Source organism: Eleginops maclovinus, chromosome 20 (genome assembly GCF_036324505.1).
Source record: "Eleginops maclovinus isolate JMC-PN-2008 ecotype Puerto Natales chromosome 20, JC_Emac_rtc_rv5, whole genome shotgun sequence".
NCBI classification, from domain to species: domain Eukaryota; kingdom Metazoa; phylum Chordata; class Actinopteri; order Perciformes; family Eleginopidae; genus Eleginops; species Eleginops maclovinus.
The window spans coordinates 30,373,039-30,445,127 of NC_086368.1; the positions used below are offsets into that span (position 1 = coordinate 30,373,039).

A 72,089-nucleotide genomic window follows, 5' to 3' on the forward strand; every position below is an offset into this window, starting at 1 on the left:
TTCATCCTAATCTGCCTAGCAACTACAGGGATTAAATACATGTAGAGTAGAAGTGTGTGTTTTGAGGGTTAGTTACCTGTAGGAGATCTTTTTGTCTCTCCATTTCTGCCCCGTCAGGGCGTAGCGTTTATTCCTCTGCCGGCGGGTGGTGTGAGGATGGTCTGGAACGCCACAGCGAGGTCTCTTCATCCACCTAACACACAACCATTCAACACTGAGTACACACAAAGCTGTATCCACTGGAACCACTACCAGCCATACTGCAGGGAATTATTGGCCTTGTCCCTGTTTTGTGTTCCCTCTCCTGTGGTGTGTTGTACAGGTTGTATGTAACTGTTCTGCAAAGGCTAAAATCCCTGTGTTCCTCACAGAGGGAGCTTTTTTTGAAGGGTTATTGGATCACAATCACATGTTTTGCTCATGACTATTGGTGACTGCATGTGTTAGGATCTTACCTCCCAAACCCAACACACACACAAACACACACACACACACACACACACACACACACACACACACACACACACACACACACACACACACACGACTCACTCTATCGTGGTCTCGTCCAGTACTCCCGTCACAGGAATCCCGTAGAAGCGCTGCATGGCGGCCACGGCGGACTGCATGGCTTTCTCCTGCCGCAGGTCCGAGGTCCGGAGATCGTGAGGCAGCAGGTAGCCGTAGTTCTTCAGCCACGTCTGGGGAAGGGGAGGAGGGGGGAGGGAGGAGCTCAGGTTAGTTATGATGGATGACACCTTCCTGTTTCCCAGACACAATGTGCAACCTGCAACAGCAACCTGAAATATACAGTCTGCCAGAGGGAGCGTGGAACGTGACACATCCTCCATTCTGCTTTAGGGGGGTTCCCTCTCCTGTAGTGTGTTCTACAGGTTATAGTGCATGTAAATGGTCTGCAGAGTGTTAAATTCCTGTCTCTTTAATGTGACATAAGACAAGAAAGAGGAGGGAGACGGAGTTTAGGAGAGGGGGGAGGTCCTACATATTTCAGAGTGAGGCAGCCTCTCGTAGCAACACAAACGTTTGAGATCAAAAAAATTACAGAATTTTCACTTTTTCTTAGAAATGACGTTTTTTCCAACCTTCAGAATTCTTTAAGAAGTTTTTATTGAATTTAGATTTTTTTCTTAAAATTTGACATTTTTCTTTGTAGTGATTCTTTTTTGTCGGAGAATTTAGACTTTTTTCTTAGAAATGACTTTTTAAATTTGGACTTTTCTTTGAATGTTTGAACAACTTTTTGGGTTGAATTTACAAATTTTACTTTTAATTTGGATCATGACTTTTTATCAACATTTTGACTCTTTTCTTAAAATGTAGATGAACATTTTTTGGGGGAATTTTTTTTGTTGATAATTTTGACTTTTTTCTCAGAATTTTGTCCAATTTTCTCAAATGTTTTCTTTCCTCTCAAATTGTGACTTCTTTATCCTAATTAGATTTTTATATAGACTTTGAAATTGTTTCTCAAAATGTGGCTTTTTAAAGAAATGTCCAAAAAAGGTTTCATTTCTTTTTTTAACTAAAAATGATTTTTATCAACATTTGAAAGTTCTTCTTAGAACTTTGATCTTTTTACAGAATTTAGAAAAAACATTTGGACATTTTATCCACATTTTGACTTTTTTATCAAAATTCTCTTTTTTTGTTGAATTTCTTTTTTTTAATAAAGTTTCTTTAATTTTGTTAGAATTTGACTTTTTCTTTAGGATTGATTTTCTCAGATTTCTGACTTTCATTCTCAGTTTTGTGGAATTATTGAGATAACTATTTCATCGTGTTTTTATCAAACCCATAAGAACACAACACTGGGTCATCTCAGTGTCTCATTAGATACACATTTTACTTGAATTGATTTAGCTGTATTCTAAAATGGAGCAACGGTTTTGAAATCCATTGTAGTTAATCCTAATTTTAGAGTTAAGGTGAATATTCCTGAGGCTGAGGCTTGACAAATCTAAGTTGTAAACATTTCATGCAAATAAATATTGATCCTAATTTTGGAAACTTGATAACCTTAACTAGAATTTAAAATGAAGGATAATTGAAGCTTGATAAAGGATTGGCTGCTCAAACAGACACTTGGATGAATGTATTATTTATTAAGGATCCCATCACACAAGGCCAAACACTATGCATTATGACACACTGTCAACAAACAGAAAATGAGGGAAATAATTTCATAATACAAAAACACACGCATGTTATTGCCTCCAAAGGAAGCAGTTCAGCATGTTGACGAGATAATTAAAATAAGATTCTTGGAATTGTTTTGGTTGTGTCCACATGTAATAAAGGTTGACATCCGAAACCTTTAGCAGATTGTCAAACCAAATAAAAACAAGAATAAGAACAAAAAATATATTTAGAATAAAGAGACGGCAGGAGGTCAGGAGCAGATTCAGAGGTCAGAGTGATGCCCTCTGAGAGATAAAGCTCATAGATATAATGATCCTGTTCATCTCTAGCTGCTCTGACCCACTGTCACACACACCTCCACTGGTGATACCTTCACTTCACCCGCAGTGTTAATGTATGGAAACATCCTCTCAGTGAAAGTGTGTGTGAAGGTGTGTATGTGTGTGTTAGTGTCAGGATCAGAGAACGACAGCTTTCCTCTGTTCCAGTCCAGATTCACTCTGACCCTCTGGAGCTTCTTCTGCAGGCGGAGAGGAGTGAGTGGACCTGATGGAGAACATGCATAATATTTACCTTTATAGAAACCTATTCCCCATAATCCAGACCATATGTCTCCCTTCCTCTGGACAGCCTCTGCTAACACACCCAGTGACCAGCCTGTACTGTCTGTAACCTGGACATCCCAGCTGTGAGTCCCTGAGGTAAAGCCCTCAGAGCCCAGGACAGAGCGGTAATGATCAAACCTCTCTGGATTATCAGGAAGTTCCTGTCTCTCTCCTCCTCGTCTCACTCTGGTCAGATCTTCAGACAGGATGAAGTCTAGAGCAGCAGTGTTTGGGTCCAGGATGAGAGGAGAGTAGGACACCATGTCCTTCATCTTGCTCCAGATGTTGAAGCTGAGGTTGCCCAGGTGTTTGGCCTGGTCTATCAGAGCCCCTGAGGGCAGCTGTGGATCCTCCAGCAGGGGGCGCTGCAGCCTCTCCACTGCAGCCTTGTAGTTGTGCAGGAAGGAGACGTCTTCAGCTCTCAGCTCCTCCTCTGTGGCTCTGACTGTGTGTGAAAGAGCTGCTATCTCTCTGCTCACAGCCTCTATCTTCTCCTCCATCATCTTCCTCTTCTGCTCCTCTTCCTCCCTCAGTGCAGTCATCCTGGCCTCCTCTTCCTCTTCCAGAAACTGGTGAAGCTTCTTAAACTGCTCCTTAATCTGCAGCTCTGTGCGTCTGGCCTGGGCCTCCATGTGTCCTGCTGTCTGATCAAACTTCACTTTAACTTCTTCAAAGAGCTTCAGTTTCTCCTGTAAGGGCTGCAGAGACTTCTGGAGCTCCTCTTTGAGATCCTGAGCAGCTTCATCCACGGGTCTGAATCTGTGGTTGGTGTGTGTTCTTGAATCTCTGCAGAAGAGACACACTGGCTGCTGATGGTCCAGACAGAAGAGTCTGAGTCTCTCAGAGTGCAGACTGCAGAGAGCCTCTGAAGACCTCTGACCTCTCTCCTGTAAGAAAGCCTCACACAGGTTCTTTAAAGCAAAGTTAGGGAAGAATTCCTTTGAAGATCTTCTCCTACAAACTGGACACTCCTTTACTTCTTTCCCATCCCACCAGTTCTGCAGACAGGCTCTACAGAAGCTGTGGCAGCAGGACAGGAGGACAGGATCTCTAAAGACTCCCTGACAGACCGGACAGCAGAGGTCTTCCTGTAACCTGGAAGCCATGTTGTCTCTGAGTGGAGCTGAAACACAGCAGACAGGAAGTACAGTCAGTCATGGCTCCCCCCTCCTCTCCTGACTTCACTGAAATTCACTTTGAGTGGTGTTTAGAGTCAGACTCACCTTCAGGGTGGGGGGGTCAGCATTTGAAGCAGCAGTGTTGTAGCTCCCTCTTTTCTCTCCTGTAGCTGAACTCAGGGAAAGGTGTTAGTTTGGTCTGAAGGTGAATCTGATCGTCTGTCTTTCAGTCCGTCTGTGTCTCTCTGCAGAGAGGAACAACAACTAACCGGTTCCTGGTTTCACAATCCAGTGAGTCAGGTGAGTCAGGTGAGTCTGTTGGGGGAGGAGCTCTGTCAGCCCTCCTCTGCTGACATTCCTTTCTCTCTCAGGGAGTGTCTCAGCCCACAGTGCAGATTTATTGCTGGAATAAAAGCTGTAGTGGGGAGTTAAATATTAACCTAGATATCGTTGGAGAACAGTAGAATGCTTTAAAGGTCTTCAGATCACTTTCTATAATCTTATAGAGATTAAACCTCACACCACTTCAAAAATATGAATCCAAATTCAGGTTTGAGCTTTTTTTTCACAGCTGGTTTCCATCCATCATCGAACGCTTATCCAAGCGTGGAGGCAGCAGTTCCAGTAGAGGGTCCCAAACGCCCCTTTCAAAGCCCACATCAACCAGTTCTTACTGGGGGATTCCAAAGCTCTCCCAGTTCAGCGTGGAGATATAATCCCTCCACCTGGCCCTGGGTCAGCCCCTCCGTCGCCTCACAGTGCTATGAACATCTTCTCTCGATCAGCTCTCTTTTCGGTGCAGTAAATCTCCTGCAGTACCGCTCCTGCTATCCCGATTCTCCGGCCGGCGTCACACTCCATCTTCCCCTCACTTTGTGAACAAGACTCTGAGAAACTTGAACACTTTCACTTGGAGTAAGGACTCCTTCCTTAGTCTGCAGTGGACAGTCCATCAGTTTCCTTTCTGAGACCATGAGCCTCATCCCAGCCGCTCCACACTCGGCTATGAACCGATCGAGTCTCCGCTGAAGGTGGCGGACCGATGAAGCCATGAGAACCACATCATCTCCAAAAAGCAGCGATGCAGTCCTTAGCCCTCCAAACAGCCAACCTTCACCAGAAACGACCGACTTCCTGTGAAGACCTCGGACACACATCTGGCTTTGGAAGTACAGAGACTGGACGGCCCTATGACCCCCTCACCACATACTCCCAGGCCCACCTTTTGGGATAGTTGGCACCAAAGAAAGAACAGTACCATCCTAAAACTCTTAACAGATGTATCTTCATCCGTGGTGGCTCTCGCAAAAACAAGCAGAGCTAAACTCCAGTGTTTCGCTCCTTACATTACACTGAGATTCGAATCTGCTTTTAATCCGGAGTGTAAACGTGAACACATGGTGCATCGGCAGAAAGGAACCTGCCGTGTTAAAATGCCATTTATAAATCTTAGTGAAGACAACACTGCTGATCTGCAACTAAACATCTCAATCTGGTTCCTCTGATCTATTTAAGTTGTAGCAGATGATGTTAAAAGAGAACCACAGAGCTGCAGGCGGGAATCAACGGAACCATTTCACTGAAACTGTCAAGACACAAGAGCTCAGTTTGAAAAAAGACAGACAATAAAACGGTGTAGTTTCTGTAAGAGCAAATGCACTTTAAAGAGTCCTCTCCTGCTGATGTTCAGGTGTATATCAGTATGTAGCGTCTCTACTTTAAAGAGTCCTCTCCTGCTGATGTTCAGGTGTATATCAGTATGTAGTGTCTGTACTTTAAAGAGTCCTCTCCTGCTGATGTTCAGGTGTATATCAGTATGTAGTGTCTCTACTTTAAAGAGTCCTCTCCTGCTGATGTTCAGGTGTATATCAGTATGTAGCGTCTCTACTTTAAAGAGTCCTCTCCTGTTGATGTTCAGGTGTATATCAGTATGTAGTGTCTGTACTTTAAAGAGTCCTCTCCTGCTGATGTTCAGGTGTATATCAGTATGTAGCGTCTCTACTTTAAAGAGTCCTCTCCTGCTGATGTTCAGGTGTATATCAGTATGTAGAGTCTCTACTTTAAAGAGTCCTCTCCTGCTGATGTTCAGGTGTATATCAGTATGTAGCGTCTCTACTTTAAAGAGTCCTCTCCTGCTGATGTTCAGGTGTATATCAGTATGTAGAGTCTCTACTTTAAAGAGTCCTCTCCTGCTGATGTTCAGGTGTATATCAGTATGTAGAGTCTCTACTTTAAAGAGTCCTCTCCTGCTGATGTTCAGGTGTATATCAGTATGTAGAGTCTCTACTTTAAAGAGTCCTCTCCTGCTGATGTTCAGGTGTATATCAGTATGTAGAGTCTCTACTTTAAAGAGTCCTCTCCTGCTGATGTTCAGGTGTATATCAGTATGTAGAGTCTCTACTTTAAAGAGTCCTCTCCTGCTGATGTTCAGGTGTATATCAGTATGTAGCGTCTCTACTTTAAAGAGTCCTCTCCTGCTGATGTTCAGGTGTATATCAGTATGTAGAGTCTCTACTTTAAAGAGTCCTCTCCTGCTGATGTTCAGGTGTATATCAGTATGTAGTGTCTCTACTTTAAAGAGTCCTCTCCTGCTGATGTTCAGGTGTATATCAGTATGTAGAGTCTCTACTTTAAAGAGTCCTCTCCTGCTGATGTTCAGGTGTATATCAGTATGTAGAGTCTCTACTTTAAAGAGTCCTCTCCTGCTGATGTTCAGGTGTATATCAGTATGTAGTGTCTCTACTTTAAAGAGTCCTCTCCTGCTGATGTTCAGGTGTATATCAGCATGTAGAGTCTCTACTTTAAAGAGTCAATGTTTTATACTGTGTGTGTGTGTGTGTGTGTGTGTGTGTGTGTGTGTGTGTGTGTGTGTGTGTGTGTGTGTGTGTGTGTGTGTGTGTGTGTGTGTGTGTGTGTGTGTGTTTGTTGCCCAGCTGCTGCTGGCACAGAGGAAGCAGTTAGAATTAAATAATTCACCAGCTGCTATTACACAACAATTACTACATTGCCATCAAAGCTCCTCTCACACACACACACACACACACACACACACACACACACACACACACACACACACACACACACACACACACACACACACACACACACACACCATGAGCGAAGTCAAATATATATTGCAGGCAAGATAAAAACACGTGAACATGTTTAATTAATGTTTCTGCCTCACGTGTCGGAGGAGATTCATGGACTTTCTGCGAGGTTCAGAAACAACAGAGGCTCAAAGTCCAGTGAAAGCCTCGTGAACAAAAATGTCCACTGGTCTCCACTGCTCATCTCTGCAGTTACGCAACATGAAAACATCAGCAACAAAAGGACTGTTATTCTCTCCTGTAAACCAGTACGGTTGCTCCTGGAAACCACATGAAGACACAGTGTCCACCTCTCTGTTTAAAGTGAAGCTCTATTCCAGGCCTACAATCCTCTGTAAAATAAGATTGGTGAAGCAGATTTTGTTCAAAACGCTCCCAAAGTTCAGACCAACCATCCAGGAAATATTAGAGGTACCATGAGGAGAGATCTGTTAACAACATACTGTTTATTAGATTAGCAACAACACCCTTCAACTGCTTTATTATGATCACTATGTTTAATCAGTTTAAAAACTAAAGGGAACAGCAGAAGAAGACAGACAGGAAGTAAACACTAAAGGGAACAGCAGAAGAAGACAGACAGGAAGTAAACACTAAAGGGAACAACAGAAGAAGACAGACAGGAAGTAAACACTAAAGGGAACAGCAGAAGAAGACAGACAGGAAGTAAACACTGAAGGGAACCGCAGAAGAAGACAGACAGGAAGTAAACACTAAAGGGAACAAGAGAAGAAGACAGACAGGAAGTAAACACTAAAGGGAACAGCAGAAGAAGACAGACAGGAAGTAAACACTGAAGGGAACAGCAGAAGAAGACAGACAGGAAGTAAACACTAAAGGGAACAGCAGAAGAAGACAGACAGGAAGTAAACACTAAAGGGAACCGCAGAAGAAGACAGACAGGAAGTAAACACTAAAGGGAACAACAGAAGAAGACAGACAGGAAGTAAACACTAAAGGGAACAGCAGAAGAAGACAGACAGGAAGTAAACACTAAAGGGAACAGCAGAAGAAGACAGACAGGAAGTAAACACTGAAGGGAACAGCAGAAGAAGACAGACAGGAAGTAAACACTAAAGGGAACAGCAGAAGAAGACAGACAGGAAGTAAACACTGAAGGGAACAGCAGAAGAAGACAGACAGGAAGTTAACACTGAAGGGAACAGCAGAAGAAGACAGACAGGAAGTAAACACTAAAGGGAACAGCAGAAGAAGACAGACAGGAAGTAAACACTGAAGGGAACAGCAGAAGAAGACAGACAGGAGGTAAACACTAACAGGAACAGCAGAAGACAGACAGGAGGTAAAAACTAAAGGGAACGGCAGAAGAAGACAGACAGGAAGTAAACACGGAAGGGAACAGCAGAAGAAGACAGACAGGAAGTAAACACTGAAGGGAACAGCAGAAGAAGACAGACAGAAAGTAAACACTAAAGGGAACCGCAGAAGAAGACAGACAGGAAGTAAACACTAAAGGGAACCGCAGAAGAAGACAGACAGGAAGTAAACACTAAAGGGAACCGCAGAAGAAGACAGACAGGAAGTAAACACTAAAGGGAACAACAGAAGAAGACCGACAGGAAGTAAACACTAACAGGAACAGCAGAAGACAGACAGGAGGTAAACACTAACAGGAACAGCATGAAATGTAAGAAAAAGTAAATGAAGGAACACAATAGCAATAAAATAAACCAAATGTATTTTTAAATGCACCGCTACCAAACCGTGTTCAACCATTACAGTCCTTGTCAGAACATAGTGCCTACATTTCCCACAATGCAACTGGATCAACGTCAAATCAGTGAGGGAATACCTCCGACAAACCACTGCAGATAAAAGACTAAAGTTAGTATTCAATCATCCAGATAATTTATTCAATCTATGCTTATTCACATTTTCAGTGGATACACAAACTCACTTTCTATCTTGACATTTTTATTTATTGTAAATATTTTAAATGTTAGGACGGCTATTTTAAGTTACCTGGAAAACATTGATTCTATTACACCATCCCTGTAACTGAGCTGGAGATTATTTCATATTTGAGGAACATTTAAAGCAAATTGTCATCAGTCTGTAGTAATGCTGAGACTGACACGACGAAGGTGAAAGGTTCAACTCCCTCCGGGGCAATCTGAGCTTCAAACGTATGCCGTCACGCCGCTGAGAGGCACTTTGGATGAAAGCATCTGCCCGACAACTCGCTGTCAGGTAGAGCTCCTCCGTCCTGAAAATGTCAAACTTTACAGAAATCAAAAATAACCGCTCTGTTTTTAACGAGATGGCAACCACAGACCCTGAAGGCAGCATCTCCCCTCGGTCCAAAGGGATTTCTCCATGCGATTTTGAATTGAATGGAAATTCAATCATTACAATATAAGGACAGGAAAAAACAATTCAATAGTTATATTATATATTCCATTTATGTCCTGTACATACTGCTGATTGCAATAAAGCTGACTTAGACTGGACTTTGATTATTGCAGAAAATAATCTCAGTGTCTGAAGTAAAAAGCTAATGTTGGGCTATAAAGGAACTACAGCACGGTCACATGATTCACGTCTCCACCGCTAAGCTAAAGGAGGCTAATGTTGGGCTATAAAGGAACTACAGCACGGTCACATGATTCACGTCTCCACCGCTAAGCTAAAGGAGGCTAATGTTGGGCTATAAAGGAACTACAGCACAGTCACATGACTTCACGTCACCACTGCTAAGCTAAAGGAGGCTAATGTTGCGCTATAAAGGAACTACAGCACGGTCACATGACTTCACGTCACCACTGCTAAGCTAAAGGAGGCTAATGTTGCGCTATAAAGGAACTACAGCACGGTCACATGACTTCACGTCACCACCGCTAAGCTAAAGGAGGCTAATGTTGGGCTATAAAGGAACTACAGCACGGTCACATGACTTCACGTCACCACCGCTAAGCTAAAGGAGGCTAATGTTGGGCTATAAAGGAACTACAGCACGGTCACATGACTTCACGTCACCACCGCTAAGCTAAAGGAGGCTAATGTTGGGCTATAAAGGAACTACAGCACGGTCACATGACTTCACGTCTCCACCGCTAAGCTAAAGGAGGCTAATGTTGGGCTATAAAGGAACTACAGCACGGTCACATGACTTCACGTCTCCACCGCTAAGCTAAAGGAGGCTAATGTTGGGCTATAAAGGAACTACAGCACGGTCACATGACTTCACGTCTCCACCGCTAAGCTAAAGGAGGCTAATGTTGGGCTATAAAGGAACTACAGCACGGTCACATGACTTCACGTCTCCACCGCTAAGCTAAAGGAGGCTAATGTTGGGCTATAACACATTTGTGTAACGGGAAACCCTTTTGAAGATTGGTCTCACAGTCATGACCTCATGTCTGTGGTGTCATATAACACTCCACACACACACACACACACACACAGACACTCGCACACACGCGCGCGCGCACACACAGCGATCAATGACTGCCCTGATTCAGGTAAAAGTCCTAAAAATTGACACTGACAAACATTTGAATGACTGTGATCAGTAATGAACGTTATGGTGCTACAGCAGGATGAGATTTACACGCTGCAGGCACAAATTATAATTAAATTTACATCTGGGTGAGACACAGTTTCCTCTTCCTGTGCTGCCGGCTGATCAAACGTACCCCGCTCTGCAGCCGGAGACGCTTCCTCTGTAACGCCAAATTCATTTTTAATTAGGGCTGCACTCTCCAGCCTGCTGCCTCCTGTTCTGAGGCTCTCCGCCGGAGCTGCAGCTACCGCGCTACAAGAAGGCTCTGCATATCAGCTTCTGGAACACATTTAATGTTCTCCAGGTTTCTGTGCATGGAAATGGTCTGCAAAGGCTGTTTTTGTGTTTCTGTGTCAACACAAGCTTTCTAAGTCTTCTGTTTGACCCGAAAAACACAGCTGTGATTCTGACACACACCTATAGAATGCTGATAAAACAGAAACAGTTTATCATGCACACATGCAATTCATTAAGTTATATCGGTATGAAAAGCATGTCAAGTATTTCAAAGAGGTCGAGTTCATCTTCCAAATACTCCAAACTGATGTAGTTTGCTCCCGCCTCGCTGCATGCAAACCGTACAATACCTTCATCAAACATGACAACTCCTCTTATTTACAGCTGCAGATCACACTGACTGTGCTGTGAAGTGTGTGCGTGTGTGCGTGTGTGTGTGTGTGTGTGTGTGTGTGTGTGTGTGTGTGTGTGTGTGTGTGTGTGTGTGTGTGTGTGTGTGTGTGTGTGTGTGTGTGGGCGAGAAACACAATGATTGTAGAGGAGGGGAGTGAAAGAGACAGGAGAATAACGAGGCAGCGAGAGAGGAAACAAACAATGAAGCTGTCCATCAAAAAGCCAGAATGAGATCACGAAGAAGAAGAAGAAGAAGAAGAAGAAGAAGAAGAAGAAGAAGAAGAAGAAGAAGAAGAAGAAGAAGAAGAAGTCTGAGTGCGTTTTCCTCCAACGGCGGCAAATCAGGACAGAGCTACCTAGTAACAGCCCTGAACTCACACCCGCCCACAGAGTACACACTCGCAGCGTTGCAGGCTCATTTAGCACATTTCTCGGGTGTAATGTAGTGTTTACTTCTCCCCGGGGAGCAGCCTTTCTCCCACAGCTCCTCTCCTCTGGGCAAGGGGGAGGAAACAGAAGGGAAAAGATCCCACAGAGCTTTGCAAACACACTTTCATCTTTAAACCATCAACTCAAACATAAAGTGAGTCTATAAAGAGTCCTCTCCTGCTGATGTTCAGGTGTATATCAGTATGTAGAGTCTCTGCTTTAAAGAGTCCTCTCCTGCTGATGTTCAGGTGTATATCAGTATGTAGTGTCTCTACTTTAAAGAGTCCTCTCCTGCTGATGTTCAGGTGTATATCAGTATGTAGTGTCTCTACTTTAAAGAGTCCTCTCCTGCTGATGTTCAGGTGTATATCAGTATGTAGAGTCTCTACTTTAAAGAGTCCTCTCCTGCTGATGTTCAGGTGTATATCAGTATGTAGAGTCTCTACTTTAAAGAGTCCTCTCCTGCTGATGTTCAGGTGTATATCAGTATGTAGTGTCTCTACTTTAAAGAGTCCTCTCCTGCTGATGTTCAGGTGTATATCAGTATGTAGTGTCTCTACTTTAAAGAGTCCCCTCCTGCTGATGTTCAGGTGTATATCAGTATGTAGAGTCTCTACTTTAAAGAGTCCTCTCCTGCTGATGTTCAGGTGTATATCAGTATGTAGTGTCTCTACTTTAAAGAGTCCTCTCCTGCTGATGTTCAGGTGTATATCAGTATGTAGTGTCTCTACTTTAAAGAGTCCTCTCCTGCTGATGTTCAGGTGTATATCAGTATGTAGTGTCTCTGTTTTGTAGGGCTGGGCGTTGCTCCTAAACAGAAGCGTGTCAGCAGATTCCTAAACCTCAGATGCTTCACATTAAGCTCATTAACACCACCCCGTCACTCTGTGATCGATAAATACTGTATTCTTATCAACCGATCAATCAATCAGGTCGTTCACGAACCTTAAGCAGATCTACAGGCAGACGATATGCTCCAGCCCTCTGAGAGCCAGCAATATCTTTAACCTTAAATTAATTAAAACAATAACAAAATCATGGGGGAAATAACTACATATTGACAGTTTATATATTATATTTTATTTATTTATATTTAATTGTATTATTTATTTCAATGTTTAATTTTATTTCTTACCATCACATTTTAAAATATGTTTTATTTATTGTTATTATAGTTATTATTATTGTTGTTGTTATTGTTATTATAGTTATTATTATTGTTATTATTGTTGTTGTTATTGTTATTATTATTGTTATTATTATTATTATTGTTGTTATTATTGTTATTATTATTATTGTTGTTATTATTATGGTTGTTGTTATTATTGTTATTATTGTTATTATTATTATTGTTGTTATTATTGTTATTATTGTTGTTGTTGTTATTGTTGTTATTATTATTGTTGTTATTATTATTGTTGTTATTGTTGTTATTATTATGGTTGTTGTTATTATTGTTGTTGTTGTTATTGTTGTTATTATTATGGTTGTTATTGTTGTTATTATTATGGTTGTTGTTATTATTGTTGTTGTTGTTATTGTTGTTATTATTATTGTTGTTATTGTTATTATAGTTATTATTATTGTTATTATTGTTGTTATTATTATTATTGTTATTATTATTATTGTTATTATTGTTATTATTATTATTGTTATTATTATTGTTGTTATTGTTATTATAGTTATTATTATTATTGTTATTATTGTTGTTGTTATTATTATTGTTATTATTATTGTTATTATTATTGTTATTATTATTGTTGTTGTTATTATTGTTGTTATTATTATTGTTGTTATTGTTGTTATTATTGTTATTATTATGGTTGTTGTTATTGTTGTTATTATTATGGTTGTTGTTATTGTTATTATTATTATTATTGTTATTATAGTTATTATTATTATTGTTATTATAGTTATTATTATTATTGTTATTATTGTTATTATTATTGTTATTATTATTATTATTGTTATTATTGTTGTTATTATTATTGTTGTTGTTATTGTTGTTATTATTGTTGTTATTGTTGTTATTATTATTGTTGTTATTGTTGTTATTATTGTTGTTGTTATTATTATTATTGTTGTTATTATTATTATTGTTGTTATTGTTGTTGTTATTATTATTGTTGTTATTGTTGTTATTGTTATTATTGTTGTTATTGTTATTATTGTTGTTATTGTTATTATTGTTGTTGTTATTATTATTATTGTTATTATTGTTGTTATTGTTATTATTGTTGTTATTATTATTGTTGTTGTTATTGTTATTATTGTTACTCAATACTTTTATTTGTATGTTTCTGTAACTGAGTATGTACAGGACATTTGTAGATGTCTTTCGCAGGAAAACCTAAATGTCCATAAATGTATCAAAGAATGAAAAGGTAACCCTGCACAGCCTGCTACACCTGCTACACCTGCTACACCTGCTACACCTGACTCAGGTAAAAACTGAAGCCTGAATCTGACCTCCTGAGTAAACAGGCGAACAGACAGGAGCGGTGAGTCAGACCCAGAATCTAACGCCTCCTCCTCGCTCCTCCTCGCTCCTCCTCGCTCCTCTGCTGCAACATGAAGGAGGTGTGTGGCGGCCATTAGAGCTTCAAACTGATGGAGGATTATTTAAAGGGGCGCTCTTTGTCGTGTTCCCTCTCCTGTAGGGGGTCTAAAGGTTTCTGTGCATGTTAATGGTCTGCACAGGTTAAAATCCCTGTGCTCCCTCCAGAAGGAGTTTCTCTCCTCCCGCCCCCATTGGACTTCTTTTTTACTTCCGGAACATAGTGACATCACAATGTAACACATTGTACTTGAAAGGCTAAAGGGGCGGGACAAGCTGGTTGACCAATCACAACAAAGCCGGCCAGCTAACCAATCAGAGGAGTCTGGGCTCTGGTTTCAGACAGAGGGGGGAAAGAGGCGCTGCAGCACAGGCAGTATGAGAAAAATAAAGAGCTTTCTGAACATTAGAGCATGGAGACATGGAGACATGGAGACATGGAGACATGTCCAAGTTCTCCAAAACATCTTAGCATGGAGAAACCATTTCAGTTCATTCATTCATTTAAATTGCTATCTTGTGTACTTTACTTGAGTATTTCCATTTGTGCTAAATATGCTTCCACTCCACTTCATTTTGGAGGCAAATATTACGGAGGCCAACAGGTGCAAATGTGTTACAACATCCCAGGCCTCTTCCATCAGGAGGAACGTGCTGCAGCTTCAGAAAGGATGCAGATACAGAAACTCAAATCAGAACTCACACAGAAACATCTACAGCAGCTCTTCAACACATGCAGCATCTAGAGAACATTCAGCAGAGGGAAACATGAGCAGTTTACTAAAGCTGCAGAAACAAACGCTGCAAGAAGCTCCAACACAACGGAGACCAGGGGACACTAAAGAGCAACGCACACAGCTGGAGACCAGGGGACACTAAAGAGAGACGCACACAGCTGGAGACCAGGGGACACTAAAGAGAGACGCACACAGCTGGAGACCAGGGGACACTAAAGAGAGACGCACACAGCTGGAGACCAGGGGACACTAAAGAGAGACGCACACAGCTGGAGACCAGGGGACACTAAAGAGCGACGCACACAGCTGGAGACCAGGGGACACTAAAGAGCAACGCACACAGCTGGAGACCAGGGGACACTAAAGAGAGACGCACACAGCTGGAGACCAGGGGACACTAAAGAGAGACGCACACAGCTGGAGACCAGGGGACACTAAAGAGAGACGCACACAGCTGGAGACCAGGGGACACTAAAGGGCGACGCACACAGCTGGAGACCAGGGGACACTAAAGAGCAACGCACACAGCTGGAGACCAGGGGACACTAAAGAGAGACGCACACAGCTGGAGACCAGGGGACACTAAAGAGAGACGCACACAGCTGGAGACCAGGGGACACTAAAGAGCAACGCACACAGCTGGAGACCAGGGGACACTAAAGAGAGACGCACAGCTGGAGACCAGTGGACACTAAAGAGCAACGCACACAGCTGGAGACCAGGGGACACTAAAGAGAGACGCACAGCTGGAGACCAGTGGACACTAAAGAGCAACGCACACAGCTGGAGACCAGGGGACACTAAAGAGCAACGCACACAGCTGGAGACCAGGGGACACTAAAGAGAGACGCACAGCTGGAGACCAGGGGACACTAAAGAGCAACGCACACAGCTGGAGACCAGGGGACACTAAAGAGAGACGCACACAGCTGGAGACCAGGGGACACTAAAGAGCAACGCACACAGCTGGAGACCAGGGGACACTAAAGAGAGACGCACAGCTGGAGACCAGTGGACACTAAAGAGCAACGCACACAGCTGGAGACCAGGGGACACTAAAGAGAGACGCACAGCTGGAGACCAGTGGACACTAAAGAGCAACGCACACAGCTGGAGACCAGGGGACACTAAAGAGCAACGCACACAGCTGGAGACCAGGGGACACTAAAGAGAGACGCACAGCTGGAGTGTGTGAGCTGCAGACTGCCACTAACAAAGGGCGATGCATTTAATAATTAGCCTCCATTAAGCCCTTCAGCAGGATCTCTTCCGCTCTGGTATTGCGGAGCATGACGGCACCGAGTCCTCACAGTGTTATAAAAGCTCCTCTGATTTGGTCCATGTGGACACACCGTGCACACAAAGAAGGCTCGGTGCTGCATTGTGATTGGTCGGCTGTGACTTCACATGAGATCACTTTGTTCGGAAGAGACACAGAAAAGGAACTACTTTAAAAAGGTGTAATCTGGGCAGCGTACCATCCCACTCTGCACCCGGAGAAAGAATGGCACCAAAGCTGATGAAATCCTTTAAATAAAGACATGCTGACATACTGAAATGATGACGCCATGTTTACCATGTCTCTGTGCAGAAGGAATTTGGGTTTTAAGGGTCAGCAGTGTGTGAACAGCTCTCTCTTATACAGTGATCACATCATGCGTGTTTAATTTAAACGTTCAGTGGACTACGAGGAAAAGTCTGGGGCAAAACGCTTCATCAAGAGCGTGGTTTTCCTGATAGGACAGATTGATCCCTTTTGACACCAACTGTTCATGATCAGTTGAAATATTGACGTGGATTTTGGGCAGCACATTGTTTGGCCCGGAACATTTAGTAATAGAAATGTGTGGCAGAAGCCGTGCAGCACATGAGGATGAGGAGAGGAGCCGTGAGAGGGATTATGATCTGGAACAACATGCCTTCCTTTGTACGGCAGCGTGGCGTTCCCGCGGCTGCAGGCTGCTTCCTTTGTCTCGATCCAAAACACAACAGAAGACTTTCATTTTTCCTTTCACCACACATGACCTGCATTTACCAACAAGGTGTGATGCATATTCAGCAAGCGGTGCATCACACGTGTGGCTCCAACCTGCCGGAGTCGATCAGACGCTCAGACAAAGAGCTCCCTCTGACACGATGTGCAGGATCATGCTTTAAAAGCCTCTGCCTGCACCTCTTCATCATCGCTCCTCTTCTTCTTCTTCTTCTTCTTCTTCTCCCTGCCATCTCCATAAATTATGGAGTGAGGCTATATTTGGACTCGGTGAAGGCATGGGGGGGGGGGGGTGCTTTGTTCAGCACTCTCATCCAGGTTCACCTCAGAGCTCCCTGCATGCTGATGGCTGTTTACTGACAACATGACCGAGGCTCTCCTCTCCTTCCTCCCGACTCGCTGCAGCGTGTTTCCAAATGTGCACACAGCATGCAATACGCCAGGCATCTTCCAAAGCGTCCTCCAAACAAACGGAAACAATTAAAGCCGATGAGAAATCAAGCCCCCATTGTTTGCAAAGAGGAGATGTGAGAGACAAGGACGAAAGGACTCGGAGTTACTGGCTTTGATCAAAACAACATCTCTTTGCACTTTGGTCAAGATTTTCATTTAAATTAATTTATTCTGAAGAAGAGAGCATAGCACATGAGCGGTTCTAAGTGGGGGGGACGGTGGCCAGTGCCTCTGGAACAATGAGCTTTAACCCCCCCCCTCACACACACACACACACACCTCCAAAAGAAGAGTTTACTTTGATATTACAATGAAAGGTAGTGCTGTAAACAGCCGAAATGAACTGGAATGCATGTTGTTTTTCACAGCACACTGAACTATAAATATTAGTTGAAATCAATAATATTAAGTTGCACAACTATATAAAAATAATGAGAATAAGAATAAGAGTAATCTGTTGATGTAATACATTGAATTAAAGCCAACGTTTCTGTGTAATTTAATGACATTTAATCTACTGAAACTAAAACAAACCCAACAAATGACGGTGTTTTATGTATGTTCTGTGCGCGGTGTCGTCTCTTTTGTGCTCCTCTCTGCACAGCACTCGCACATCTGTACACAGAGCTACCTCTGCACACACTGATACGACTGCAACGATTTCCCATATCCATATCATTTGGGTTGAAAGCAAAAATATTGGGTTTAAATAAAAACAACATTTGGTTCCACTTAATGTTATTGCTTCAAACTACCCTAATACATTTAACCAACCATTGAGTTTTTTCAGAGCAGCTTTCCACTCATCAGAACAATACATTTCATTATTCTGAATATTTGGTGGTAGTTTACTGTACGCAGTGTTTTGGTTTGTCTTGATGTTTTTGTCTTATTTTTGAGTAGTTTTTATGAATGCAGGGGGATGACTTTAGTCGTTGTTATTCATTTTCTTTCTTAATTTTCTTTTATATTTATTTTGTGTTTCTCTTTCTACCTTAACTTTAAAAATGATGCAAAATATATATTTTAGAATATTAGTTTTTGTTGTTTGTCTTACCGTTGATCTCCTTTATCTGTGTGTGTGTGTGTGTGTGTGTGTGTGTGTGTGTGTGTGTGTGTGTGTGTGTGTGTGTGTGTGTGTGTGTGTGTGTGTGTGTAAACCCGTTTCTGATTCTGATTCGCCACTGGCACAACCCAACCTAACATGGTGGGTTCATTCCTGTACACCCTGCAAGCACCCTTTAAGGTGCAGGTTAATGAAATAAACACACACACACACACACACACACACACACACACACACACACACACACACACACACACACACACACACACACACACACACACACACACACACACTCACACACGTTCACCCACCTCCACGATGAGCGTCTTCTCTTCCCCGCACACGGAGACGACCCAGAACAGGATGGGAAAGTAGCATGTTTTCCAACACAATCCCGCGAGCCCTGCTTTCCTCCTTCTCTGCCTCGCGCCTCCTCCCCCCCCACCGCCCCCTGTCGCCATATCTGGTACCCCGAAATCCCCCCTCCACCTCGGCTATGTTATGTCCAGGCTCCCGGTCCGTTGCTTCACTGGAAGAAACGCTCCATCCCGACCGCTTCTCTCCCTCTGTGTGAGAGAGAGAGAGAGAGAGAGAGAGAGAGAGAGAGAGAGAGAGAGTGTGTGTGTGTGTGTGTGTGTGTGTGTGTGTGTGTGTGTGTGTGTGTGTGTGTGTGTGTGTGTCGCTCTCTGTTCTCCTGTGCAGAAGCACTATTGGTTTCCTTCATTGCGCATGCGCAGTGAAGGGGGAGAGGAACAGCTGGGGAAGCCTGGCTACAAGAAAGCGAGGCTGCAGGTTGGTCCTTCAGAGAGGATTACTGGGGGATGTTGTTGCAGTGTCGCTCTGAAACCACCAGCGGCGCTGCAGAGACCCCATTGTCTCCCATAGAGGATATATGATGCAAACACACTGAATGTCGGAGCCAGCAGGGAATCAGGATCAGAATACACATCGTGACAGCAAGTAGAGAGCCAAGGATGCATACAAAATATAAAGTACTAAAGGTGGAAGTATAAATATCACACAGCCTTAACGGGATATATATATCCTGCACAACAGGGGGTCACAGCTCCTCACAGCTCCACAGTGTTCTTGAGTTGCTCTCTGAACCTTTATTGATTCAGTTTTCCTCACTGATTAATACCGACACGGTACAAATACACACAGGTATATTACAGACTGAGCCCCTGCCGCCCCAGATTAACCAGATCCCACTTTCCCTCCCAATCACCAATTCACACATTTGTAGATTTTGGTTTTAATTGAGCATTTCAATTGAACTTAAAACCGTAATCATTCTGCTCACTCAATGTCCTGCAGAACTGATGACATGCCCTGCTGTAAGTAAGCTTAAAATGCTAACTAGCTAATGTTATTGTACATGTGATCATATCTCAGGGTGTAATTATAAGTAGATCAGTTAGAAGGGCTATTTGAAAAGCAGCATCAGCAGTTCTTGAATTGTTCAGGTCATGTTTCAGTGTAGATGTAGGTGAATTTGTCCAGTATTTAGATTTATGTCCAGCTTCCAGGAGACATTCCCATCAGCTTAAGCCTCACTTAAATGTTCTAACCCAGGGAGAACACAGAGGCTTTCAGGGCTCCTGAAGATATATGTGTTTACTCAGTATTTACAGTAGTATTATGAATGAGGGTCTAAAGGTGGTCTGAACGTGGCCTCAGAATTGTTTTCAAATCTCATATCATTCGTTCTGTTAATCCCTCTCTCAACGCCTCCTCATCATTTACCCTCCTTCATTATCCCCCCTCCCTTTCTGCTGCATTCACTCCCCCCTTCCTTGTATGTTCGTGTTCCTTTTTTATGAAATATTTCGGTGTAAAGGTAGAACGATGAGGCCTCTACAGCAGAACGATGAGTTTTTGCACTTGCATTATCCATGCACCTTCAATCACACCTGAGGACAGCTGCATAATGAATCAATACTCATTCATGGAAGAAGACGACCTTGGGGCGACGTAAACAGAGCCTGCCAACACCTCGGAGACTTTGCTAAAACTCACTGAGCAGCTGCCTGCATTCTGACTGATTCAGTACATGTGGTGTTCTGTGATGCATCCCCCACCCCCTACATACAGTACTGTCTGTGTTCACACTCACATACAGAGACCCTTACGCATGGTTCTCGCAGAGACGCAGTGTTTAGTACACATCGTAAACAGATGCATGAAACAGCTGTTTGATGTTCACTCAGCCATCATCTTACGGCTGTGAGGGGAGAGCAGAATAGAACAACAGACATGTCTACATTCAAGTCTTTGCTCGTACACAAACAAGCACAAAAACTGGCCTCTCATCGGATCAGACGTGAAGCAACCGTCCTTACCCACAATGCTCCCTGCTCACTCTCAGACAGTGTGTGAATAAACACCATCTGACGCGAGCAGGCCGCCAACAACAAACCCCACAGATCCATCTCTAGCTGGTATTAATATCTGCCACTAATCTCCTCTGTAATGATCTGATTCCCTCCTTTTTCATTCCCCTCCTCACCTCCGCTACGCAGCTGTCAATCTGTGCAACACTCTGAGTACCAGATGGTGACCTCAACACCATCCAATCCATCTATCCCTACTTTAAAGAGTCCTCTCCTGCTGATGTTCAGGTGTATATCAGTATGTAGCGTCTCTACTTTAAAGAGTCCTCTCCTGCTGATGTTCAGGCTGTATATCAGTATGTAGTGTCTCTACTTTAAAGAGTCCTCTCCTGCTGATGTTCAGGTGTATATCAGTATGTAGAGTCTCTGCTTTAAAGAGTCCTCTCCTGCTGATGTTCAGGTGTATATCAGTATGTAGAGTCTGTACTTTAAAGAGTCCTCTCCTGCTGATGTTCAGGTGTATATCAGTATGTAGAGTCTGTACTTTAAAGAGTCCTCTCCTGCTGATGTTCAGGTGTATATCAGTATGTGGTGTCTCTACTTTAAAGAGTCCTCTCCTGCTGATGTTCAGGTGTATATCAGTATGTAGTGTCTCTACTTTAAAGAGTCCTCTCCTGCTGATGTTCAGGTGTATATCAGTATGTAGTGTCTCTACTTTAAAGAGTCCTCTCCTGCTGATGTTCAGGTGTATATCAGTATGTAGTGTCTCTACTTTAAAGAGTCCTCTCCTGCTGATGTTCAGGTGTATATCAGTATGTAGAGTCCCTACTTTAAAGAGTCCTCTCCTGCTGATGTTCAGGTGTATATCAGTATGTAGTGTCTCTACTTTAAAGAGTCCTCTCCTGCTGATTTTCAGGTGTATATCAGTGTGTAGAGTCTCTACTTTAAAGAGTCCTCTCCTGCTGATGTTCAGGTGTATATCAGTATGTAGAGTCTCTACTTTAAAGAGTCCTCTCCTGCTGATTTTCAGGTGTATATCAGTATGTAGAGTCTCTACTTTAAAGAGTCCTCTCCTGTTGATGTTCAGGTGTACATCAGTATGTAGAGTCTCTACTTTAAAGAGTCCTCTCCTGTTGATGTTCAGGTGTACATCAGTGTGTATGCTCTTGATTGTCTCCATGCTTTAATGTTCATAATGCTGTTTATTTTTCTCTCCTCTCCTAGGGTTCATCCTCACTCTCAGAGAGCCGGTTCACACCTCCCCCTCATCATCCTCCTCCTCCTCCTCCTCTTCCTCCTTCCTGTTCAGATATAACAGCTTCTGATTTCTCTGATGTGACCCACTTCCCAGCAGCTGACATGTTCTGTTCTGGTCCAGTAGTGGGAGTCCTTCTGTTCTGCAGCGTTCAGTGTCAACACACTCGATATGAGTATCCAATACGAGTACATACAGAACTGCACACCTATTGAAAGCTGCTATGATCTATATGTTGTTGCTAAATGAAAACAATGTGTCTCTGGTTGATTTGAGACTGGACTCTGCATCTGCAGGATCATGACATCTCACAGACACAGTTAGGAACCAGTTGGTGAACATAGAGGAGCATTGAGCAGATAAATACAGATATTTATCTGCAAAAAGCTGAGCTCAAAGAGAGGACTTTGGCCTATTGGAGCATTAGCTGCCTCTGTAGCTGTTAGCTCAGTTAGCTGTGATACCAGGACTGGGCCCAGGCAAGCAGTGGTGTTATGATTCAGGCAGAGGGGCAGCTTATCATTTAGTCTGGTCCTATCAAAGGGAGAAACATTAGGCTACTCACAGACCACCTCAGGGCTAAAGCTCCATTAACTATCCAGACTAAGCACAAATAGTTTAGCTAACCGTTGTTTTTAGGTGCAGACACTTCCCATTAAGCTAGCAGATGATGCAACAAATTACTGTGCAACATTTTAACACCAACATAAAATGGCTTGCTATGTCTGTGTTCCTCCACTTGCTTTGTGGGTCTCCTTCCCTGTCCAGCCTGAAGTCGAGCTCAGCCAGGCTGTCAGGAGCCCCCATTGGACCTGGACTTCAACACCACACACACACACACACACACACACACACACACACACACACACACACACACACACACACACACACACACACACACACACACACACACACACACACACACACACACACACACACACACACACACACACACACACACACACACACACACACATTCACATGTATATTCATAATTCAAGAGACTGTTATTTTTTATGTGTTGACTGTTGTGCTTTTATTTTTGCCTCCTAATGTGTGACTATGTTGATATGTATGTGTATTTATATAAAGGGGTGTACAGGTGTGTATGTAGCCCTTTTTTAATATATATTTGTATTTTTTCTCTCTGTCTGTGTTTGGATATTTTAATAAAGTTGAAACTCTTGTGTTTGATCATACATAATGTAATCACAGTTACTGTCACAGCTGTGAATATTTGAGAAGTTGATTGCACTCTAAAACTGTCAGGGTGCTAATTTTCTAAAACACATATTACTGTATTATGTTGATTTTGAAAGGGGATGAAATGACAATGCTTTGTTTATCAGCTGGTTCCTGCTGCCCCCAAGTGGCCAAAGCCATCAGGTGCAGGATGAACATAAAGACTAAATGCCTTCCCACAAATAAAAATAAACCCACTTGAGTTTACGCCTTACCTTACATCTGAGAATTAACATGCCAACAGAACCTTGAAGGTCAGTCCCAAATTGTCCTCCCTTCTGAGGTCTAAAACTCTTCTTGGTCCTCAGAAAGACAGATGTACAAGAACACACACACACACACACACACACACACACACACACACACACACACAAAATCCTTTTATTGTTTTTTAATAGCTGTGTGTGTGTTGATAGATACTTGTTGTTATTTCCAATTATATTTAGTTTAAATCTGTGTCTGTATCTGTGATTGATGTGCTTGAGTTATTAAACATATCTGAAATAAAGTACCTTTAACCATTTGCCATTGTTGTTTGATTTGAGATGACTTGTTTTTATGTTTTATGTAAATGTTCCATACGTTGTACCTACTAACTCATGTGCAATCAGGATCCTGTATCTACATTAGACAAGAGGAGACCTGAAGCCGCAGGCCACCGACATTAGAAACGAGCTCTACGCAGCAAACAGATGGTTTCCAGCAGCTTAACTTTTGAAATGAGCAGAGTTTGAATTGTTTGTAGAGGCTTAATCGATGAGGGGAAGGAGTCGATGTAGTTTCAGGAATTTTAAAGTTGCCCTTGAGAGTGTAACGTGTGCAGCAGCACTCTCCAGGGTCTGGCTTGCTGGAAATGTGTCAGCACTTTTCTTGTTGAGTTTGTTTCTGCGTGGTTTATATTCATATTGTAAGTGTAATCTTATTATAGTTATCTTATAACATTTTTCATGTATGTATATGTATGCACCATAAACACCAGGACACATTCCTGGTATGTGCTAAACCTGATTCTGATTAAAAAAAGCCTCAGCTAAATGTCTTGTTACTGAACAATAAAAACAACAGCACACTTTATTTAAAGCAGGGCATTTAATCTTTCAAACTCTTTAACATGCAAGTGGGAGAGGGAGCCGTGCCATCAATCTATTCCAGGTATTCAGAATCAAATATAGGAGATCAGAGGATAAGACTAAGTAAGTGTTGACAGTCCTCGTGGTTTATTGCACATATTGTATTCCATGCAACATTTGATCTGATATCAAGCTTTCCTGAATACATCCTCTTCCTCCATGAGGTCAGCCGACAAATCAGTAAGATTGAACAAAATCATTCAAATATCTTTTGCCCGTTATTGCATCATGTATGCAAGATTTATTAACTAACCTTCTGATGGTAAAATGTAAGAACCATGCTGGTGGATCAGAGTGCTGAAGTTGATGTTGATGTCTGAAAAATGTTTCTTTAGGCCTAAGATTGGTTCATAATGTTCGAAAACATAATTCACATAAGCCTGAGTCAACTTAGGACCTCGGCAGAGATGGCTAGAATAAAATCCCATGTTGAATTCACATCCTTTCTCATCATTGTCTGCAGAACAAGTGGCTGCACTACACATATCAGCAAAGCACAGTTGATGATATCTGAAAACAGTCTTACTGGTTTTGAAAGTCTTATATTTGCCCAGCAAACGATCCAGGTCCAGCAAATACAAATTAACAGCACCTTGGATTGCATTAACGAAGTCTGATGCACTCGAGCCAGTCTGAATATGCAGCCGAGCCTCATGGATCAACATCTGGAGGTGGAAGGAGGCTCCGTTAGCCCAGATTTTGAACCCACGGGTGCTCATATGTCCATCTATCAGAAGGGAGTTCTTGAGGGCGTTGAGATGGCTGTTCAGCTGTTGTTCTAGTCTCCGAAGCTCACCCTTTAATCGTTGGTCGTCCCTCATGAACATGCGATGGCGCATCAGATACTCTGACACTGTGTCCCGAACACTTGAGGCTTTCTCTTCTCCAAACACACGTCGGAGCATGCTGTATGAACTCTCACTCTGGTCACCTGCGCCCTTCATGCAGAGTTCCATGATCATGGAAACCACCAACGCTCCAAGTCCAACACTATTTGGGATTGAATTCCACACTCTCAGAGAAGAACCCAAGTTTCTGACGAAGCCCGGTACCAGGCTGACCAGCTCATTAGAGTGAGCCTGTAGCACAGCGTTTGAGTCGATACCAGAATATTTGAGCAGAGAATCGTCTATGCCTATATCCGGTAAGACGCATTGGTCTTGTGCAGAATTTTGATAAATTTCAAGAACGTAAGTGATCATTGCCACGTGAGAGGATTCAGCCCCCATGTTGAACCACTCGATCTGTGATGCTCACACAAAGTAAAAATGTACTTCGACCAGCAGTCTGAGCTCCGGTGTATCTGTGTATCAGAACCAGAATGCATCAAGTTTATATCCAGTCAGAGAGCCGGGAGCACAACACCAACAACCAATAAGGCCTCTGCAAAGTGAGGCGTACTTGTTGACTTTTCCCCAAATCCAAGTTTGCTCAGGTTCCAGGGCCCAGGTCCAGAAGGAAGGTTTAACCCTTCAATCAACTTCAGAACGACTGATTCTAAACTGTCCACATCAAGATTTAAAACTCATCATCACTGAACACTGAACATAAAACGTTATTACATTTAGTGAGAAGGAGTTTTTCAACGGATTGAACGGCAATTCAGAATATCTAAAAATAAAGGTCCAGGGTCAGCTGCCTCAGATATCACCAGGAACCTGTCTGCTGAACCTTCCCTGGTGTCTGAATGTGTCCAAGGTCCAGAAGGTTGGTTTAAAAAGTAAATATTGACCTGAACAACAAACAGAGAAGCACCACCCATCCATCTATTTCCCGCACTTACCCGGGGTCAGGTTGTGGAGTACACAATAAAATCAATAAAGTGCATATAAGGACTGCCAGTAGCAACTAGTCAGACGATTGGACAAAGTATATTTCATTGGAGGGAAACAAGAGAGTACCTATAGTCAAGAAGTTTAACTTGCAGAATGTATGTTTCTGGGGTACATGCTAAAATATGAGCCTCCTAGCCGAAAGCGCTGTCCACTTACTTTCCCCCACCCCTTATCCTGACCAAGACTTTAACAGGCGAGACCAAGTCAAGACCAAGACCAAGACCAAGACCAAGACCAAGACCAAGACCAAGACCAAGACCAAGACCAAGACCAAGACCAAGACCAAGACCAAGACCAGACTTTAAGAGGCCGAGACCAAGTCAAGACCAAGACCAAGACCAAGACCAGACTTTAAGAGGCCTCAAATTGTAAAAGTAACATGAGAGTCATCATCAATCAAACAGTGACAACTTGTTCAAAGATGGATTTTGACTGAGAACAGCAGCATGCAGGACTGGTGTGAAGGTCTGTTGAAGCACACTTAGAGCTCTAAGAATTCCATTGTGGAAGAGAAATGCTGCTGTATCAAAAACAGACTGAACCATAACACATCTATATGTTTCATTACAATATCTGTCAAGCTATTACATTAAATAACATGTTTTAAAGATCCATAATAAGGGCTATCTTCAAGGATTCAAGGTTTGCAAAAGTAAGAGGTCATTGTTTGCACCAGGGTCAGCGGCCTTAAACACAAACAGGTCTAAAAGTCCCAGTTTGTCCATGTTCCAAAAGTTAAGAGATAAAATAAATGCTGACCTCGACAACAGACCCACCGGCACCATCGATCCAACTATATTCATAGGCTTACCCAGAGCCGGGTTGTGTGTCCTGGTTTTACCTCAATCAAACCTGGAGAAGGTATGGTACCGAACCAAATCTGAAAAAGGTACGGAGCTCAGCTATAAGAGGCAGTTTACAGTATTGCTTTCATGTCAGGCTTCAAATTTCAATCCTGGAGATACTTGGCAAAGAAAAAGTGGCATAGCAGTTAAAAATCCGGCAGTGGCTCAGTCAGGGGGCTTGGGTTGGGAATCGTAGGGTCGCCGGTTCAAGCCCCCGAACAGACCTAAGAGTAGAGTGTGGCCTGGTATGTGGTGAGGTCCCAGTCACCTCCATTGTTCCCCGGGCCTGTACAATAGCTGCCTACTGCTCCTAGTACTAGGCTGGGTTAAATGTAGAGGACACATTTCACTGTGTGTGCTCTGGTGTGTATTTGTGTGGCTAATAAAGAGGGTTTCATCCTCCTATTCTATCCAAAAGATGGCATGCAATTATAAAGAGTAAACTCACCTATTAAATAAAGAGCAGAAAAGCACACATTGGTAATAATAGAATATAAAAATAAAGACAAATAAGAACCCATCTATGACTAAAAATTGGGGAACAGCCATTTAAAGAACTCAGGGACATCATGAGAGTGTGAAAATAACAAAGCAACGTTCACTGTAAAATACAGAGGGTCAGAGTAAAGATGGGAGGGACGGGAGGACGGCGACTGCATGGTCGTGGTTATTCTCAGCTCCGGAAAAAATTAACAGTTGTGACACAATCTATAGTGAGTCATGTGTCTCCTATGCATAATAATACCAACTGGGAGACACACACGTAAACACGCCGCGGCCACAGACTGCATGTTTGTGTGCAGGTGGTAGACACGGTGATACATGCTGCAGGGATGTCGTGGCTTTAAAGACTCCAGATGGGCTGAACACGGCCGCACGTCCATCACATCATCAGTTTCACCACGAAACAGTTCACATTCTGCTGCACGCTCTCCACCTATCGGCTGCAGATTGTGACTGTTGAACGTGAGGTGCAGGTGATAAACCATCACAACGAGACAGGACTTTTTATTTCGTAGCCTTCCACAAAAACATCTGCTCTTTCACCAACAAGGCAACCAAAGCCAGCTCTCCCCTCTCTCCCCAAACTCACCTGGCCAATTGGGTCATGACTCTGGAAGGGGAGTGAAGAGTTAAACACAACATGTTAGGAAGTAAATTCCATATTTTATCGCAGAAAATATAGTACATTCAAAACAAACAAGATCTTCACAAAGTGGATGGTTTTTTTAACTTAATTGGCACACTGACATCACACATTTTCCAACCAATCACAGCCACACCCCTCTGAGCACTGGCACCAGATGGCCTCTGTAAATGTAGATTTTAACCTTTAAATGAAAGACAATTCTTTAGAAAATGTCTCTACCTTTCTGAGGAGAGTGTGTGCTTCCTCGCAATGACCACAAACGTCAAACTAGTCGGCAAACAACGTGCCCTCGACTAGGCACGTCGTTTGCCGACTAGTCGAAGGCACGTTGTTCGTCACTAGTTTCTTGTCCACAATAAACTAACATCAAGGTCAAACTCTAAAGTGAGGTCAATAATGTGTATGAGGTGTGAATAGGACCAGAACAGCAACTCAGAAATAGAATTGTATTCAGTTTAAATACCGGTATGTAGCTTTAGACATTAGAAAACCAAAACATCAGTCGTTAGCTGTTAGCTGCTAGCCGTTAGCTGTTAGCTGATAGCACACAGAGCTCAGAGCTCCTCATATCTGTTCAGAAACTGGAGAAAAGTTATAAGTACAAACCACAGACTGTCTGTGGCATGGCGAATAGTCGCTGCTTTATTTCTGTCTGTCTGTAGGACATTGTTGTGAGTGTGGACGGAGCAGCTACAACGTTAGCTTAGCCTGATCTCCATTCAGAAAACACATATTTTAAAAGTGTTTCGTCTGCCGTCTTGTGAGCAGACCCGTTAAGCCTTATGGTTTTTACAAACCGGTGTCAGTGTGTTGATAGTTCAACTAGCACAGCTCTTCACTGATTGGTTGTGACGGATGCTGTCAGGCCTCCCAGCATGTGTTCGAAGCCCTTCAGTGATTAAAGGATCTGAATAAATCTGAGGGTCAACAGGATGAACTTGGATTACTGTAACTGTGTGTCTTTCTTTTTTCTGCCTGAGGTTTTCATGTGATTGTTTGGATGCAGCTCTTTGTACAAACACACTGAAGCTTCCTGTCAGTGCGTCTGTCTCTCTCGACTCTCCCCCTACTTGGCTGATACTGTGTGTTTTGAACCTGTTGTGCGGCTAAAGCCTCAGACAGACACTGCTTGGCTTTGATCCCTTGCACTGAGATCCAATGCATTCCTCTGCAACAAAAGCTCCACCACAGTCTGCCGAGTGGAACGCGCCCTGTGGAACTTTGAATTGCACACTGTTTTTCCACTCGTATTGAAACCTTGAGTCAGCGCACTATCCCACTGCGCCACAGCCTCCCTGATCTGCAACATTAGGTGTCAATGTGGTCCGACACTATAGCCACAAAGTAGGAAAAAACAGTGCAGTCCAAAAGGGACTCAAGCGGATTGATCTCGACGCAGGAGTAGAAGAAGGGGAATAGTTTCTGGCTTTATGATTTGTAAAAATGTAGGTTGTGGATCCACCTAAAGAAGACCTTAAAGAATAATTTGAAGCTTTCAGAAGTTCCCTTTCACCTTTTCTTTGCCATAAAAGTAGAAGATTGATACTCCTCTCTGTTCAACAAGGAGATACAGCTGACTAAAAGGTACAGGTTTTGCAGGAACTAGTTGAGGGTCAAGTTTAGGGAGGCAGTACAGGAGCTTTGTGTGGAGTCTGTGTGTGTGTGTGTGTGTGTGTGTGTGTGTGTGTGTGTGTGTGTGTGTGTGTGTGTGTGTGTGTGTGTGTAATCCTGTCTTGGTTGAAACTCAGCTTCTGTCTCAGGTGACGCACCAGTGTTAAATCCTCGGTATGAAGGACTTCCCTCTGACTAACAACTGAGGTGAAGCAGAGGCAGAGAGACCGGTAAAGATCAAGGACGAGTTTGAAATTGAAGAGAAATGTGACTTCTGGCAGCTTTAGGGTTTCTCTTGGAGGCTAGGGTTACAGAATAAAGCTCCAGTCAGAAACACTTCAGTATGTATAACAGGCGGTAGTTCTGTCTGAGGTGTGTGTGTGTGTGTGTGTGTGTGTGTGTGTGTGTGTGTGTGTGTGTGTGTGTGTGTGTGTGTGTGTGTGTGAAAAAATCTGACTTCTATTCAAATTTCTGGATTTTTTTTTTACTTTTAAAACTGTCCCTCTATTTTCTCTTTGTTCAAACTCTTTCATGTGGCCCTAATCATCTTCTTTTAAAAAACACACTTTTTGTCTCACAATTAATTTTCCTTTCTATTTTCTTTTCAAACTTTAGATTTTCTTCTAAAAAATAAAACTTTTAAAATGTGTGTGTGTGTGTGTGTGTGTGTGTGTGTGTGTGTGTGTGTGTGTGTGTGTGTGTGTGTGTGTGTGTGTGTGTGTGTGTGTGTGTGTGTGTGGAAGGCAGGAAGCTCACTGCGTCCTGAAGATAACATCACAACAATCACATTCCCAGTGCGACCTTCTGTAATGTTGACACCGAGCCATGACAGCTTCCTCAGGACCGCGCGGGTCTATGTCTGATTTTCAGGAATGACATCACTGGTACTTTCTTGACCTTGTCGGCGATCACGCATCCCTTCTCTCCCCGTCACAGGTGCTGAAGCTCTCTCGTAAAGTAAGGAAACCGGAGCTCTGGATTTATTTGTTGTTGGAGGTGCAATATATGAGCTTCACCTGAAAGTGGGCGGGGCTTAATTTAGACAGGAAGTGACACCAGCGCCGTATGCTATATCTTTCTAGAAGAAAACCTGTACAGTATATCAACTGTTGTATGAACTCATAATTATGAACAGTGATCACTTAATGAGGTACACACAGGGGGATATTTTGTGAGCTAACCCAACCTTTAATATGTGTTCTTAAACATGTAGCTCTGCATTGAGTGCTCCTCCACAGTTGTAGGCACAACCGTTTTCTCCATCAGGGCCACGTTAGGGGCGCTTCACCACTTTTTCTTAATTTGAAGATACCCCAGAAGGCACTTTAAGATGTCGGATGTAATTGAAGGGGATCCAAGGGGACCCTTAGCTGTGAGTACACCACGGATGGTTCAGTTTCCCGTGAATCAGAAACACTGGTCTTTACAGTTCCTTATAACATGTGCTAAAGCTGATCTCTCATAATCTTTCAGATACATTTTCAAAGCAGGTGCCTTTTACACAACCAGTGATGGGTTTACCTGAGTCATGCATCATTAGTCAGAGGATAACTCGAAGGTATCTTTTTAATGCAAATGGACCAGGCTATAAAAGCCACAGAGGAAAGTTCTGTGTTAGTTCCTCTCTCTGCAGACTGTCACTGGATCCGGTAACAGCGGTCGAGTGTGAAACATGACCGGGGGAGATTGGGTTTCCTCGTCTGCCCGACAAACCACCGACGGACACACAGAGAGTTCCCAACAATGCCACAGTTAGGCAGCAAGACGTGACTCCCTGTCAGACAAATGCTTTTTAGGAAACTAATCTGTGTTCTAGCTGCAGAAAAGTCTAAACGTGAGGATTTCACGTGCGTTCAGCCTCGATATTTGGCTTTGTGGTTATATTTCTCTCAACGTAACCCCTCAACTACGGCGACAAGGTGCCAACAGGCCACATGTGGGACAAAGAGACATTACTGTGAGGCTAATAAATATCAATATCTACTGCGGGTTGAATTGCTTGTATGAAATATGCAATTGAAGTGAAGCACATTTGGTTTGAATGGATTTCACTGGGAGTTCTGCACCGGGCGGTAAACGTTCTCAACCTGTTTGTCATTCCCGTTTTATTTCGTTACCCCACTCCCATTTTATTGCAGATTAATTAACCTTCACTAGTTTCCCCTGTGCCCCATTTAGATAAGATAAGGTGTACTTTATTACTGCCAAACTGGGACACATTTTTCATTGCAGCAGCATGTGAAACCAACACATTATCAACAACTCAAAATAGCAGAGAAAATATAAACGTTCGGAGACGTGTGAGAAAACACACTATTTCTGGGCTAAAAGGTGGATAATATTTGCATTAATGGCATATTAAATTAAAATAAGTGCACAGTGGGAGTGATCCTCTCCTATATGAATGATTACATCCTTTAGCCTATGTTTAGTGATCACATGTTCCAGGGTCAGCATCAGGTGGTCTCTCATGAAGACGCAGTCTCTGCTGCAGGGAGCAAAACAGTATGAATTTATAACCTAAATAAATATGTAAGGAGACGTCCTGTCCAACGACTGATCCATGGTCAATGATCTGTGACTGCATAGAGAGGCTGCATTGGATGACTGGACAAGAAAACCCCCCCGATCTTAAGCGTCTGTCTGTATATCCAGAGTTATGCTCCGAATTCTGTGCTGTGATGTGCACTAAAGACCTGCTGCCTTATAAACCACCAAGAGACCCCCTGTTAACCTGTAACCACGACAGAGACCTCCTGCCGTTACGGTGGCAGCATGCATAAAACAGCAGGCGAAACCAGTAAGCAGCTACTGGTGTTCAGCGCTGTGGTTTAGGGTGTCATTGTGGTTCCTTCCTAGGTGAGTGGGGTAATGTTTGGCAGAAGCAAACAGGACCCCTGCACCCTGTCAGCTGTGCAGTGGGTCTTTTTAAAGCTGATAGCAGGGCTCTTAAAGTCCTCTAACACAGGTAGGATGTTCATTAATGCAACACACAGAAACCACCCAGCATGCAACTGGTCTGGCGTGAGCAGACTTCGCTTTCGAACCTCAGGATTTCTCTGGGTTATTGATAGATTCCAGTTTTAGGTCTTTTGGGCTCAGCTTATTGGATGCTCGATTGTTCCTGTATCTGTCACATTGTTCATTCTTTGGCTTGCGACAAAACCCCCCGGGCTGGATTTCCTGACAGGAAAACATACAGTACAGATGCTTTCTGGGGCGGGGGGAGGTGGTCTTAAGTCCAGCAAAACATCATTGTTTCAATGACCTTAAGATGGATGCAGCGTTTACTACAAGCTGCAGAAACCAAACACATCGGAGACCAGGGGAAACTAAAGAGAGACGCACACAGCTGGACACCAGGGGACACTAAAGAGAGACGCACACAGCTGGAGACCAGGGGACACTAAAGAGAGACGCACACAGCTGGACACCAGGGGACACTAAAGAGAGACGCACACAGCTGGAGACCAGGGGACACTAAAGAGAGACACACACAGCTGGAGACCAGGGGACACTAAAGAGAGACGCACACAGCTGGAGACCAGGGGACACTAAAGAGAGACGCACACAGCTGGAGACCAGGGGACACTAAAGAGAGACGCACACAGCTGGAGACCAGGGGACACTAAAGAGAGACGCACACAGCTGGAGACCAGGGGACGCTAAAGAGAGACGCACACAGCTGGAGACCAGGGGACACTCAAGAGAGACGCACACAGCTGGAGACCAGGGGACCCTAAAGAGAGACACACACAGCTGGAGACCAGGGGACACTAAAGAGAGACACACACAGCTGGAGACCAGGGGACACTAAAGAGAGACGCACACAGCTGGAGACCAGGGGACACTAAAGACAGACGCACACAGCTGGAGACCAGGGGACACTAAAGAGAGACGCACACAGCTGGGACCGGAGCGCTTGAACGCTGTCTCTGTCTCTGTCTCTGTCTCTGTTGTTGTTCTCCTGAAATGTTTTCTGGTCTTATGTGATCACAGGACTCCTCCTGATGTCACTGCAGATCTGCTGGAGGACAGACAGACTAACTGACACAGTGGAAGGGCCGGGGCTACACAGGGCGAATAAACTGCTGCTTTTGTTTCCAGATTAAATAAAACATCGACACAAAACATCTTACTCTTCTTTTTATTAAATCCACGATCTTACAAATTAAGAACAACTTTTAAAAACACAAACAGTTCACATTCTCAAAGTACATGAAAAATATAACGGTGTAAACAAGACGTTCATTAAGAAGTGTTTCTATAGCAGTGACCCAAATTCCTGAAGTGTATTATATACAGCGTAATGTACATTAGCCGTGCAAAAAGAGGACAAAGATGCCCGCTGCTTGACGGCCGATGGGAGTAAAGACAAATGTTCAAACTACAGATCGCTATCCACCGTTATTGCTCAGGAGACACCAGGAAGAGTCAGCTATCGATGGCTCCACGCTGAGGAGGAACAGTTAGCCCTGTTGTGCTGTGATGAACAATAATCACAACAAAAACTACAAAATAAACGAAATCAATAACAATTAGTTCAAACCCTAATCTCATATGTACAAATCTACATCTGCTGTTTCTTGTAAACTAAAAAATGCACGCTATGAAACGTGGAGAAACACATTTCATCCAGAAGTCGTGTCCCCGATCAATCACAGCTCACATCGTGGTCCTGCAGTCTCATTGTGACGAGGGGTAAAGGGAGTGTAAACCTAAGGCATGATGATTAAGGCACATGTAGTAAACTCTAAAACGGGAGAGTTGTGGGAATGATCTGAACCAGGGGGGCACAAACATACGGAGGGCTCGGCCCCCACCAGGGGTGAGGTATGTTGCCTCATGAGTTTTGAGTTAGCAAAATCAATCAGATGCAGGTAAACGATGCCCGATGACCAGGCTTCATGTGGGGGCCGTGCAGAGCGGTGCAGGAATGCTGTATTTCTGTAGGCCCACCCGGAGGTAAGCTGCACGGGTTCCCTCGACAACAGAGCACTGGGATTTCTCCAGAGGGTTTTGGAATATTGTAAAAAATAAGATCTGTGGAAAAGGAACCTGTTTGATAAATAAGATAAGATTCAACTTTATTGTCATTGCACAGAGTACAAGTACAACGAAATTTGACCCATCCTAGTGTTAGGAGCAGTGGGCTGCCATTATGTACGGCGCCCGGGGAGCAGTGTAGGTAACCAGTGTCTTGCTCAGGGACACCACGGTGGCACTTGGTCTTTCGGGGACTTGAACTGGTGACCTTCCAGTTCCCAGGCCAAGCCCCTATCCACTTTGCCACCACCGCCATAAATGTCTGTTCAGCCGGATCATCTCCACCTCTACCCTACTTTTATAATTTACGAAGCATAAATCTAATCTCCAGAAGCAAAATGCTAACGTTATGCTATACACAAGCTACAGAGGGGTACAGCAGGGCCGCAGGACTTCAGCCTCACGCCAACCGAACATCCTTTCAGCTGACTTTCGCGCGCTTGCATATTTTAACAAAGCTTTTCCTTTCAGCCACACTGAGTTTACCTAGAAGTACTTCAAGCAGAACAGGGGAACCAAACTTAGCGGGGGTGTTTAGGTGTTCGGCGTAATGACGTTCAACGTCCTCGCAATTTCTGTAGTCATATTCAGCAACCATCGTTTTTGGTAGAACAACGTGATCCATCTCTTGATCTTCTGTCAACCACAGACCTTATTTCCAGCTATTTTCCAAAATCCTATGGAGGAATCCCATGACTCCCAGTTGAGGTTCACACAAAGCAGCAGCAGTTATTTCTGGGTTTTCGAGAACTCGGTTCTGCACGTTCTATTCAAATTGCAGACTTTAAGATGTTGGTTAAAGCAGCTCTGGTGTCGCCGATTGTTTATGACGGTGTGGAAAGTCCTCTCTTAATCCCTGGAGTGTATGAGAGGGAAAGGCAGAGGAAGGCTCCAATGAAAACGGTGAAACGGAGGGCGATCCGCTCTTAGTCTGCCATCAAATTTGACAAGTTACAACCAGGGGCGTCGTAATGGGACTGACTACCCAGGGCCCAGATGGGGGGAGGGCTCTTGAAAGGCATGGAATTAAAGTTTGTTTGTGTTTGCTCGAGTAGATAGTGTCATAGCTAAAATTAAAATAGCTCTCACCCCTCCAAAAGGAGGAAAATGGTTGAGTCCTCCCCAGCACTAGGATTCCTCGGCTTAAGCCCCCCCGGTTACAATTTAGCTAAATCTTTCAGGACACATGTAGCAACTATCGAGAAACTACATGCACGGTAATCCCTACTGACCGACGGTGTAAACAAAGCTAGCGCCACACAGACATGAGAGCAACACATCCGGTACTTTCCATCTACGTCATAGCCCCGCCCCCTAAATACAGATTCTGAGGTTTACGCCCCAGGGCAATGTGTTATCTACTGGGAGTGATGGACGATGGTCAGTCAGGCAAACAGTTACGCAATTATTTCGGCGATCGATGGTCGGCGTCGATACCGTGAAGTAAACGCAGTGGGCGATGGACGTCCTGCAGGCTAACACTGGAACTGCGGCTTCCTTAGTGTTAGTGTTTTATATTTCAATGCAGCTTCTACATTCACTACTTTTTACTTTTACCATTATTGACGTTGCCGTTAGCCTCGTTAGCGGTGATGAAGTGGTTCCCAAAGACGCTAGGCCTGAAGAACCGTCTTTTTTCTAATTGAGACGTTTTTTAGTTGTTGTTCGACGTGCAATACATGACCGAACGATCTTTTCCGCTGGTCGGAGAGTCTTTGTTTCACCGGAGAAGGGGGCGGGGCTGTAATTTTGGCCCCGGCAGTGATGTAGCGCTGCTCTCATCTGTGGAGTCTCGTCCTTACTGTACATGTAAAAAGTTCCTCTTGGGATGAAAGAGGCAATATGGTTTCAAGAATCACAGAGGAAGTGTTTGTAAAGACGGGGAAGGAGTTCTTCTGCAGATGTAATGGGGAATGGACTGCAGTTATTTAACGCTCTTCACAAGTCATCATTCACCCACTGACACATTCATTCCATGCAAGGTGATCAGGAAGAGTCAAACACACTTGGGATGTAAATATCTCGCCCTGAAACAAAACAAAGGGCCGGGGATTGAAGCACCGACCTTCTGATTGGTAGGCGAAGAGGCGCCGGAGGAACGAAGGGTTTAGTTGGAGGTCTTGAGCTCAAAGCGGCTGTACACCTGTTTGGATTTCAGCTTGTTGTACTGGTTCACCAGGTCTAGCTTGCTGTGTCCCAGCGTCAACCGCTTCTGGTCCTGCCGGTTCATTAGCACGGTGGGGGAGGGCGGGGGGAGGGGGGCTCTGCTCGCTCTCCGGCTCGTTCATTGAGAGGTCCGGCCCCCCCCAGGGCGGGATGTCTAGAGGTGTCGGCGACCTCCGGACGTTGTAGGTCTCCTTGGAGTTGGGCAGGAACATGTCCGAGAGTTTGTTGAAGAACTGTGTTGGGGGAGTCCTCTGCTTGGGGGTGAGCTTACTGTCAGCGATGGGGGAGGGCGCCTGGGTCCGAAAGTTTGAGGTGGGGGCGCCAGGGGCCAGCCCGGCGCTGTGGAACATGCTGGGTTTGTGATCGTACAACCCCAAGGCCTGGAACTTGGACGAGGTCCCGCCGATGTTTGACCGTAGGACGTCCCCCGGGTTGGGCTTGTTCCACTCGATGCCCATCTGCTGACCGTACGGCGGCGGGGGGCGGTCCTGATGGCTTCCCCCGTTGGACAAGCCTCGCGGGCCCGGGGTGGCGTGGCCCTGGGGTGTCGGGGTCTGGCCTCTCCGCTCCGGACTCATGTGGGGGTTGTTGTTGGACTCCTTCTTGTCGTGGCTCTGGTTGACCTTGTAGACCGTGTTGGAGGTCATGCCGGGCGCAGCCTTCACACTCGACACGCTGTTACTGGATTGGCTGCTGGAGTTCTCCGAGCAGACCCGCTGTCTGCTGCAGGGCGAGAGGGGGGGGGGTCAGAGGTGTTATGGACAAACATTAAAAACGTGTCTCAGTGAGTGGAGGTCAGCTCGGTACCTGTCAGAGAGGAGATCCAGCCCCGGGACCAGGCCCATGCCGGGGGCCATCATGGCCTGGTACGAGGGGTAGTAGGGCACCCCCCCCTCCTCCTCCACATTGAAGAAGCAGTCGATGATCTGGGAGTCGGCGTACAGGCAGCGGAACTCCCGGTCGAAGCTGTCCGTGATCCGTCCGGAGAAATGCATCACCATGTTGCTGTGCACCTGAGAGGAGAGCCAGGTGAAGCTACAGACAGACAGACAGACAGACAGACAGACAGACAGACAGACAGACAGACAGACAGACAGACAGACAGACAGACAGACAGACAGACAGACAGACAGACAGACAGACAGACAGACAGACAGACAGAGAATTAAAGCAAGGAGACTTCAGTTTCAAAACATCTTGTACTTGAGTAAAGTAGAAGTACTCAGGTCTTGTACTTGAGTAAAGTAGAAGTACTCAGGTCTTGTACTTGAGTAAAGTAGAAGTACTCAGGTCTTGTACTTGAGTAAAAGTAGAAGTACTCAGGTCTTGTACTTGAGTAGAAGTACTCAGATCTTGTACTTGAGTAAAAGTAGTACTCAGGTCTTGTACTTGAGTAAAGTAAAAGTACTCAGATCTTGTACTTGAGTAAAGTAGAAGTACTCAGACCTTGTACTTGAGTAAAAGTAGAAGTACTCAGGTCTTGTACTTGAGTAAAGTAGAAGTACTCAGGTCTTGTACTTGAGTAAAAGTAGAAGTACTCAGGTCTTGTACTTGAGTAAAGTAGAAGTACTCAGATCTTGTACTTGAGTAAAGTAGAAGTACTCAGATCTTGTACTTGAGTAAAGTAGAAGTACCAGAGTGTAGGAATACTCTGTCTCAGTAGAAGTATTCTAAATGTTCCTCCAGTGAAAGTAGAAAGTACTCTCGTCTAAATGTACTTAGCAGCGACAGTAAACCTCGTTGGTGGAGCTAATTATTCATCCACTAGAGCTTCAAGTGTTTAAATACAAATCGAATGTGCTCATTATTGTTCATGTACCCACAAGTGTGACACGATGATTATCAGGAACAACTGACTGCAAAGGTTTAACAGGAAGTGACAGCACATAGCACACTTCTGGGTTGGAATAATATCATCATGTGTGCATCATGGTGTTTAAGAGACTGCAGGTATAAGGAACTAAAGCAGGGATTACAAAACACCAAAGTGACGCAGGCTCATCGGCCGTCTTTGAGTAAATTATCTCCGTCCACCTCCAGCTGATGAACCTGCAGATCAACGGTTCCTGAGGAACGCTGAGTCACCACGATGACTCAGCTGATCTGCCAGCAGCTGACGACAGCCGCAGGAACACCGAGCTGATAATGCTTTCACGGCTGAGCAGGGGATAAATTAAACACTACCAAGAGACGCTGGAGAGGCCAACAGATTCTCACTGCATATTAATCAAAAACATGTTGTCAATACCCTGTTTATAGTGTCTTTAGTAGTAGGTTCGTCTATTATAGGGACAAATTAAAACAGCTGGGACCGGAGCGCTGGGGGACGTTCAGGTTCATGAAGCTGTCTCTGTCTCTGTTGTTGTTCTCCTGAAATGTTTTCTGCTCTTATTCTAACGATGTGATCACATGACTCCTTCTGATGTCACTGCAGATCTGCTGTGAGCTAGCTCGCTAACGTAGCTAACCTTCAGAAAGACTGACAAACTGTTCCAGTTCTGAGACAGAGACCAGGAGGACTGTCAATCTCTTCTTTCCACTAAGTTTGTCCTTTCATCTCCTCACTAGTGTCCCCTGGTCTCCAGCTGTGTGCGTCTCTCTGTAGTGTCCCCTGGTCTCCAGCTGTGTGTGTCACTCTTTAGTGTCCCCTGGTCTCCAGCTGTGTGCGTCTCTCTTTAGTGTCCCCTGGTCTCCAGCTGTGTACGTTTAAAATCAACATGTGTGTGTGTGTGTGTGTGTGTGTGTGTGTGTGTGTGTGTGTTTCCTCTTGTTATGTAACTGTGTTTGACTTGGGCGCAACCCCGGTGTCCTCTCGGAGAGTTTAAATAGAGATTTGAAACTGACTTGTGATTATTACATATGCTCGATCCGAGGCCTGTTGCTGTCACGAGTCAACGATAATCCACTTCCTCCAACATTGTACTGAATATGAAACGTATTAATCTCTGCAGGGCCGTCAACATACAGGAGCAACAATCCAGCATTCAAACAACACATCTGTTTCTGAATTTGGATATCGTTGAAGCCCTTGAAGGCGTGCAGATCGACAGAGGCATGCTCTGAGTGTTTCACAGCAGCCAGAGAGAACCTGCAGGACGGCTTCTCCTCGGCCATCAATCACTCATCGATCACATGCAGAGGACTTCCATGAACTGATCGGAGCATACCTGAACTGCACGCACCGTAAATCATAAACCCTGCAATAAACAGGCAGGTACTTTAGCACATAAGTCATAAAATATCATATCAGATTTCCCAGTCACAGAAATAAACTCAGTTTCCTGTAACCGTTAAAGAGGCCTTTAAAGTTCAACACATCATTGTGATGCAGTAGTTGGAGGGTCGCTGGTTCGAGTCCTGGCCACTGTTCAGGAGCCCTTGAGCCAGGCACTGGACCCCCACACTGTATATAGCAGTTACCCACTGCTCCCAGTGTCGTCAGAAGTACGGAAATGTAATTATATTTATTTTCCTTACACTGCTCAGATGCGAGCTGATCAATTTAAATATTTCAGAGGTTATTAATACTCGATAACACACCGTTGCTAGGTAGAATAAAGGGAGGGAAGGAAAAACTAAAGGGGAACTTATTCCTTACTGAAAAGAGTGTGTGTGAACATTAAGCAGGACGTTGAGCTTTACACAACAAGTCTAACATTAAGAAGTATTTCACTTAGCTTAGCATTAACAGATAACAGTTAGCATCACCTCGTCATTATGAGAGAATGAGTGATTCTTATTCTTTGCTTCTTAAATTAACGTTTCCGTCCCTCAGAGCGGGCACTCCCCGGGTGTCAGAGTGCAGAGCAGTATTTTTGATTTCAGCATCAGAACATCTATAGATAGCGTAGGCGGGAGGGAGGGAGAGGTGTGTTCAGGTGATAAGAGGAAATATTTGCCTCGACTAATTCACCTGGCAGCTCTGCACACCTCGCCCTTCATTCCACAGCTTCATTCGCAATGTACACACACCTGAACCCACAGCAACGCGCGAGTGCCGGATATTAGGCCTACTCTAAATGTATTACTCTCTTCACGGTCAAAAAGTTTAATGTGGAACGCTGGACACACGGTCACATGACTTCACGCCACCACCGCTAAGCTAAAGGAGGCTGATGTTGGGCTATAAAGGAACTACAGCACGGTCACATGACTTCACGTCACTACCGCTAAGCTAAAGGAGGCTAATGTTGGGCTATAAAGGAACTACAGCACGGTCACATGACTTCACGCCACCACCGCTAAGCTAAAGGAGGCTAATGTTGGGCTATAAAGGAACTACAGCACGGTCACATGACTTCACGTCTCCACCGCTAAGCTAAAGGAGGCTAATGTTGGGCTATAAAGGAACTACAGCACGGTCACATGACTTCACGCCACCACCGCTAAGCTAAAGGGGGCTAATGTTGGGCTATAAAGGAACTACAGCACGGTCACATGACTTCACGTCACCACCGCTAAGCTAAAGGAGGCTAATGTTGGGCTATAAAGGAACTACAGCACGGTCACATGACTTCACGTCACCACCGCTAAGCTAAAGGAGGCTAATGTTGGGCTATAAAGGAACTACAGCACGGTCACATGACTTCACGTCACCACCGCTAAGCTAAAGGAGGCTAATGTTGGGCTATAAAGGAACTACAGCACGGTCACATGACTTCACGTCACCACCGCTAAGCTAAAGGAGGCTAATGTTGGGCTATAAAGGAACTACAGCACGGTCACATGACTTCACGCCACCACCGCTAAGCTAAAGGAGGCCGTCTCTGAGTAAAATCTCTGCAGCCATTCGAGCTAACATGTCAGAAGAGAGCAATAAAGTATAATTAAAAACCACTGGGTTGGGACAGTGTTTGACTGAACAAGGAAGGAAGGACATGAAATGATTAAGAGGATTTAAGGCGTGTAGTCGGAGACACACCTCAGGAGCACAGAGATGAAAGAATGCGTGAATATAAACTCCTGACAAATATTTTAAACGTCATCGTTAGTGTTCATTGTTCAGGGAGATTGCTCAATCTGTCAAACAGCACCTTACCTAAAAACCACTAATGCATCCTGAGTGATGGCGATTTAGAACTAGAGGAAGAAGAAGCAAGTGTTGCACCTGTAGATATACCTATACCTTTCCTTCATCAGTAACTACGCAGCAGACGAGAGAAAGTACTTTAAATAATAAATGAGACGGATATTAAATCATATCTGCGGCTGACAGTCCTCTCTGAGCTGCAGCAGTAATTACAGGTATTACTCAGGTATTCAGTTTCAAATGGTCACAATACGAGTACTGTTCACACACACACACACACACACACACACACACACACACACACACACACACACACACACACACACACACACCTCAGCCTGCAGAGCGTCTTGCTCATCAGGGCAGCATGCGAAGTGAAATGCTAATGCTGATGGTGCTCAGGCCTCAAACTGTTGAACGCTTACCCTCTGAATGTGTCGGTAGGGAGAGTTAACTTCCTCTCACACGTCATATTTTAATCCCAGCCTTCTTCCGGGCCGTGTCGCAGAATTATGCAAACTTAAAAACATCATGACGGCTGCAATGACACACACCACTTCCACCGCAGTGTGCGTTTTAGATTTGCTATCGGCAATACTCCACCGGGGGTCAAACTGCACCAGAGACTCCTGGACTGCAGTAATCTTAACCTGAATAACATCTCTCATTGTCCTTTCCATGCTTATGTCTTTTAAACTTCTTCCAGGTTCCAGCGCTGCTGCTCTATATCTTTGAAGTCTTCAGTGTGAACTCAGATGAACCAAAGCTCTGACAGAAGATATTACTCAAGCGTTTTCACAGGCTGAGCAGTGCTAACGATGACGAGAACACTCGTCTTCCTGTGAGTCTGTGAGGTCTAATTTTACCGGACAGAATGGATCAATCTGATCGTGCAACGAGTCAGTGTTGTGGCTCTCAAATTTCATTTTCAAAACTTTTGCAGGCATTCTGTTTCTAACTCTGTTGTTTAATAAGGCGTTTAGTACGGAGGCCAACTCCTCCATCAGGAGGAACAGCTTCAGAAAGGATGCAGATACAGAAACACCAGGGGACACTAAAGAGAGACGCACACAGCTGGAGACCAGGGGACACTAAAGAGAGACGCACACAGCTGGAGACCAGGGGACACTAAAGAGAGACGCACCCAACGGAGACCAGGGGACACTAAAGAGAGACGCACACAGCTGGAGACCAAGGGACACTAAAGAGAGACGCACCCAACGGAGACCAGGGGACACTAAAGAGAGACGCACACAGCTGGAGACCAGGGGACACTAAAGAGACGCACACAGCTGGAGACCAGGGGACACTAAAGAGAGACGCACCCAACGGAGACCAGGGGACACTAAAGAGAGACGCACACAACTGGAGACCAGGGGACACTAAAGAGAAACGCACCCAACGGAGACCAGGGGACACTAAAGAGACGTACACAGCTGGAGACCAGGGGACACTAAAGAGAGACGCACCCAACGGAGACCAGGGGACACTAAAGAGACGCACACAGCTGGAGACCAGGGGACACTAAAGAGAGACGCACCCAACGGAGACCAGGGGACACTAAAGAGAGACGCACACAACTGGAGACCAGGGGACACTAAAGAGAAACGCACCCAACGGAGACCAGGGGACACTAAAGAAAGACGTACACAGCTGGAGACCAGGGGACACTAAAGAGACGTACACAGCTGGAGACCAGGGGACACTAAAGAGAGACGCACCCAACGGAGACCAGGGGACACTAAAGAAAGACGTACACAGCTGGAGACCAGGGGACACTAAAGAGAGACGCACCCAACGGAGAACAGGGGACACTAAAGAAAGACGCACATGCACAGTGTGTGTGTGTGTGTGTGTGTGTGTGTGTGTCTCTCTCACCTGTATGACCCTGCGATGACCTCTTCACAGTCGATGATCAGGAACTTCTCGAGGACCTGACCGCTGAACTTCTTGCCGCTCTTTGTGCAGTACGTGTCCCCACAAGTGCTGCGTATACGCATGTTCTACACACACACACACACACACACACACACACACACACACACACACACACACACACACACACACACACACACACACACACACACACACACACACACACACACACACACACACACACACACACACACACACACACACACACACACACACACACCACTGTTAGAAACACCTCAAGGCAGAGGGGAAGTGCATTAGTTTTAATTGTCCTGGTTTTCCTCTGAACACACACTCATGTCAGTGCACAGCAAAAAGCAGAGGAACCTGTGTGTGACGGGTTATTCATAACTGTGGCCGTGTGTGTGTGTGTGTGTGTGTGTGTGTGTGTTTCCTTGAACTTATTGCACAGTCAGCGTAACATCTTCTATTTTATGAAACTTTGTTGTATTTATGTTTCACGGTTTAAATTCATACAGTTTTCATTTCCTTGAACTGTTCATGTTGATATCAAACCCTCTGATCCTTCATTCACATTATGTATTACTTCATCTCAAGCAGTCGTTTATTTACATCTTCTTTATCTAACTTTATATTTGTACTGCACATTCTTCATTTAACTTCCTATATTTGTGTAACTTCCACATGCACAGGATTCTGTACATGTTGCTCCGCTGCTTCCTCTCACACTGCTCTGAGACTTCTAGAAGCTCAGTGATACAGCTGAGTCTGCAGCACACTCTAATGCGACCCACAGGAGCTTCAACCCCGTGCAAAACCTGTTCACTCTGAGATTTATTGCACTGAAAAGGACCAATGACAAGCTTCAGAGTGTGCAGAGCCTGTTTCTTATTCAAGAGGAGGAATTCTCGGGTTCATATCAGGGTTAAGGGTCTCGACCTGTTTGCATGCTTTAAGGTTCACAGTCAGGAGGAGATAACGTGACGGTCACGTTTACCTGTTGTCAAGTTTTACCCGTTTCCAAATGTTTTTAAGTCAGGTTAAAGGTCTGGAAAATACGATGTGTGCCTGTGTATATGTTTTTCATGAGAAGAGCATCATGATCCCTTTCATTAAGGGAAGTTTTATTCAAATTATAAAATCATTCAATATTTTCGCCTTTTTTAACTCAAAGGAGGTTTCATGTTGTGTAAGTGAGGTTTATTTACCTTAGTTTTAAAAAGAAAAGACTTAAACTTCTCAGAATAAGGTTTGCTTAAGATGTGAGACACAGATTATTTACACTCTCAACTATGCAGCACAGGAGTTGCACAAGGCTGAAGCAGACTAAAAGACTGGAGGTTCTGCAGGACTCACACTCATGTGCGAGCTCTGGATGTCGAGCGCGGCGCACATGTCGGTGAAGGACTCGAGGTTCTTCTCGTCCAGCAGGATGTAGACGGGGACTCGCCGCTTGTTGGACGCCTCCATCAGGTCACACAGCAGATCCACGTCCGTGAATACGTCCATCACCAGAGCGATCACCTGCAGAGAGGCCGCCCGTTAGCACGCTAAAAGGGATTCTTTGTATTTTAAGTTCCTGCATTTCTACCTTTATTACATATTTGATATAAAAGAGGAGGACTGGAAACAGGGTGAAATGTTTGAATGCAGTGTTATCTGGTAATAAAGTCATTATTGTGACGCTTATTAAATCACTAAATACTAACCTGAAAATGTCCTCATAAAGATATGTATTCAATAATGAAAAGTGATCCCTCCCTCTAACACTGAGAAATGTATCACCATCGCAGTGAAACAATCCCCGTTAGTCATTGAGTAAATGGTGCAGCCCTAGTTTAATCACTCGTCTCTAAAATGTATATCACCGAGCATGTATGACTCAACCGTGAGGAACATGTTTAACCTGCTCTCCGTCCTGGGGAGACGCTGAAGCCTCCATGACCCCATCCCGTACAGAACACTCTGTAACAGAACACAACGCGGCTATCTTAAATAAGCTCTAAGAACCGGTAAACATCTGGGCCTCCATTTAACTACAAACACACTCTTTCACGTGCATCACAAAGACGTGACTGGGCCTCCAAACTGTGTGTGTTGTGCAGAATTAAAGTGTAGATATGCACACACCAAGAATGTGTTTGCAGCTCACACACACACACACACACACACACACACACACACACACACACACACACACACACACACACACACAGACATGTACAGACATATTCATGCATACTCACATACGCCTGCAAATGAATGACATGCACTTCAAATGACTGAACGCCCTTCAGATGCTGATTCACGCCAGAAGAGAGAACTTCTCCAGTCTTGAGAAGTCTGAATGACAGCTTTAACAAACGTCAGATCAAATATTTAGAGGCCTTTTTGTCGTATGCAATGAAAATCTGAAGAACATGTTTCCTCTGACGGGGCCAAATACTAAAATAAGGACATGAAAGGAACAAACTAGGTGCCACAAAGAAGTGCATGAGGCATTATGGTGCCAGTATCAGCTAGAGAAGGAGGAAAGGAAATTGAGATCTGAACAAAAGTGAAGTCTTTCTTTTAATTCTGAGTTTTAAGTCAGAATTTTGAGTAAAACAAACTCACTTATTTTAGACAGAACTCAAAACACTAATTCATATGTGGCACTCATTGTCTTCCGTTGCATATCGACATTATACATCTTATGGCCTCTCTGAGCTGCACACACGGCACATCGCTGCACCCTGTGTGAACCAAGACTGACGTCCAGACCAAATACACTGTATTCAGAATTCACAGGTTATTCTGGACCTCTGCCCGGTTTAACTGTCTCCGTTTGCCTCTTTTTCAGCACAGTGAGCGTCATGCATTTAAAGCAGGAGAGTTTCCAACAGAGGACGAAGTGTGTGTGCAGCGGTGACTCATGCAGCGTGTGCCCGATGGTCTGCCATTAAAGAGAAAATAAACGGTGTTTCTTATTTGTGAGATAATTCTGCAACATGCATTTTAAAAACTCCCCAAGTCCTGAGCGAACGGAGCCGACCGCTGGTGAAGAACTCAGACATTATGGATATTTCTTCCTGTTCATTTTTCTGAGAGGGCCCGGGGCCACGCGGACAGAGGTCATCAGGGATATCAGAGCTTCTGTTTGAGGTGACATTAACATATCACGGGGGAAAGAGAGACACGCACAGAGAGTCAAACTACCAAAATAAGACAACACGACTGCAGAACAACTAAAGGAGACAGAAGACACAACGGGACTGCACGAGGATACAAATGATGACCAAACGATGCAACCTGACTGAGTACAGAGGGGAAACGACCAAAATCAGACAGAAAGGTACAACAAAGAGATGCAAACTACTGCAATATAATGCAAGCGGACTATAAAGACAAACAAAGCAACTTTGAGAGAGAATCACCGACTACATACCGATGCAAAACTGCCACAGAAAGACACAAAGGACAGCCTCCCTCAGGTCCTCCAGCCCCAATCTCCTAGCTGTTCCTCGGACAAAACTGACCAGCATGAGAGAGCGTGCTTTCTCCTCCCTTGGCCCTCGTCTGTGGAATCAGCTCCCAGAAGATTTAAGGACCTCTGCATCCCTCTCAGTCTTCAAGAAAAGCCTGAAGACCCTCCTGTTCCTCACCCTATTCCCTGACTGCTTCCCTTTATAGTTAAACCTTTTGCTCTGAACCTCTTTCTTTGATCTTCCTGACTCTCAGCTCACCAGTTGATTTCTTTTTAATGTATTTTAAGAAATTGATCCTTAGCTTTTATTTCATTTGAGTTTGTTCCTTTCTCCCCAGAGCATTGTGAAGCAGCTGTAGAAAACGTTGTTTTTAAAGTGTGCAAAACAACTACGAAGCATGTGCACAAAGACACACAAAGATAACACTACTACAATAAGACAGAACGACTGCGTGGGGGATGCAAAATAAATAAAGAGACAGCAAAAGACTGCAGAAAGACGTTCAAAATGACGACAAAGAGACACAAGACGTCCAGAAAAACAGAAAACAGCTGCTGAGAGAATCAGAAGTACTGCATCGAGACAGAGAGCAGCCATAAGCAGACACACGAAGACTAAAGACAGATACAAAACTACCAGATGAGACACAACAATACGTGCAAAACAAAACGACTGCAATGTCACGCAAAATGCCGGAAGAGACACAAAGGGACTACAGCTGATGCAAAACTACCTCAACAGATATGCAAACGGGCTCCAGGAAGACGTGCAAAACAACTACAAAATAAAATACCAAACGCTGCAAGAAGCTCCAAACACAACGGAGACCAGGGACACTAAAGAGAGACGCACACAGCTGGAGACCAGGGGCGTCTCTCTTTAGTGTCCCCTGGTCTCCAGCTGTGTGCGTCTCTCTTTAGTGTCCCCTGGTCTCCAGCTGTGCTCCAGCTGTGTGCGTCTCTCTTTAGTGTCCCCTGGTCTCCAGCTGTGTGCGTCTCTCTTTAGTGTCCCCTGGTCTCCAGCTGTGTGCGTCTCTCTTTAGTGTCCCCTGGTCTCCAGCTGTGTGCGTCTCTCTGTAGTGTCCCCTGGTCTCCAGCTGTGTGCGTCTCTCTTTAGTGTCCCCTGGTCTCCGTTGTGTTGGAGCTTCTTGCAGTGTTTGGTTTCTGCAGCTTTTAGTAAACTGCTCATGTTTCCTCTGCTGAATGTTCTCTAGATGCTGCATGTGTTGAAGAGCTGCTGCAGATGTTCCTGTGTGAGTTCTGATTTGTGTTTCTGTATCTGCATCCTCTCTGAAGCTGCAGAGTGTTTCTAACGATGGAAGAGGTCTGGGTCGCTGAAGCGCGTTAGCACCTGTCGGCCTCCGTACTGTAGTGAGGTAATGGAGCCTGAAAGTTTTCCCTGAGGGTCCGTTACTAAACGAGTGTCTGCAGGCCTCGTTGCTCACAGAGACGAGAATCCAACATGACAGCAGGGGGGGGGGGGGGGGGGGGGGTGGGACCTCTGCAGGCAGAAGTGATGCATTCAGGTGGAAGCATGGAAAACAAAAAACTGCCGACACACGGGAGGAGACGAGTTGGTCAGGAAACAACACGCTCACTGTGGCAGAAACACTCTGATTATATATATTCATAACCCATTTTAAAACCCTCCTCTTCTTCCACAGGGATGCAACATAACAAAAGAGAGACACAAAACTGACGTGAAGACGCACAAAAGGACTACAACAGATGCAAAACAACTGCAAGGAGACAAAATGTCCCAAACTGCCACAGAGATCCAAACTGTCCGCAGGAAGGGGAAAACTAACTCCTGTAAAAAGACCAAAGACACACAGATGCAGAACTACCACTACTCAAACACAGCAGTAAAGTACACTCCTGCTTTTGTGACTCCAAGAGTTAAATAATAACATCAGATGGAGCAGAATCTCTCACAGTTCAGGTAACAATAGCAGTAGTTAAAATATGTGTCGTTTGTACTGAATCGTACAAAAGTAAGTAAAAGTCCTGCATTCAAGATTTCCCAAACTAAAAGCAGAGAAGCGTTGGCATCAAAATATGCTAACATGAAAGGACAATACTGTCTGCTAAAATGCAGTGGAGGAGAATAGAGCAGCATAAAAATCACACAGGCTGGAGAACGAGTCCCTCAATATTAGGTTCGGGACTTTAAAAGTGACACTGCTGGGGGGTAGAGTTCTGATTCTTTGAACGGAACACTTCCTCCTGAAGTGGAAATGTATTTATGAACATACAAAGCATCCCAAAAGGACTGCAGAGAGATGCTAAACTACCAAAATAAGACACAAATGACTCCAGAAAGACATGCTAAATAAAAGAGATATGTACCGATATACAAATAGCAACGATTAGGGGGTCCGATTAACTAAAGCACACTGCTATACATTATGCTCATGCTTCTGTGAATCTATGAGCTCAGAAACCCAGGTAATACATGTCAGAGTTGGACGGAGTACTCAGAACTTTACCAAAGTATTTATAGAAATCATTTCAATAAATATTGAGGAGTAAAAAGTACAATACTAGCTTCCAAAATCCAGCGGTGTAGAATTATGAAGTATGCACAACATACCTACCAACATAAGACACAACAAGTGCAAAACTGAGAAAAGGTGCACAGAGACCAAACTACCGGAATACAACAGAAATGACTCCAGAGAGACATGGAGATAACAACATGGACCTTAGTTAATTAAAGCACACTGCAGCACTCAGACCTGATCATAAACCCCCTCTCTGACCCTGAGCCTCTCACCTTCTTGGCCCTGTTGATCAGGGACCGGATCAGGTCCTTCACGTTGTGGGTCTTGTCCCTCTGGAAGTAGATCTGGGTCTCGGACGGACCGAACCTGTTGGGGGTCTCCGGCCAGCCGAGTTCCAGCATCGGCGGCTCCTCGTCGGACATCATGGGGAAGTAAGTCCCGGAGGTGAGCTCCGACACGTCCTCCTCGAAGTCCCTGTCATTGGAGCTGTCTGACCCGCAGGACGTCTTGCTGGCAGCAGCAGAGTACTGGGTGATGTACTGGACCTCCTGCTGGGACAGAAAGCTCACCTCGCGCTCCTCGTTCAGAACCCTCCGGTACTCGTGCTCCCCTTGCTCCAGGAGCGCGTCCGTGGCCAGGCGCGCGGCCTCGTTGTGGCTGAGCTCCAGAGAGGAGATCTGTCTCCACGGGTTCTTCACCTCCTCCAGCCGGGAGGAGAGCTTCCCCAGCGGCTTCCTGCCAGACGGAGCCGGCCTCAGGCCTTCGGAGCTCAGCATAATTCAGATCTGATTAAAACCCTCAAACTAGTCCCTGAAGTGAAGCGTCTCTACGCGCATTGTTGCAACAGACATCAGAAAGGTAAACTACAGCAGCCCGGAATAAACTACAGCGCTCCCGAGGACATGCTCCCACTCCAAAGTCTCCCTCTCTCCCCCGGACCCTCTCTAGAGAGCTTTATGTTCAGTTTCCTGAAGTCCCGGGCGATAAAAGCGCTTTTAATCCAAAGGACGGAGCTCTCCCTCCGCGGCTGTAATGGTCCTCGCTTCTCTAATTCCCTAATTCCCTGTCATGTCTCCGCAGCAGTGTGTGTGTGTGTGTGTGTGTGTGTGTTTCCTGCTCACCTGTTGCACCCTGTCCTGTGATTGGTCTGCAACTGTCTCCTCCCCCCCCTTTCCTCCCCCCCCCCCGTTTCTTCCCCCTCTCAACTTTTCTCTAAAGCTTGAAACAGATATGCTACTTCCGGTAGAATATTTCAGAATAAAAGCCCCGTGTGAGCGAGCACGCCTATATTTGATCTGATAGTGATAGTTTTATTTTGAAGAGCTGACATTTAACACTAATTCTGTTGGGTTTGATAATATATTTTTAATACATGATTATATTATATCAACCTTTACTTTTATTATCTATAATAAGCACCAGATAACATTGATTTTTCCAGGAACATTTCTTGAGAATGATTCAGATTTTTACACCTGTTAAAAAAACACAACAAAATGAACAATAAGATGTTATAATAATTGATTAAAGTTGCTCCACTTTACAACCAGACATGTTACACGTAGAATCAGAGTGTATATTCTGTGACTAATGATATTAAATTCAGATTAAATGATAAAAAATAATCCCATTTAATGCACAATAAAAGACACTTCATAAAGATATATTGTAAGGCTGGGCTTTAATAAAAATAAACATTAAACAGCTTCCCCGTTTTATAACATAATCTAACATTTAAATCTTGTTAATGGCTCAATTTGTGCTGATTTTTAGGTGGAAAATATTCTGGGCTTTTATTTTGAAGGCAGCACTGCCACACTTCCGTTCTTCAGTGAGCGGTTAGCAGAGCTGCCTTTTCTTTTCCCCAAAGCATCAAATATTCACTCTAACTCTGTCAACTCACTCTGATGTGTATTCTGGACCTTAATGGGAGCTATTCTAGGATATATTTGATTAAATATGAAGACAAAAGGAAAGAAATAGAAACTAAAAAGGTCTCTTTGTTCCTCTTCCTGTCGCTCATGAGGTGTTAGTTTATCACTAATAATCACATAACAATAGTAAGATATAGAAATATAACCAAGAATACAAAATAAATAAGGATTGTTTGCATGTCAATATTTTAGTAAACATACAAAGCTGCAGTTCAGTCAGTAGGGGCTTGGACTGGGAATCGTAGAGTCGCCGGTTCAAGTCCCCTGACAGACTTGAAATATGGAAAGTGGACTGCTACTTGGAGAGGTCCCAGTTCACCTCCTAGGCCCTTCTGTGGTGCCCTTGAGCAAGGCACCTCCAATCCCCCCTCCCCATTGCTCCCCAGGCGCCTGCACAGTAGCTGCCCAAGTGCTCCTAGTACTAGGATGGGTTAAATGCAGAGGACTGTGTGTGCTCTGCTGTGTGCATGTGTGTGACTAATATAGAGGGTTGCATCCTCCGATTCTATCTAAGCTATGTTTTCTCTCTCTCACTCTTTTCTAAATGATGAGTGAAATAGGAAACCCCTTCCTCTCTCCCCTGGGAATATCTCTCTCTGGTAGCATGATACATGAACGCTTCTCTCCTAATTTATCTAAAAGCTCCTCAACTCTTATTCCTCTACCTTATGCATGAAAGAAATACCTTAAAGACCATAAAGGCAATAATAGAGCTATTTTCTGCACTTATTTCTACCATAACACGTCTTTTCGGGACCAATGAAAAGAAAACATCAACATTCATCAGTTTATTTCACTACCTTTGTCTGTTTCTGTCTGCAGATTTCTCCCAAATTCACCTACATAGCGCCTCGGTTGCATATTTAAACATTCCCTTTCAGAAAACTGTTGATACAAAAGATGATTGTGTTGACGTCAGTGACGATATATAATATAATTGTATGTTTCTCTGAAATGTTTCGGCTTACCTTGTATTCTTTCACCAGATTAATTGTGACTTGTATTTTACACTTTTTAAATGTTATTGTTTTTTGATATATTTGAACTTTTTTTTGTCTAAAAATGACAACTATTTTTCGGATCATCATGACCTTTTACCTCTCAAATATTTGACTTTCTTTGCTAGAATTTCTCCTCCTCTCTCAGCAAAAATATTTAACACATACCAAACTGTCCACTTTCATTCCTCTCTCTATATCCTGAAGCCGTTTACTCCATTACACACCTTTAATTAATAAAAACATGCAGAAAATGACTTTTTATGGCAGTATTTGGGATTTATGGACTGATGCAAAGACATTCCCTCTGTAGAAACCTTTCACTCTAACATGTCAACAACATGTAGCAAGAACATGAACCAGGCATTATCACATGTTCACTTTTCTGTGACATAAATCATGCAAATTACCAGGTATGTAATAAGATAAAGCCTGATTTGCTTACTTAAACGAACATGTTAGTTACTTATTTTACCCTGTTGATCAGAGACCCTTTATGGTGGGACAAATGCTCTCTAGAATACACACACACACACACACACACACACACACACACACACACACACACACACACACACACACACACACACACACGCCATCTGCTATTTAGGGATCAGTACTTACCGACACAGATTACTGCCTCTAGTCTTTTGTCTTGTCGCTCAACAAGCTGTTTTCAGAATGAGGCTGCCCCACTGTGCTCATATTAGTTTATGTTATTAAATTATAGAGAACATGAACTCTATAATCATCCCACTGATGTGAGGTGCTTATTATATACCTTAAATGTAGGCTTTGAAATAACTTTGTAGAACAAAATCTTTCTAACGCTTTGGCCGTCGTCTAATCTCCTGTATTGATCTGCATGTAACTTCCCTTTCATTAATACTCTTTAATAACATTTCATTATGTTAATCAGTGGCAGGTTAAGAGGTTTAATAATGTCCAATAAAAGGTGTACTTTATATCAGCCCAGACAAAGTGATTTACGTCATGGTCACGGGTTAGTATTCCATGCTCACTTACACATATGCTAAGCTAATCAGCTAAATGCAGAACAACTCCTAAGCTGTCATTTCTTTTGCTGTTCGATTGAATTATTGTTTGTATTAATTACACATTTTTCACACGATTCCTAGCTCAGAGTCTGTAGCCATGATAGCGGCTCTTTGAGGTTATGTTGATGCTAACATGTGTTTAGCAAGTGCAATGTTTACTAAGCTAACCAACTTGTCTTAGCATTTAGGTACGCTAACATTTGATAGTCAGTGAGATGTTTACCATGCTTGCTAACCATCTTAGTTTAGCATGCTAGCATGTGATAATTAGCAGACCAGTGTTCACCATGTTAGCCATCCTAGTTACACATGTAATCATGCTAACATTCGATAATGTTCACCATGCTAACCATATTATTTTAGCATGCTAACATTTGATAACGGTAATCACTACTACAGCTGAGGCTGATGGGTGTTAAATATCATTACTGAATATAACAGTGCACATCAATCATCATTCCTGTAAGTGTGCCGTTTTTCCGATTGTTTCAAAAGCAACCCTTCAAATATGATTCATAATTTCATGACTAAAACGTCACTTAATTGTAGTTTGATAAATACAAGATCTACAATCTCTCCATATTTCCAATTGTGAATGCATGTGTTTTTGGCAATTACAAAAAGGTGTAGGAACATCACCTCACCTCTCCAGTTTCACTATAATGAGTATCAGCGTGCAGTCCTTTTCCAGGAAGCTACATCATAATTTACAGGTGAATTTCCACTCCACAGATTCCTAGGAATGGGTGTCAGAGAGAATTAGAAGGATTAATCATCTGCGCTCCCCTGGGTCACATGACCAAATTAAACAGTGTGTCCTAAATGATTTCTGTGATAATGCGCAGTTCCAAAAGGTCAAAAAGTCACCTTAAACTTCACTTAGAAACTTTCCAGGAGAACAAAAAGTTTCCCTCTGTGCGACTTAACTGTTCGGGAGGTAAACATCCGCGAACACCTCTCATGTGACCAAGTGTTTACCCATCAGGGTGAGGTGTGTGTTTGGATAAGTTAATATGAGGACAGGAGCCTCTCACTTATTGTACAGGGATCTGGCAGTGTGACGAGTTGAGAGGAAACTTAGAGCAGTCACACAGGACTGACCGGTTCACCTGCAGTAAATACAGCGCTATCTAAAGTATGATAAGATGACGCTGTAAAGCAGCAGACAAACCTTTGCTTGGTATTCCAGCGGATCCAGGAAACACAGAGAGAGGCTTTATGGACAGATATATGAAGGCTCTTTCCAAATGCTGTCTCTGGATCTCCACAGATGTGTTTAATTTGAGTCTTTCAGCTCTCCAAACTTTGGTATAATAAGGAATTTAAAATATATGTTTTCCCTGCATGGTACTGATCAAAGGGGGAAGTAGTAATGCATACATCCCGTCTTGACTACTGCAATACCATCCTCTCTGGCCCCCCCCTTCGAACCCTCTGACCACAGAACATAGACAATCAAACGAGAGGTAAAAATCAATTAAAGAAGCTATAACAAGCTCTACAGTGCATATGTTAGTAATTATATTGAACTTATAGGACTCAGGGTTTTTTCTAGAAAGTTATAGCATGAGGTGCTAATGTCACTAAGTGAAGCCCCGCCCACTTTCAGGTGAAGGTCCTGCATTAAAGTAATCGTGTCTTCATGTCTTAAAGCTGCTGAGTCATATATCACACCTCCAACAACAAATAAACCCAGAGCTCCGGTTCCTTTACTTCCTCTCCAGAAGAAAGGAGAGTAAAGAAAGGATCAGAAATCTCAGTCTCAGTGTCAGCCTGCTGCCTGCCACTCGTCTAGGGTGGCCAGACGTCCGGCTTTAGGCCGGACAGTCCGGCTTTTCAGTGCCCTGCCTTCAGTGCCAAGCCGGACGCGTATTTGTCCTCCTTCTAAGGATGGTATGCACCTAAGGAGGACAAAATAAAAACGAGTCCGGACAGGGCATTGAAAAGCCGGACGTCTGGCCACCCTACACTCGTCCCCCGGCAGACCCACCGGACATCCATCCCCTCTTTATTCTCCTTAAGCTGTCTCTGCCGTCTGACCAGACATCTGACCCCATCTCCATATCTCTGGACTCAGTAAACCCTTTCTGACCCACAGAATAGGTCTTCTTTAAAGCAGTTTTTCCCGGTACTAATGAATAATTATCTGTTTTACAGGAAGCTGCTGGATCGCCTTTCTGAAAGCGTTATTTCCTGTGTGTTCCGATAAACAGTTGCATCACCTTTTGCTTTTACTGTAATTATTTCCTTCTTCCCCAGAGATACTGTCTATGTCCACCAAGACAGGTGAGTGTCCTTATAAGGCGGTTCTTCCTGTTTGCAGGTGTAACTGTTCCATATTCAGGGTTACATGTTGGAGGTTTGTCAGGTGACAGGGAAGTCTCACCTGAGTCATAGTTTGATCCTTGTGGAAAAAAAGCTGAGTCCATACTGCGTAGTAGAGCTGGGAAATAACAGTATTCAGATCCTTTATTAAGTAAATATAGCAAGACAAACTTCAAAACCCAGAGGTGAAAGTAGTAAAGTATAATCAGCCAACCATTAGCCCACTTTAGCTTAGCGGTGGTGACGTGAAGTCATGTGACCGTGCTGTAGTTCCTTTACAGCCCAACATTAGCCTCCTTTAGCTTAGCGGTGGTGACGTGAAGTCATGTGACCGTGCTGTAGTTCCTTTACAGCCCAACATTAGCCTCCTTTAGCTTAGCGGTGGTGACGTGAAGTCATGTGACCGTGCTGTAGTTCCTTTATAGCCCAACATTAGCCTCCTTTAGCTTAGCGGTGGTGACGTGAAGTCATGTGACCGTGCTGTAGTTCCTTTATAGCCCAACATTAGCCTCCTTTAGCTTAGCGGTGGTGACGTGAAGTCATGTGACCGTGCTGTAGTTCCTTTATAGCCCAACATTAGCCTCCTTTAGCTTAGCGGTGGAGACGTGAAGTCATGTGACCGTGCTGTAGTTCCTTTACAGCCCAACATTAGCCTCCTTTAGCTTAGCGGTGGTGACGTGAAGTCATGTGACCGTGCTGTAGTTCCTTTACAGCCCAACATTAGCCTCCTTTAGCTTAGCGGTGGTGACGTGAAGTCATGTGACCGTGCTGTAGTTCCTTTATAGCCCAACATTAGCCTCCTTTAGCTTAGCGGTGGTGACGTGAAGTCATGTGACCGTGCTGTAGTTCCTTTATAGCCCAACATTAGCCTCCTTTAGCTTAGCGGTGGTGACGTGAAGTCATATGACCGTGCTGTAGTTCCTTTATAGCCCAACATTAGCCTCCTTTAGCTTAGAGTGGTGACCTGAAGTCATGTGACCGTGCTGTATCACAAACGTAAAAGTTGACATGTGTTATGCTAACATTAGCGCTCGTGTTGCCAGGTCTTGAAAGAGTGATTTCCTATCACTGTATAAAACACTTTTTCTTAACCTTTGCTGAATCAAGGGCTGCTCACCCAATAACAGGTGACTGTCCCATTGTCTCTGCCTGATTAGGTTTCATTAAATATCCTGAAGTCCAGTGCGTGCAATCTACCAGAGGTCATGTAGTAACAGTAGCAAAGCTGATGAATAGAAATACTTTTTACTTTAACAACACCTTTGTGATGACAGCTTGTTTTTATAGTTTGGCGTGCAGAGCGACGTTGGCATCTTAAACATCTAATTTTTTTCAAAATGTGGGTGTGACAAAATGTCCCCTTTGTGGTCACATCCCTGGCTTTCACCCTCACAATGTCACTAAAAGAGAGACGTAGCATCCAGAAAAACACACAAACTGACCCTCCCGAGGCTCAGAATGAATACAAAAACAGGCTAAATTTAACCTCTAAGGCAGGGGTGTTAAACTCATTTCAGTTCAGGGACAACACGCAGCCAAATGTGTTCTCAGGAGGGCCGGACCTGTGTGCATTAGTAGTTGTTTTGTCTCATCTAATAGCCATTATATAACATAGCATGTAGACACTGGTATCTGGAACTGAACAGTCGAGTATTTTCCTTTTGGATCAAAACTACTTGTCAAGATCTATTATTTTACATTCATTTCCACATCAGTGTAGTAATCCTGACCCACCACCATACAAACTGAAGTGGGAACTATTGAGGAGGAAGGTTGAGTTATCCCCCTTCCTTGCAGATGTATGAAATCTATAAAATACTTTGCAAAGTTTGTTTGACAGCTCTGCTCTGAAGTCTGCATGCAGGAGTTGGGGCCCTTTGCATGTCTGCGCCCTGGGGCTCCTTATCCGCACATGACCAATATCATTACACCCAGCACATTAAACATGCAACTGGCTGGAACATGTGTCAGTAGAAATCCCTTACAGCGGGTAGCATGCAGCAGGTGTGACAGAAAGCTGCTCAACAACTACGCCATGAAGCATGAAAATCTGACAAAGGTGAAGCTTTAAATAACTCATCCATCAGCAGCTCCTCTGACCCACCTGCCCGTAAGATGCGGCTGTTTGACATTTCTATTGGCAGCTGAAGACAGGAATGAAGTTTGTTTACAGCTGGAGATCGTCCAGTCGCTGCCAATGCAAATAATTCAGAGAACAATGTGAAGCTCACACTCTGCCAACCTGAGCAGCGATAATTAAAACACCTGTTTCCTGCAGACTCCTGAACTTTACTATTTTTAATGCATAAGTGAGACCCAATACAGCATCCCCTCCCTGCTCAATGGGATATAGACAGTGTTGGGCAACTTACTTCCAGCATGTAATCCAGTACATGTTCCTGATTCCTGTCTTCTGAAAGTAATAAGGGACATTACATCATCACTGTCTCTGAACGGTGATGCGTTACTCTACTCTGAGTTACTCTGAGTCACTCTCACCAGAATAACCTCTACAGTTTGGCTTTAAATGCTAACATGTAGTTTACTGCAGCTCAGTAATTAAAGCTCTCTATCTGGCAGTACATGCTGAACATGAGGGAAGAGCTAGAGGTTAAACTCCTGCTCCGTTTCAGTGGGCTGGATAATATGTGATACCGGTACCGTGACGTCTCTGTGTGTCATTAGTAACATGTGAGTGGAGCCTCTGCACGGCCCTGTGACCTGCTGGATATGAACCAGTCTCTATGCAGCGTTAGCTCACCTGCTCATTGGTGTGTTAACGGGATTTGGCTGACAAGCTTTCTAAAAGCTGGAGTTTCCACAGAGGACAGAGGCTGCAGATCTTCAACACTCTGCCACGAGTCTCTGAAGGTCTCTGGGTTCAAGCAGCAGACCCAGTGACCTTCTGGTGCTTCGGCCTGCAGCTCTGCACTGTGAATCTGTTCCTGCAGCTCTGCACTGTGAATCTGTTCCTGCAGCCCTCTGAACCAATAGGAAACAGGCTTACTGAGTTACTATTCACAATTATTTCTCTGGTGTCGGAATGTCTCACGATGTTTGTGAATTCTTAGAAACTAAACACCCCATCATTTAAAATGTGATGTAACTGTTACTGAGAATTGTAGCGGGTATTATATTACCCACATTTCAGAAGTACTGCGTTATATTACTGCGTTACAGCTAAAAGTAATACATTACTGTAACTCCTTACTTTAGTAACGCGTTACAACTAACACTGGATATAGATTATTATCAAACCTACACCAAGGTCACATGACTTCACTTCTCCACCGCTAAGCTAAAGGAGGCTAATGTTGGGCTATAAAGGAACTACAGCACGGTCACATGACTTCAGGTCACCACCGCTAAGCTAAAGGAGGCTAATGTTGGGCTATAAAGGAACTACAGCACGGTCACATGACTTCACGTCACCACCGCTAAGCTAAAGGAGGCTAATGTTGGGCTATAAAGGAACTACAGCACGGTCACATGACTTCACTTCTCCACTGCTAAGCTAAAGGAGGCTAATGTTGGGCTATAAAGGAACTACAGCACGGTCACATGACTTCACGTCACCACCGCTAAGCTAAAGGCGTAAAGTATTGATATTCAAACTAATTCCCAGCGTTAACACTGATTCCTGCACCTCTCTATTGCCACCCTACCCACTGAAGACAAAAGACAGATTTCAGGGGGTGATCATGTTTTTCTGTCCTGTGGGAAAGGGGCTAAAATTACAATGGAGCAGCATCCTCCTGTACTACAGATCAGGTTAAACCGGATACCACCGACCCCCAACCCTCCCTCTGCCTCTCACACACACACACACACACACACACACACACACACACACACACACACACACACACACACACACACACACACACACACACACACACACCATCTCCTGTTCAGCCGCTCTCAGTGAAACTCCATTCTGTTGCTAAATGGGTGCAAAGTGTAAGTGTTAAGAAAAGAAGCATTTTGGATGAGTGTGTGTTGCACAAGAACACACACTCAGACGTCACGATGAATAGTGTGCGTGTGTTACATAACGAACATCAAGGCAGACGTGTTGGACAGTGTGACCATGAGACATTTCACAAAGGGAACACTGATCTCTGCCTGGTGGAGACTATTGTTGCAGCCCAGATATTTTTAAACGTCATTGTAGGAAACAAACAGCATTTCTGAAGAAGGATTAAAGAGTGAATAACAAAAAGAAACCAGACAATGAGACATATTTGGCAATGACGCTGTCCACAACAATAATTCTGCAGGATCAAATGTCCCAACAACAGACAAAGCAAAAGTAAAAAGTGCTGTTTTTAGGTTTCCAGGCAAACAACATACCTCCTGACCAAAAGAGGATTCCTGTAGGCAGTAATAAAGGCTATTACCCCTCGCTTATTGAAAGTTATATGAGGAAGTATTGTCTTGCAAGGCACCGTTGCAGCAGGGGGAGGATGGCGCTTTGGAACAGCGATTTACACCCACAGTGTTCATTCACACTGATCTGCTTCAGTCCCAAACAAGGATGCTGTTCCATCCACAGCTTTGGTCTCTCTTCGTCTCTTTCCGGTCTTTTTGAGACTCTTCCCGTTTCCTAGGGAAGCAGCCGTAGCAATGTGCAGTTTAATAGAGTGATATAATGAAATCATTTGCATTTCTTTCAACAGCTATTCACCTTTATGCTGTGCCGGCTCTAGGACGCTTCACCAGTGTCCTATTATGTTGGTTGTTCCGGTTCAAGAGTAATTGAAATAACTTTGCATAGCGTCGCCGGCTTTATCGCCCTTTACAGTAAACTGCTATCAGGCAGAACACTTTTAAAAGTGAGAATCATTAAAGTTCTGGATTTCTTCTCAAAATCAAAGAAATCCTCAACTTCAGATTTTCCCCCAAAATTCTGCCTTTTTCTAAAAAAACTCAAAATTCTGATTTTTTTCCTCAAATTTATTTTATTTTCAGATTTTTTTCTCCGAATTATCACTTTTTTTTCAAAGAATGACTGACTGTTTTGGCATTTCTGATATCCAAGAATTTTCACTTTTTCAGAAAATTCAGAAAATATGAAAATGTAACTTTTTTCTCAAATGTCTCACTTTCTCAGAATTCAGAGAAATGTTTCATAATCTATATTTTTCCCCAAATTCTGATTATTCTGGAAAATTGTATTTTTATACATTTTCTCATGATTCTGAAATCTGAACTTTCCTGGAAAACTCAAAATGTTGATAAAAAATAAGGACTTTCATTGAAACTCCAACTTATGTCTTTTCACCTCAAATTCAAACTTTTTCTGAAAAATCTTTTTTGAAAATCACATTTTTTAAACATTTTCTCACAAATTGTCTAAATTCTGTCTTTTTTTTGGGGGGGGGGGGGGAATTGACAAAAATGTTTCCCCAAAATCTGACTTTTTCTCAAAATGATATTTTCGGAGTCAACCTTTTTTACTACATCAAAGTGGAGAGCTGTGCAGACTTCAGAAGAGCAGAAATGTGAAGAACTATCAGCTCGATCATCAAAACAGATCAGAATAAGGGTGTTGACTTCATGATAATGAAATGATACCACACTTCACACGCAGGGACTCGTCATGCTCTACTATAAACGGAGACGCTGTGAGTGGACTGTCCTGCACTTCGAGTCCTCCTCTCAGCACAGACTTTCACAGCCTCTCCGCCCACAGCTCCACACTGACTGCGCCGCGGTTAGCAGCTAAAGGTTGCCACACACAGTGTGAGACTCCAGCTCCGTCAAAAGACAATTTGTTCTCTCTGACAAAAAGGCAAAATGAAAGGTTGAAATTAAAATAGGCCACACAATGGTCCTCTCATGCCTGGACACGCACACTCAGAAGTGGAGTTATGAAACGTGTCTCCGAAACACAGGACTCGAGTGTGTGACACCAAGACACATCAGAGCTCATAATTCAATTCAAGGGCATCCCATAATAATGCACAGAGTCTGGTTTATAATCATGCATGTGTGGGCGGTGCAGAGGCGAGGAGAGATATTTTAACAAAGGGAACGTTTCAATACCAGTGCAAATGAACTCTGTTTTATTATTTGACTTTCATTGTGAACAGTTCTTTAAAACGTTTTACATTAAAGAACTTTTTTAAATCTTGGAGTAGATTGTTTAGCAGTAAACATTTATATATCCATTTATTTTTTACTGTTTAGACATTTGAAGTCACTAGAGCTTTTAAAGTCCTTTCAGTGGAAAAGGTGAATTATTTGCCTCAGAATGGAATGACTAAATATAGAATGATGAATGAAAGAAGGGCTCGAGAGCGAAGAGGACGAAGAGAGAATCAAACAAAGAGAAGAACCTTAACTCACCTGCAGCAGAGTCCTGTTCCTGCAGGTTCAGAGGAGCAACGGTTCAATTACACAGTGAGTGACTCCTGTGTGTGTGTGTGTGTGTGTGTGTGTGTGTGTGTGTGTGTGTGTGTGTGTGTGTGTGTGTGTGTGTGTGTGCCACCTGGAGCGTCAATATCTTCTGATTGATGGGCGTCTGCATGTTATGACGTCCTGTTCAGACACGTTTGGATGAAATAACCTCATATTACTGAATCCTAAAGCTACATTACAATATGTGATAACGATGAGAGAGAGCAAAACCTGCAGGTAAATCTGATCAGAGGTAGATTACAGCTCAGGTGTTAGTGCATGTTAATAGTTTGCATATTTAGCAAAGACTCATGAACTCAAACTGCTTTTCCTGTCCTGCTCTCTGCCTCTCTGTGACCCAGATGTCAGGGAGTCACTGGGGATCCTCCCAAATGATCCTGATGGTGACCCGGTTTAAATCCCGACACAGAAACAAGAAACAGACTCTCCTTCTGACCTCACACACTTTCAGATCTGCAGGATCCTTCTTCTACTTCTCCTGTTCTAAAGTCAATCAAATATCTGTTTCAGATGTATTTGATTTCAAACAGTCATACAACGATAAGAGCTCTGAGACCACCTCACTAACAAAGTCCTATATTACATATTTGTTCTATTGTTAACCCATACTTAGAAAATGTCATTCAATGGGTTCAGAGCATCAAAATACACAAAAGAAATATGAATAAATTATAGTAATAATGAGGAATAATCTAAAAATAATAATATAATAAATATGGTTAAAAAAAGTATAATTAAAATGTATGAATATTTATAAATAAATAAATGATTATTAATAGTAATAATAAATAAATAAAATATATAAATAAAGTAATAAGTATTCAAATGAATAAATACAATAATAATAAATACGGTAAAAATGAAAAAATATATAAAATAATAAAGATAAATAATAATAATAATAATAATATAATAATAATAATAATAACAATAATAATAACAATAATAATAATAATAATAATAATAATAATATAATAATAGTAATAATAAATATAATAATAATAATAATAACAATAATAATAACAACAATAATAATAATAATAATAATAATAATAATGATATAATAATAATAATAACAATAATAATAACTATAATAATAATAACAATAATAATAACAATAATAATAATAATAATAATAATAATAATAATGAAATAGGATAATTAGGATCATTTAGAAGATATGTTTGAATTCTATTCGGATTTCAGTCGACAAACTAAAATATCTTGCAGGATGATCAACGTAAACATAATCACTGAACAACAGGCAAACAGAGAGCAGGCACAATGCATCTCAACTACAGAAACCAGAAGAAGCTCTGCTGACTTCTTGTCTCGTGAACAGATGACTCAGTCTGAGCACTTCCTGTTTCATCCTTTGTTTACACGATACCGAAGATAATGAGGAGCTTTATCTTCCAGACAACCAGAGGAAATAACACAAATACAAGTCTGTAAATAAACTCAGCCTGTATGGAGGAGTATAAAAAAAGTCGGGTCACATGCATACCGAAAAAACCTCTAACTTATAAAGCTAATTATAGTTTCACAGCACTGAAATAAAGGGGATTCATGCATTGTTTTACACTCACTCAACAATATGTTTTAATTCTACAAAGTATGAAATCATTGTAAATATAAAGTGCAAAATGCTTGTGTCTATATGCCTCTTAGAGAGTGAGTTACATCAGGAGCTGTTACTGACAGGACAGTGTGTTTCTGCAGATGACTCAATGCAGTTAGAAAAACATGAAAACCTCCAAAGAGGAATGACCAGTTTACAGACCATAGTGTGTTACAGTGGAGTGTGGCGCCCTCTGCAGGCTCTCAGTGGAGCTTTACTAACCCTTACACACATCTACTACATGAAACCATTGCACAAAATATCAGAACTCCTAAACAGAAACACTGAAAGGGTTACGTTTACAGATTGCAATTAAAACTCTGCACTCAGCTCATTGATTATTTACACCAAAAATGCACATATTTCCCCCCTACACACTCCGTACCTAACAGGAAGTCATTTCCATCACATTCTTTTAGTGGTTTAATTCAAGCTTTCACTGGAGCTCTTTCCATCACTTGTTCCTCTTCCGTGGTAATTCTGTGGCACATACTGGAGGATAAGAACTCATATTTAGAAACAGGAGTGGTTGCTAACAAGCATTCATTCATTTTCTATTGGTCTGTTTTTTAGCAATGTGTTCTAAAATGTGGAAGCAAAGATGTACTTCCCAACCAGCAATCAAAGAGCCCCTATTACAGGTGTTGTGCACTGGGAGCTCTTAAGACATCCGTCGCTTCATTACATTCAACATCCAGCTGGGCCTCAAACGTGGTTTTACTTGGATAGTGGGCACGGGGTCAGCCCTGTGTTCCCACAGCCCTATGTTCCCACAGTCCTATGTTCCCACAGCCCTGTGTTCCCACAGCCCTATGTTCCCACAGTCCTATGTTCCCACAGCCCTGTGTTCCCTTTGTTCTCCAGATTTACATGGTACTCAATGGGAACATGAAGAAAGGCCTTATGTTCCCAGATTTAACTAAATGCTACGTTACATCTGTAGTCAGTTTCTACTGGATAAAAGGTTGGGTGTAAGTGGCTACCAAATAGGGAGAAAGGGGGACACAATCTGATACGAAAGGAAATGTGGGAACATAGGGCTGAGGGAACATAGGGCTGAGGGAACATAGTGCTGAGGGAACATAGTGCTGAGGGAACATAGTGCTGAGGGAACATAGGGCTGAGAGAACATAGTGCTGAGGGAACACAGGGCTGAGAGAACATAGTGCTGAGGGAACATAGGGCTGAGGGAACATAGTGCTGAGGGAACATAGTGCTGAGGGAACACAGGGCTGAGAGAACATAGTGCTGAGGGAACATAGTGCTGAGGGAACATAGTGCTGAGGGAACATAGTGCTGAGGGAACATAGTGCTGAGGGAACACAGGGCTGAGAGAACATAGTGCTGAGGGAACATAGTGCTGAGGGAACATAGTGCTGAGAGAACATAGTGCTGAGGGAACATAGTGCTGAGGGAACATAGTGCTGAGGGAACATAGTGCTGAGGGAACACAGGGCTGAGAGAACACAGGGCTGAGAGAACATAGTGCTGAGGGAACATAGGGCTGAGGGAACATAGGGCTGAGGGAACATAGGGCTGAGGGAACATAGACACGCTCCCGTGGGCGCTAGCATGCTAGGCTAACTAGCTTCCAAGCCAACCCATCACACAGACATTTTATTAATTCACTGTTTAAAAACTAAATCTCTACCAGAGACAAACAGGAAGTAGAGGAGGATAAGAAAGCTACGACAGACTTTCATACTGAAAATCCATCTGTCCGTTTAAGAATAAACATTTAGTTAGTTTTTGTACTGGGAGCCAGCACGCTAGGCCTACAAGCTTCATAGAAAAGAAGCTAATCAGTCACAGTAACACACACACACACACACACACACACACCAGAGTTTACATCAATATAACATTTTATTAATTCACTATTTAAAAACAAAAACAAAGTCTCGTTGTTTTTAATGCAGCGATGATTCTTTGAGAGCTCTGCTTCCTGTTTGGGAGTGAAGCATGACGGGAACTACAGCCTGTGTTTGAAATAAAGAAGCTCCAATAGCAGACATTTGTCGGCTCAGAACTGTCCGTTTCACGTCACAGACTCAACGTGAAAGCTTTTTTAACGCAGGGTGACGCTTCTGTAGGGTGTAAACATGGAAGTATACAAAATACTTTATAAATATACGGAGAAAAAACAAGAAAAATATAAATACGTCTTGTTTTCCTGTGTGTGTGTGTGTGTGTGTGTGTGTGTGAGAGATGGCAGACGATGATGCTTCCTTGGTTGTGAGATAAAGACAGAGTGTATAAACAAACTGAAAGTAGAATACAAGAGGACGATAAGAAGCGACAGACTTTAAAATGTAAAATCCTTAAGAGACCGAGGAGAAGGAGAGGTTACATGATGGGGGGGGGACAGAAGAAGAAGAAGGGGAAGAAACAGGAAGTCACAGCCCCGTGTCGTTGTAGGTGGGCGTGGCCACCTTCAGGATGCTCTGGGCGTTCTCCTCCAGCAGGGGGCGCCACTTCACCTCCCCCGTCAGCATCAGGTCCTCCCCGTCCAGAGCGTCGATGAACTGCATCTGTGAACGGGACAATATATTACATTACAGGTGCAACACGTCTATCACTGTTCCCCATTGACTTCCCGATGCAAGTCAATGGGGAACAGTCCCAAAACTGACATTACGGAAGTTGTAGTACCGCTGTTTGGCCACTACGGCCTACCAGAAATCAGATTCAGGGTCTGGTTGGTCAAGTATGCACACTTTTTTGTAAGCCCCGCCCCCCCAGCTTTGAAGCCCCACCTCCTCGTGTTAAGCCCCACCTCCAATGCACCTATCAGCTCATAACTGAAGTAACGGGACGTTGATTAAGCTTAGGGTTAGCTGTGTGTGTGTGTGTGTGTGTGTGTGTGTGTGTGTGTGTGTGTGTGTGTGTGTGTGTGTGTGTGTGTGTGTGTGTGTGTGTGTGTGTTCGTTTAAACGTTCCTGGGAAAGGTCTCCTTGCATGGCAGCCTGTACTGCTTTTTTCAATACTTCACATTTAGCTGAGAAATGTGCACATCTTTTTAAATAACTGTCTTTCTGTGTTTTCCTTCCACCCAGTGAATTACTGTGACCAGAAAAGTGTGTGTGTGTGTGTTACATTGAAGTATACACACACACACACACTTCCACATTCAGGGAAGTGTGTCATTTGTTTGTTTTCTGACGCAGCACTCTAAACTCACACACACACACAGTTGGTTGGCTGATTGAGTTGGACACTGCTTCCATGACCCTTAACACAGAGTGTGTGTGTGTGTGTGTGTGTGTTGCCTCTAAGATAATGAAAGAGGACGTTTCTCTTATTTTCATAAATGTTTTTCTTAAACCGCTCCACATGAGGAAGTACTGTGGAGCCCTGCGGACTCTTTACTGTACAGTGTTTCCCTCTGAGACGTCTAGGCGTAGGAGGCAGAAAAACAACACCAAATGGAAACACCACAGTCCTGGAATCTGACTGGTTCCGAGCGGCTGGACTCACCTGTTTGCGTACGTACTCCACCATGAGCTCCAGCTGTTTGGGGTCTTCACACTCACGACTGAACAGATTCCTCCACAGAGCAGCAGCCAGCACACAGTCATCGGACAGCGCACCCTGCACACACACACGGTTAAGAAAACTGATCTATGAATCCTCTGTACGAGAGTGAAACTAAGTATGACTCGTAGTATGTGAAGCGCTTTGAGGGGTCCAGAAGGCCTGATAAAGAGCTGTACAAGTACAGAGCATTTACCATAGTACACTGTGCATGTTCTACCATGTCTCACCTCATCATATCCAAATATTGCAGCGTAAAACGTCTCCGTCATCGACTTCATTCCTTCTTTTCTGTGGGAGGCATCGATCTGAAGGAACAACATGAAGGGAGAAGTGAAACACGTTAAACACTCACAGGAAAACTCAACTTCATGGTGGCACCAAAGCACAAACACAGAATCAATCAAAGCTTAAGGATCTGTCTTCTGGAAACCATGAACTGATACATTCCTCGGGTAATAATGACCCGATCGCTTCACATTATCCCTTATTTACACATTGAACTGAAGAAATCTATTATTTCTTTCACTAAAAGTTGGATTTTTAAATGAATTTATTGACATTATTTTATTTTGCTTCCGCTCAAACAAATAGTCCCCTCGCTGCGTTCAGAGATCGAACCTTGTGACTCGCAGCAGTCTGATATAGACAAATAACGCACTTAGAATAAACAAATCACCAATCGGATTCAACAGCAAGGCAACAAATATATAAACCTAACAATGTAAAATCAGCGCTGTACACAACCAGAGTGAAGTGTGTGTTCCTCAGCAGCGGTGTGTGTGTTTCATCGGGTCGAACAGCAATAATGAACATGGAGAAAATGAGCAATGTTTTCACTGCTGCTAACACAATTAGCACGAAACCTGAGAGCGGCTCCAATCACTGCTGCTGGTGATTGTGTGTGTGTGTGTGTGTGTGTGTGTGTGTGTGTGTGTGTGTGTGTGTGTGTGTGTGTGTGCATGCAGTGAAAATATAGTCACATGGTGTTCCTGAAATACAGACATCAGACTGCGCTGCTATGTTTAGAAATACTGACCCTGTGTGTCGGCATGCTGTGCATCAGGATACGTGTGTGGTGTGTGTGTGTGTGTGTGTTATATAGTCTGTACGACATGTGTTCATAATGCACATGCTGTCATATGATAGGAGTTGAATCCTGCAGAATGACCTTATTATTGCAGTGAAGCTGTAAGCATGACATGCTAAAGACGCCTCGCTGCTGCTAGTAGAGAAATAATGAAGAACAACCTGAGGAAACATGAGCAGCGTTTACTGAAAGCTGCTGGAACCAAACACAACAGAGACCAGGGGACACTAAAGAGAGACGCACACAGCTGGAGACCAGGGGACACTAAAGAGAGACGCACACAGCTGGAGACCAGGGGACACTAAAGAGAGACGCACACAGCTGGAGACCAGGGGACACTAAAGAGAGACGCACCCAGCTGGAGACCAGGGGACACTAAAGAGAGAAGCACACAGCTGGAGACCAGGGGACACTAAAGAGAGACGCACACAGCTGGAGACCAGGGGACACTAAAGAGAGACGCACACAGCTGGAGACCAGGGGACACTAAAGAGAGAAGCACACAGCTGGAGACCAGGGGACACTAAAGAGAGACGCACACAGCTGGAGACCAGGGGACACTAAAGAGAGACGCACACAGCTGGAGACCAGGGGACACTAAAGAGAGACACACCCAGCTGGAGACCAGGGGACACTAAAGAGAGAAGCACACAGCTGGAGACCAGGGGACACTAAAGAGAGACGCACACAGCTGGAGACCAGGGGACACTAAAGAGAGACGCACACAGCTGGAGACCAGGGGACACTAAAGATAAACACACCCAGCTGGAGACCAGGGGACACTAAAGAGAGACGCACACAGCTGGAGACCAGGGGACACTAAAGAGAGACGCACACAGCTGGAGACAAGGGGACACTAAAGAGAGACACACACAGCTGGAGACCAGGGGACATTAAAGAGAGACGCACACAGCTGGAGACCAGGGGACACTAAAGAGAGACGCACACAGCTGGAGACCAGGGGACACTAAAGAGAGACGCACACAGCTGGAGACCAGGGGACACTAAAGAGAGACCCACCCAGCTGGAGACCAGGGGACACTAAAGATAAACGCACCCAGCTGGAGAACAGGGGACACTAAAGAGAGACGCACACAACTGGAGACCAGGGGACACTAAAGAGAGACGCACACAGCTGGAGACCAGGGGACACTAAAGAGAGACGCACACAGCTGGAGACCAGGGGACACTAAAGAGAGATGCACACGGCTGGATACCAGGGGACACTAAAGAGAGACGCACACAGCTGGGACTGGAGTGCTGGGTGATGTTCAGGATCATAAAGCTGGTCTCTGTCTCAGAACTGGAACAGTTGGTCAGTCTTTCTGAAGGTTAGCTACGTTAGCGAGCTAGCTCACAGCAGATCTGCAGTGACATCAGAAGGAGTCATGTGATCACATTGTTAGAAAAAGACCAGAAAAGATTTCAGGAGAACAACAACAGAGACAGAGACAGCTTCGTGATCCTGAACGTCCCCCCAGCGCTCCGGTCCCAGCGGTGTGCGTCTCTCTTTAGTGTCCCCTGGTCTCCCTCTCACACACACACACACACACACACACACACACACACACACACACACACACACACACCTTACCCCCATGATTTTGCTCCTCTGCTCTACGTCTTCCCACATGGAGTGGACGAGCCAGCGGCACATGTACTTCCCCTCTCTACCCTCCTGACGCATCCGCACCATACACATCCTACAGAGGAGGCAGGAGATTAAGAAGGAAACAACAGCCAACATATCTGTGTGTGTGTGTGTGTGTGTGTGTGTGTGTGTGTGTGTGTGTGTGTGTGTGTGTAACTCACCATACATGCAGCTGTGCAACCAAGAACCAGGAGTTCATTGTGTCAGGGAGTGAGCATTCTGAAACACACAGTGTTAAAACACTCCCATGAATGTGTGTAGTTCCTTTGTGTGTGCTCCCAAAATAACATCTCGGTACAACGCACTTTATTAAGGGTTCAACACTCACTGTCAAAGAAGTCGTCGTAGTTGATCCTCTCTACGCAGCACGTGTACATACGCAAGGCAGCATCTTGATTTTCTGTCAAGACAAAAGAGAGATAATACCAGTAACATCTTTAAAGAGTTCCATCTATAAAGAGTCCTCTCCTGCTGATGTTCAGGTGTATATCAGTATGTAGTGTCTCTACTTTAAAGAGTCCTCTCCTGCTGATGTTCAGGTGTATATCAGTATGTAGTGTCTCTACTTTAAAGAGTCCTCTCCTGCTGATGTTCAGGTGAATATCAGTATGTAGAGTCTCTACTTTGAAGAGTCCTCTCCTGCTGATGTTCAGGTGTATATCAGTATGTAGAGTCTCTACTTTAAAGAGTCCTCTCCTGCTGATGTTCAGGTGTATATCAGTATGTAGAGTCTCTACTTTAAAGAGTCCTCTCCTGCTGATGTTCAGGTGTATATCAGTATGTAGAGTCTCTACTTTGAAGAGTCCTCTCCTGCTGATGTTCAGGTGTATATCAGTATGTAGAGTCTCTACTTTGAAGAGTCCTCTCCTGCTGATGTTCAGGTGTATATCAGTATGTAGAGTCTCTACTTTAAAGAGTCCTCTCCTGATGATGTTCAGGTGTATATCAGTATGTAGTGTCTCTACTTTAAAGAGTCCTCTCCTACTGATGTTCAGGTGTATATCAGTATGTAGAGTCTCTACTTTAAAGAGTCCTCTCCTGCTGATGTTCAGGTGTATATCAGTATGTAGTGTCTCTACTTTAAAGAGTCCTCTCCTGCTGATGTTCAGGTGTATATCAGTATGTAGTGTCTCTACTTTAAAGAGTCCTCTCCTGCTGATGTTCAGGTGTATATCAGTATGTAGAGTCTCTACTTTAAAGAGTCCTCTCCTGCTGATGTTCAGGTGTATATCAGTATGTAGCGTCTCTACTTTAAAGAGTCCTCTCCTGCTGATGTTCAGGTGTATATCAGTATGTAGTGTCTCTACTTTAAAGAGTCCTCTCCTGCTGATGTTCAGGTGTATATCAGTATGTAGTGTCTCTACTTTAAAGAGTCCTCTCCTGCTGATGTTCAGGTGTATATCAGTATGTAGAGTCTCTACTTTAAAGAGTCCTCTCCTGCTGATGTTCAGGTGTATATCAGTATGTAGTGTCTCTACTTTAAAGAGTCCTCTCCTGCTGATGTTCAGGTGTATATCAGTATGTAGTGTCTCTACTTTAAAGAGTCCTCTCCTGCTGATGTTCAGG

General features: G+C 43.8%; 4 protein-coding genes across 5 annotated transcripts in view; all 4 read right to left on the minus strand.

Moving 5' to 3' along the window:
• mmp24 (matrix metallopeptidase 24) overlaps positions 1-18,857 on the minus strand; it is a 41,353-nt gene extending 22,496 nt beyond the window's left edge. The window contains exons 1-3 of the mRNA XM_063910924.1: positions 18,693-18,857; positions 553-701; positions 77-193 (exon numbers count right to left, since the gene is read on the minus strand). Of these exons, the coding sequence (XP_063766994.1) occupies positions 77-193; positions 553-701; positions 18,693-18,842 (416 nt within the window). The 5' untranslated portion in view covers positions 18,843-18,857. The remainder of the gene's footprint in view (positions 1-76; positions 194-552; positions 702-18,692) is intronic.
• Positions 2,103-4,159, minus strand: LOC134882914 (E3 ubiquitin-protein ligase TRIM35-like). 2 transcript variants are annotated; one of them, XM_063910929.1, is made up of 3 exons: positions 3,989-4,159; positions 2,904-3,888; positions 2,103-2,706 (listed from the first exon to the last, which is right to left on the minus strand). In XM_063910929.1, exons 2-3 carry the CDS (start codon positions 3,869-3,871, stop codon positions 2,619-2,621), a joined length of 1,056 nt encoding a protein of 351 aa, XP_063766999.1. In that variant the 5' UTR covers positions 3,872-3,888; positions 3,989-4,159; the 3' UTR covers positions 2,103-2,618. The 2 variants fall into 2 exon arrangements, with proteins under 2 accessions (XP_063766999.1, XP_063766998.1); XM_063910928.1 differs by having other exon boundaries at positions 2,103-3,888.
• Positions 18,858-33,913: 15,056 nt separating the features above from the next.
• Positions 33,914-50,991, minus strand: fam83c (family with sequence similarity 83 member C). The gene is given in 6 exon segments (XM_063910834.1): positions 33,914-37,077; positions 37,079-37,717; positions 37,802-38,029; positions 43,902-44,026; positions 45,276-45,443; positions 50,162-50,991. Coding segments are annotated over 6 exon segments (1,806 nt in total). The 5' UTR covers positions 50,666-50,991; the 3' UTR covers positions 33,914-36,935.
• A 15,104-nt stretch (positions 50,992-66,095) lies between these two features.
• Positions 66,096-72,089, minus strand: part of LOC134883635 (ubiquinol-cytochrome-c reductase complex assembly factor 1) — a 7,966-nt gene continuing 1,972 nt past the window's right edge. The window contains exons 4-9 of the mRNA XM_063912098.1: positions 70,852-70,923; positions 70,685-70,742; positions 70,467-70,575; positions 68,013-68,090; positions 67,726-67,839; positions 66,096-66,779 (exon numbers count right to left, since the gene is read on the minus strand). Coding sequence (XP_063768168.1) covers positions 66,645-66,779; positions 67,726-67,839; positions 68,013-68,090; positions 70,467-70,575; positions 70,685-70,742; positions 70,852-70,923 — 566 coding nt within the window. The 3' untranslated portion in view covers positions 66,096-66,644. The remainder of the gene's footprint in view (positions 66,780-67,725; positions 67,840-68,012; positions 68,091-70,466; positions 70,576-70,684; positions 70,743-70,851; positions 70,924-72,089) is intronic.

What these genes read in the sequence shown, in the direction of transcription:
- LOC134882914 (XM_063910928.1), bottom strand. Translation starts at nt 3,871, where the DNA reads ATGGCTTCCAGGTTACAGGAAGACCTCTGCTGTCCGGTCTGTCAGGGA.